This window comes from Pistacia vera, unplaced genomic scaffold (genome assembly GCF_008641045.1).
Source record: "Pistacia vera cultivar Batoury unplaced genomic scaffold, PisVer_v2 Contig432, whole genome shotgun sequence".
Lineage (NCBI taxonomy): Eukaryota > Viridiplantae > Streptophyta > Magnoliopsida > Sapindales > Anacardiaceae > Pistacia > Pistacia vera.
Genome location: NW_022196260.1, coordinates 1,252,850 through 1,323,543, shown reverse-complemented (window position 1 = coordinate 1,323,543; position 70,694 = coordinate 1,252,850). Strand labels below are relative to the sequence as shown.

At 32.6% G+C, this 70,694-nt stretch overlaps 8 protein-coding genes across 9 annotated transcripts in view; 6 read left to right on the top strand and 2 right to left on the bottom strand.

Annotated features, from left to right (window-relative positions):
* The window catches only part of LOC116143757 (UDP-glucuronate 4-epimerase 1), a 1,503-nt gene extending 1,384 nt beyond the window's left edge, over nt 1–119 (top strand). The window contains exon 1 of the mRNA XM_031429206.1: nt 1–119. This exon is cut by the window's left edge and continues 1,384 nt beyond it. Coding sequence (XP_031285066.1) covers nt 1–81 — 81 coding nt within the window. The 3' untranslated portion in view covers nt 82–119.
* A 12,716-nt stretch (nt 120–12,835) lies between these two features.
* LOC116143756 (HD domain-containing protein 2 homolog) lies at nt 12,836–16,668 on the top strand. Its single transcript, XM_031429205.1, has 8 exons — nt 12,836–13,108; nt 13,748–13,872; nt 13,985–14,022; nt 14,600–14,710; nt 14,832–14,911; nt 15,499–15,535; nt 15,865–15,906; nt 16,338–16,668. Exons 1-8 carry the CDS (start codon nt 12,836–12,838, stop codon nt 16,406–16,408), a joined length of 777 nt encoding a protein of 258 aa, XP_031285065.1. The 3' UTR covers nt 16,409–16,668.
* Nucleotides 16,669–17,592: 924 nt separating this feature from the next.
* Nucleotides 17,593–24,695, top strand: LOC116143714 (5'-nucleotidase domain-containing protein DDB_G0275467). Its single transcript, XM_031429152.1, is given in 18 exon segments — nt 17,593–17,794; nt 17,947–17,977; nt 18,463–18,669; nt 18,768–18,904; nt 19,007–19,156; nt 19,842–19,943; nt 20,508–20,672; nt 21,008–21,118; nt 21,861–21,958; nt 22,368–22,491; nt 22,708–22,717; nt 22,720–22,793; nt 23,360–23,404; nt 23,614–23,660; nt 23,662–23,759; nt 23,762–23,902; nt 23,905–23,930; nt 24,654–24,695. Coding segments are annotated over 18 exon segments (1,653 nt in total). The 5' UTR covers nt 17,593–17,749.
* Nucleotides 24,696–29,442: 4,747 nt separating this feature from the next.
* LOC116143713 (cinnamoyl-CoA reductase-like SNL6) lies at nt 29,443–30,958 on the top strand. The gene is made up of 5 exons (XM_031429150.1): nt 29,443–29,530; nt 29,724–29,833; nt 29,935–30,123; nt 30,301–30,647; nt 30,766–30,958. Exons 1-5 carry the CDS (start codon nt 29,443–29,445, stop codon nt 30,851–30,853), a joined length of 822 nt encoding a protein of 273 aa, XP_031285010.1. The 3' UTR covers nt 30,854–30,958.
* A 10,264-nt stretch (nt 30,959–41,222) lies between these two features.
* LOC116143772 (cinnamoyl-CoA reductase-like SNL6) lies at nt 41,223–42,931 on the top strand. The gene is made up of 5 exons (XM_031429222.1): nt 41,223–41,465; nt 41,589–41,746; nt 41,848–42,036; nt 42,222–42,568; nt 42,687–42,931. Exons 1-5 carry the CDS (start codon nt 41,342–41,344, stop codon nt 42,772–42,774), a joined length of 906 nt encoding a protein of 301 aa, XP_031285082.1. The 5' UTR covers nt 41,223–41,341; the 3' UTR covers nt 42,775–42,931.
* An 11,836-nt stretch (nt 42,932–54,767) lies between these two features.
* On the top strand, nt 54,768–57,483 carry LOC116143780 (tetratricopeptide repeat protein 1). The gene is made up of 5 exons (XM_031429237.1): nt 54,768–55,048; nt 55,126–55,314; nt 56,430–56,556; nt 56,711–56,824; nt 57,320–57,483. Exons 1-5 carry the CDS (start codon nt 54,833–54,835, stop codon nt 57,433–57,435), a joined length of 762 nt encoding a protein of 253 aa, XP_031285097.1. The 5' UTR covers nt 54,768–54,832; the 3' UTR covers nt 57,436–57,483.
* A 1,107-nt stretch (nt 57,484–58,590) lies between these two features.
* LOC116143712 (putative clathrin assembly protein At5g35200) lies at nt 58,591–62,933 on the bottom strand. The gene is made up of 15 exons (XM_031429149.1): nt 62,838–62,933; nt 62,581–62,650; nt 62,307–62,404; nt 61,550–61,688; nt 61,352–61,452; nt 60,948–61,031; nt 60,808–60,858; nt 60,653–60,718; nt 60,497–60,562; nt 60,338–60,418; nt 60,155–60,232; nt 59,619–59,876; nt 59,451–59,526; nt 59,227–59,342; nt 58,591–58,929 (listed from the first exon to the last, which is right to left on the bottom strand). The coding sequence occupies exons 1-15, from the start codon at nt 62,931–62,933 to the stop codon at nt 58,591–58,593; spliced, it is 1,719 nt and encodes a 572-aa protein (XP_031285009.1).
* A 2,575-nt stretch (nt 62,934–65,508) lies between these two features.
* On the bottom strand, nt 65,509–70,465 carry LOC116143775 (AFG1-like ATPase). Of its 2 annotated transcripts, XM_031429229.1 has the most exons (15): nt 70,334–70,465; nt 69,924–70,218; nt 69,365–69,444; nt 68,970–69,070; nt 68,715–68,837; nt 68,454–68,523; nt 67,955–68,041; nt 67,790–67,855; nt 67,573–67,665; nt 67,383–67,439; nt 67,135–67,263; nt 66,954–67,044; nt 66,524–66,612; nt 66,074–66,267; nt 65,509–65,884 (listed from the first exon to the last, which is right to left on the bottom strand). In XM_031429229.1, the coding sequence occupies exons 2-15, from the start codon at nt 70,150–70,152 to the stop codon at nt 65,776–65,778; spliced, it is 1,518 nt and encodes a 505-aa protein (XP_031285089.1). In that variant the 5' UTR covers nt 70,153–70,218; nt 70,334–70,465; the 3' UTR covers nt 65,509–65,775. The 2 variants fall into 2 exon arrangements, with proteins under 2 accessions (XP_031285089.1, XP_031285090.1); XM_031429230.1 differs by lacking the exon at nt 65,509–65,884 and having other exon boundaries at nt 66,130–66,267; nt 66,495–66,612.
* Nucleotides 70,466–70,694: the final 229 nt, after the last annotated feature.

The window sequence follows — 70,694 nt, the reverse complement described above, 5'->3', positions numbered from 1 at the left end:
GATTTACAAACCGGGTTGAAAAAATTTGTTAGATGGTATCTTCAATATTACGGCTACCATCACGGCAAACGTGTAAATTAAATTTTTATTTTTGGAAATTTTTAGAAGGTTTGGTTTTATTTCCTGGAAAAAAAGAAAAAAAGAAAGGATGGGAAAGAAAGCCTAGAACAAAAAGGAAAAAAAAAAAAAAAAGAACAAATTATTCTTTTCTTGGGGGAGAGGTGAAATGTAATACTCCCTTCTTACTTTCTTAGTAGTTTTTTTTTTTAAATTTCTATTTTTGTTTTTATTTCTCTTTGTTTTGTGTAAGTAAAGAAAAAGCTTCAAGCCGTCAACTTTGATTTGGCCCAACAAAAACGTTTTAGCTTTCAAGTCTCTCAATTTTCCTACTTTTAATCATTGCTTCATTATTTCCTTCATGGATTATCTTTTATCAAGTTTCTCATGTGTTGGTCCAATAACAATGCACCATCTTATTATACAGTATACATGTTTGTTTGGTTATTATTTTTGATAGGATTTTGGGAATAATATTAATTAGTTGAATAAGGGAGTATTACAAGGTAAAATTTGTAAATTTATAAAAAAACTCTTAAGTTTATCAATTTAATTAAACACTCTAATATATAAAATGACAAAAATACCCTCACCACCTGCAGTGCCAGTTTTCGACCACCATTGTCAGAATCTGGTTGAAAAATTAATTTACGACACATAACGGTCAGATTTGTGTCGTAATGCGTCAATATGACTTTTTCCGGAAAAGGTCAGATCTACGGTCGAATGTGGTCTTTGACGGCGGCAAAGGTGCATCTTTGGCCGTTGTTGACCATCAACGACGATCATTTCTTTGGCCATCAACGGTTAATAACCGACCACTTTCGGTTGGTTATTTACTGTTGTGACAGATTCCGGCTATCACCGACGGTGGTTGCTGGAATCTGGCAAGTATGGGTGAGTGGGGGTGTTTTTGTGAATTTTTAAACTTTTTTCTGGGGTTATTTAGTGAAATTAATAAACTTAAAGGGTCTAAAAATAATTTAAAAAATACACTAATATTTATGGAATAATATGCCAAACAATATTTGGGAAATAGGATTAGGAATATGGATAGAAAATATTGAACCAAACGCACCCGTCTTTAATTTTTAATCCTATGAATCAATTCTAATATATGAGTAGTAGATTGATATAGTAATAATAGAGAATTCACCACTAACTAGAATTAGGGTGTTCGGACCAGTTTGTGCAAGTTCAACTAATCCTCTAAGATTATGAAGTTAACGATCTGGTATATTCCTAATAATAAATGATTCAACATAAAACCTTTTGAATAATAGATCTAATAATATTTATCCTATCACTCACTGTCTAAGGGTGGTTCTCTGTATTAGAGTATTTTTTTGTTATTTTTGATTCTTTATAGGAATTTGAGAATTGAAGGGGGGTTTTGAAAATCTCAAATTATTTTTAATAATTTAAAAAAAAAATATTAATACAAAATGAATGAAATTAAAACCTACAATTTTTGCTTAAATTGGATAACAAATTATTTATTGTTGTGATCAAAGAGCACTTATTGATTGATAAAAGAGGACGACCAATACCTCTTAACCTAGAAAGAAAGTGGTACGAGACAGCTAAGCGTGAAAACGACAGCGTACAGAACCGTGACATACGGTTCGAATAGGGACCCACCGTTTGTGATGAAGCACAGATAAAGTCAAGCGGAAGCCGTTAGATTCACTGAAAACTTTTGGTCAAAAGATCTTGTGATCCAGGCTGTAAAGTTGGCACAGTCCATGGGATTTATCTCTCGCTTTGCTTGCCGACAATAAGGTTCTCTAGATGGGCCATATTGGGCCTCATTTATTTTCTTTGGATTTTCTAATAGTGGGCCCTCTGCTGTACTGTTTTTTGTACTACATTGTCAAAGACTTGTGGTGTAGACAGTCGACTTGTCGTTTTCTGCTAATTATTGCTTTGCTAACTTATTCCTTCTAATGGAGTTACTACTTACTAAGTTTGTGTTTTTCAATAAAATTAGTATTTTTTTATTAATTTAAATAATATATTATGTCTGTAACCTTATTTATTTTGCTCTTTGCTTTCTTAGTCCAAACTCAATCACACACTAAAAATGGGGTGGGGGTCAAGGCTGAGGACCTTCATCTCTTAACCCTAATGATGTCGCCCCTTCAACCCTGGCCCCAACTCTAAACGTTTGGAAGCGAAGGCAGGTACGGGGAATACAATACCATCTTCAGTCAATTACTTATAAATCTTCGAATTTTAACTTTCACTTATCCTTGATCAAAAGCAAGGACAAATTAAAGAATAATTTTTTATTAGTGTCACCAACCTTTACTCATCAATAGATAATAAGTATAGCTGTAGTTTAAAGGTTTTTTGTCTTCGTTAACTTTAGTCGTAATCAAAATTTATAAATAAAGTACAATTATCGTTTGAAGTAGGAGTGTGTATAATAATTTTTTATTTTTTGTTTCATTAACTCTCATAGTTCAAACTCATAACTTAATGTTACGTGGGATTAGTTTTGACCAACGGATTATGATAAGTTTATAGAATTGGCTTTATTTAATGTTTATTTATAATAAAATTATTATAAAAACAATACACGTTACATCTACCGACAGTGAGTGGGTCCACGTGTAGCGGATAAACTTGTGGACTTTATTTGGTAAGAGGAATTATAAAATAAATAAAATAATTATAAAAATTATTTTATCCACCGACACTTTTGGCTCAAACTTTCATAATTTTGATATGTTCATTCTTCTTTCAATTGTTCACGATTAATGTTCCTCCTCCTACATAATTATTTTTTCTCTTTTAATTTTTATTATTTATTTATAAAATAATAAATAATAAAGAAAGTGACAAAGTACACACATGTAACACGGAGATTCTTTTTGTGTAGAAACAAAAGAGTTTTAAACTTTATTATTATTTTTCATTTGAATAAGACAAGCAATCATATAGATTTTCCCAAATTTATATATAAATACTTAACCATTTTAAAAATAATTAAATACCACTATTTAACGCTTATTTTCTATATTTTACAAACATTTTTGGTAATATTTAGAGTATTTATAATTAAATACTCTAAGTATTTTACAAACATGTTAAATCATAATTGTAAATTAATTTGAATGTCATCCCAGATTTTAAGTTAGGTTTTAATGTCATTTCAACAATTATCTAATTGTTTGATGGATTGAAATAGAGGGTTAGATACTAAAGTTTAGTTTTAGGTCAGTAATTTAAGTTAAAAGATATTATCCTCTATTTAAAATGGGGGTTTTGTTAGATGGAAAATGATAGAGTTATCGAAAAGTTTATACCGAATTTGTGCATCGAATGACGTGACAAAATCCTAACCGTTGATTAATATTAACTGATAATAAATCAACGGTCAGGATTTTACCATGTCATTCAGTGCACAAATTCGGTACACACCCGTCAGTAACTGTAACATTACTGTTTGTTAGATAAACACGTTATCTCTTTGTATAGTGGTGGACAAAATTTATTCTAAAATAATTTAAATCAATAAATATGAGGAAATTTAAAATGGTTTTGTAAAATCATATAAATCTTCCCTTAATCGTTTGGTTGAGAAAGATAGTTTATATATAAATTCATATTTCATGTTGACTTTTAAAATAAATAATCATAATAAATATATATAAAAATTATATGATGTATCCATTGTGTTCAAGGCCTTTAGTTTTTTATAATGTATTTGACAAAATAATAAATAAAATTTGGGCATGATAATGGCATCCCATTAGCTTATATCATGTTTTGACAAATGACAATACGTTATATAATTGAGTTCATGAATCAACTTATTCTAAATATACTTTCTATCAATTTATAAATTTATTTTGACTTTTACTTGGTCTATATTGTTATTTGTTTAATTTGTATGATTAATTCGGTTCATGCTTAAGAATATTCTTGACAAGTAATTTAATTCCAAAATGACTAAGAATTTTTCAACTACATATATAAATAATTAAAGTTTCTTAATTAAAAAAAAAAACAAAAAAATTGAACCAAATTTATCGTTACTATGTCGTCGTCATCGCACAAACTTTGATTAATTTATAAGTCTTGACTTACCTCAATTAAATAAAAATGTCCTTAGCAAAATATAGTTAACATAAAACCCAAAAAGAAAAAGACAATTATATAAATTATTTCTTAATTTGGTTGAAAATGCAAACTTAAAAGCAAACTCATCAAAAGCAAATAATCAATAATCAATTCATGTTTCTATGCCCTAAGTTGCACAAATATAAAATTATAGGATCTTGAAACTTGATGAATTTTCACATATATATAAAAGAAATACATATCTGATTTTATAGCTTGAAAATTAAAATTTGATCTTGATTGAATCAAAATAGGCAGCGTTTCTTTCCCTTTGTTCCCTTTTGTAATTGCAAACTCTCTTGATGGACAGAGAAAATTTTTAGCATACATTGGTAATAGAGAGAGGACCCACCTTTTATATTGCAGTTATTTAATTAACTGCAAACATCAGTTATTTTATTAACTGATGTAACCTTTCCATCAAAGGTTAAAGACCAATATGCCCTTCAATTAAATTAATTATTACTAAACCTTATATTATATTTAATTCACATGAACCACTTTATAAGAATTATAAATAATTATAACATTCTCCCATTTGGTCCATGTGTCATAAAAATAAAACTTTACAGCTTAGTAATTAAACATAATGTGTACACAATAATAATTAATTAAATGTCATATCTTAAATGGTCAAGATATAAACATTATAAAGTAGGAACCTATAAGGATCATGGCGGTCATATGTTATTAAATCAACATATTCCCTTCCATGTATCACTTTACAAATTCTATACTCAGAACAATCTATAATAATTCTTAATGGTCCAACAATAATGCCCTTATCAAGGACAAATTCTGTCATCTTTATTACAAAACAACATAATATAAAGAAACATGCAACAGAATAACTTATATCAATCAGAAACAATACATCAAGAGCTCAGAGTGACTAAACATAAAGAGTTTTATGAACATAAAAACAACATAATGTCAAGGAACATATACAATACATTATAAATCAATCATGACGGGCAATAATACCCATCCTTTCAACATGCTCACTAAAGGTCTTAGGTGATAGCTCTTTAGTTAGTGGATCTGCTATCATAAAATTGGTGCTAATATGCTCAATAGTCACTCTTTGTTTCTGAACTTCTTCTTTAACGGCAAAGTATTTTAATTCCATATGTTTAGCACCATTTGAATATTTGTCCTTTTTAGAAAAGAAGATTGTTGCGGCATTATCACGATAAATTTTCAACGGCTTGGCAATACTATCGACAATCCCAAGTCCTGAAATAAAATTCTGCAGTCATAATCCCTGAACTGTGGCCTCAAAGCATGCCACAAACTTAGCCTCCATAGTGGAAGCAACAATGACAGACTGCTTCGCACTTTTCCATGAAACTACTCCTCTAGCTAACATAAATACGTAGCCAAAAATGGATTTCCTAGTGTCTAAACAACTAGCGAAATCTGAATCTGAATATCCAACTACCTTAAGATAATCGTATCTCTTATAGGTAAGCATATGATCCTTCGTCCCTTGTAAATATCTTAACACTTTCTTTGTAGCTTGCCAATGATCAATTCCAAGATTACTTTGATATCTACCCAGCAAACCGACTGCAAAACTAATGTCTGGTCTGGTACATGTCTGAGCATACATTAAACTTCCGACAACTGATGCATAAGGAATATGCTCCATTTGCTTACGTTCCAATTCAATCTGTGGGCATTGCTTAAGGCTCAACTTATCACCTTTCTGAATTGGAACTGGACTAGCAAAACACTTATACATTTTGTATCTCTCCAGAACTTTGTTGATATAAGCTTTTTGAGACAATCCCAACAATCCTTGTGATCTATCACGGATAATTTCAATTCCAATCACATAGGATGCCTCACCCATATCCTTTATCTCAAAGTTATTAAAGAGAAACTTCTTGGTTTCATACATCATGCCAAGATCATTAGTAGTAAGCCAAATGTCATCAACATACAGGACTAGAGTTACAAATGTGCTCCCACTGACCTTTAGATATATACACCGATCAACAGTGTTTTCCTTAAATCCGAAAGTAGTAATGGTATCATTGAACTTGAGGTACCACTGTCTGGAAGCTTGTTTTACTCCGTATATAGATTTCTTTAATTTACATACCATGTGTTCCTTCCCTTCAATTGGAAAACCATCAGGTTGTTCCATGTACACTTTTTCTTCTAAATCCCCATTCAGAAAGGCAGTTTTTACATCCATTTGATGAAGCTCTAGATCATAATGAGCTATCATTGCCATAATAATTCTAATTTCTAAACGAGTCCTTTGAGGAAACTGGTGAAAAAGTCTCGTTGTAATCAACACCGTCTTTCTGAGTAAAACCTTTGGCAACAACTCTGGCCTTGTACAGTTCAATATTGCCATTAGAGTCATGCTTGGTCTTAAAGACCCATTTACACCCGACTGTTCTAAAATCTTCAGGCAATACTACTAGATCCCAGACTTCATTGTATTTCATTGATTTTAACTCTTCTTTCATGGCGTCTAACCATTTTACAGAATTATCACTTTTAAGGGCTTGTGAAAACGAAACTGGATCTACTTCCATTCCTAAGTCAATTTCAGACTCTTGTGGATAAACCATATAATCATTAGAAATGGCAGATCTCCTTTGTCTTTGAGATCTTCTTAATGCCATTTCTTGTGGTTCATTTACTACTTCATGTGGCTCACCAACCACAGGTTCATTGATTAATAAATTATCAGGTAGTGTTTGCTCAATTATTTGTTGTTTCTAATTGTTTTCAGAACGTCTGACAATTATAGGAATCACAACCTCAGTAGAAGTCATAGGCGCAGGGACCTGTACCCTGACTTCTTGAATATCTACTTTACGTGGTTCAACACTCCCACTGGTTTCACCATTCTCAATAAACCTTGTATTTCCATTCTCAACTATTCTCGTACTATGGCTAGGATAGTAAAAACGATACCTTTTAGATTTTTCTGGATAACCAATGAAAAAAACCATTGGTCGTTCTTGAGTCTAGTTTCTTTTCATGTGGATTATAAATCTTGACTTCTGCTGGGCAACCCCAAACATGCAGGTGCCTCAAACTAGGGTTCCTTTCTGTCCACAGTTCAAAAAGAGTCTTTGGAATTGCCTTACTAGGAACCTTATTTAATAAATATACAACAGTCTTTAATGCATATATCCACAATGATGAGGGTAATGAAGAATGGCTTAACATACTCCTAACCATATCCATTAACGTTCGGTTACGCCTTTCTGCAACACCATTTTGTTGCGATGTTCCCAGCATTGTGTATTAGGCACATATGCCTCGACTTTCCAGGAATTTAGCAAATGGACCTGGACATTGTCCAGATTCATTGTATTTACCATAATATTCACCTCCTCTATATGATCGTACTACTTTCACCTTTCTATCTAATTGCCTCTCAACTTCATTAATGAATACCTCTAGGATATTAATAGATTGAGATTTTTCACGCAATAAATAGATATATCCATAACGTGAAAGATCATCTATAAAAGTGATGAAATATATTTCTCCACTAAAAGAAGGTACATCAAAAGGACCACATATATCGATGTGTATTAATTCAATGAGTTTTGTGCTTCTTGTGGCTGCTTTCTTAATTGTGGATGTAGTTTGTTTTCCTTTGATTCAATCCACACAGATGCCAAGATCAATAAAGTCCGAATCAGGTAAAACTTCATCATTTACTAATTTTTGCATCATTTCTCTTCATATATGACCTAAACGCTTATGCCATAAATAAGCAGATTTCTCATCCACAGATGCACGTTTTGTTCCTATTCTATGATGCAGGGTTAATAATGTCTCAGCAAACAAATTATCAAGATGTAATTCGTACAATCCATCACAAAGCATACCAAAACCAATTAAACAATTATATTTAAATAAACTGAAACATCCATTCCCAAACTTAAAAGAATATCCTTCTAAATCAAGTTTATATAAAGATATTAAATTACGAGATAACTCCGGTACATAAAGAGTATTAAACAAATCTAAATGATGTCCCGTATTTAAAATTAAATGATAGGTTCCAATGGCTTCAACTCGTGCTTTGACTTGATTCCCCATGTACACAAATCTTTCATTGTCGTTTATGATTTGGGTCATAAGGAATCCTTGCAAAGTATTAGAGATATGAGTGGTACATCCAGAATCAATCCATCAAGTATTATAAGGAACTTTCGATAAATATGATTCGAAACATACAAAAGCGCTAGGCTTACCTTTCTTTTCGAACCATGCCTTACGTTTCAGGCAGTCCCTCATATAGTGTCCAACTTTCTTACAGAAATGACAGTTTTCTTTAGTCTTATCCTTCTTATGGACTTGGGCAGAAGACTTGTTAATCTTCAGTGACCTTTTGCCCTTTCCATACTTCTTGTTGGATTTGTTCTTAACTCCAGACAAGCCCACAAGATCAACAAAATGAACTCCTTGTTTCTTCAATCTTTCCTCCTCTTGAACTAACTTAGTTTGAAGCTCAGTCATATTACATTTATCTTTAATTGTGTTATAATTAATTTGAAATGGACTAAACTGAGGAGGTAAAGAGTTAATGACAAACTGAACAAGGAAACTTTCGTCCACAGACATTCCCATGTTTCTAATTCTTGCTGCTATATTTGACATCCCAGTCACATGTTCACACATGCTACGAGAACCATCATATTTCATGGTGGTCAGCCTACTCATTAATGCCCCCGTGCGGGACTTGTCAGTGGCCTCAGACTGAAAAGTCTCTTTGGCTAATCTCATAAATTCCCTAGCATATTCTGTGGTAGGAAGTGAGGTCTTGATTTCGCTCACCACTGTCATCCGTAAATATTTCAAGCTCAATCTATTCGATCTCTCCCATTCCTTATGCAAAGACCTTTCTTCATCAGTGATGTTCTCAGTGAGATCAGCTAGTTTCTCTGTCATGAGTGTAAGGTCGAGATTTTGAACACCCAAGTAATACTCGACTTGTTCACTCCATTCATTATAATTGAACCCATTAAACTTAATAACAGATGAGGTGTGAAGAGCAAATGCTGCAAAACAAAAATTATGCTTACACATTAATGCTTTGAGTTTTACACCTTATATATAATTTCAGATTCAGATATTAAAATTTATTATTATTAAAACATAAATATATATTGAAAATCTCCTTTGGGAGAAATAACAATATACGATAATTAAACTTAATAAATGCAATCTTTTATGTACTTAGTTAGACATGTTTGTTATCTTTGGATATACTAAACACACCTAATCAAGTACATTAATTAACCACGATTATGTTCATAATTATAGGACTAACTAATTTAGCTTTAGGCGATCCTTAACTATCCTATAACATATAAAGTTCAAATTACTCATGTCCAATACATTATGTCATCTCATTAAAGCATCTAATGATCATGAGTAATTGAATCTTATTTAGTTTGATATCTATGGGATAATTATTTTAATTTGGCCACTTTGGTGACTAACAAATTATACATAATATAGTTGTCAAACTAAAATAATAACTATAAGTTTGTCATACTTATCTTTCTCTAAAGAAAATTATACTTTAGAAACTTATACACATTTCATGTGTCTAAACGCACATTAAGTACAAAATTGGGTTGATTTGACCCTCATTGTTAATTTTGATTGTCACAATTAACTTTGACGGTTGACCGTTAACTTTAATGGTTGACCGTTAACTTTAATGGTTGACCGTTAACTTTAACGGTTGACTGGTTTAGTCAATGGTCTGAACTGGTTTAACCCGTTGATCGGTCCGGTTTACCTTTTCGGATCCTAACCGGGTCAATTTGACCCACTTTTTCGTTTCGGTTAGCCCATTTTAACCTATTTGGGTTGACGCGTTTGACCAAAACGGGTTGGGATTCCTTATGGGTTATGGGTGGGCTTCTTTATGGGTTATTCTTAATGGATTTGAAAATTGGGCTCACTTAATAAGGCTTTAATCATTGGGTTAAGTCAATATTTTATGGGTCAATTATTGACTCGAATTTCTGGAAAATTAGATAAACTTCATACTCCGAATTTTTGGAATTTTTTTATTGAAAAAAGCTTCTGGATTCTGAAAATTTGCATTTCAGAATAAGAAAAAAAAAATCTACCACAGCCTTCCAATTTGTTAATTTCTAAACCCAAACTACTTTCTTAAATCTATTTTACCCAAACCATTCATATTTCACAATTTCCAAAACCCAATTAATTTATATATCCCATAAGAACCCTAAAAATAACTTAATGGAAAATTTATCAGTCTCTAAACCTGAAATAGCTCTGATACCACTTGTAAACTTAAAAGCAAACTCATCAAAAGAAAAAGAATCAATAATCAATTCATGTTTCTATGCCCTAAGTTGCACAAATATAAAATTATAGGATCTTGAAACTTGATGAATTTTCACATATATATAAAAGAAATACATACCTGATTCCATAGTTTGAAAATTAAAACTTGAATCTTGATTGAATCAAAATAGGCAGCGTTTCTCTCCCTTTCTTCCCTTCTGTAATCGCAAACTCTCTTGATGGACAGAGAAAAATTTTAGCGTACATTAGGAATAGAGAGAGGACCCACTTTTTATGTTGCAGTTATTTAATTAACTGCAAACATCAATTATTTTATTAACTGATGTAACATTTCCATCAAAGGTTAAAGACCAATATGCCCTTCAATTAATTTAATTATTACTAAACCTTATATTATATTTAATTCACATAGACCACTTTATAAGAATTATAAATAATTCTAACAGAAAAACTAATAAATAGAAAGTAGAAAATTCATTTTCACCTTTCAATAGGTTGTTGATACTTTACTTATATTTTTGAACCGATTATTTCTTTGGATAAACTTGTTTGTTATGATCTTTTGCATAGTCTCTACTCTCTATATTCTGAGAGTCCCTGGGTATAGCTAAATCTGACCAAGGGGAGAGGTTGTATAGTCTCTTATTTTCAAACATAGAAATTCTGAGTCCAAATTAATTCAAACTATATTATATTACAAACTTGGGAATCTATATATTAATTTTAACCAAAATATTATATTGTGCCTAGGACGAAAGATTGTTGAATTGATCATTCCTAATAAAGATGTACCCTAAATGAACAATTAATTTTTACCTACTATGACATTATAGAATAATATTAACACCAAGGACAAGAAACTTACCACATTAAATTGAACAGTTAATGTATTTATACTTAATTACCAAACTTTTTGAAATCATGAATAAAAAAATATTATGACAAGGAAAAAAAATCCTTAAAACGGGTATATAATAATCAATTAATTATAAAGTATTACGTCAACATGTATGACATATATTCGTCTTATATTTGATTGGTTATACATACATCCGTTACATAGGAAACTATTTTATTTGGAATAAATCATCTTAGAAGAATGATAATTGTGTTGCAAGGTATGTCCCTCTATTTCCTTAGAGCCTAGGTTGAAATTGAGCGGGCTAGGCCTATAAACTACTCTTCAGCCCAGTGTTATACGTATGGGCCCGGCTCGGTGCGGCCCAGGCTTGGTCCACTTGATGGAATCATTCCTATTTTCATATAATCCCTTTATCAATGCATCGGAGCCGTCCAGTCCACGTGGAGCCCAACTTTATTTGTCCATTCCGACCTGGACGATCCTGATCTATCTGGATAAGATCCGTTATTTGTCCACGGCATATACTGAATCTTCTTCTACTTTTTCTTCTCTTTAATGATTTATTTAACTTTAACAGGGGATGATTACATTTGGATCCCTTACATTTGGTATATAAAACAAGATCCTATAATTTGAAAAATCAACGGGTAAATCCAGGATAATTTTTTTTTTAGATTCATAATATAAACGAACAATTTATAAGTTAACAACTAACTTAGGAGGTGTTTGTCTAAGCTTATAAGCTGGTCAACTAGCTTATAAACTCTAAAATTAAGCTGACCTGTTTGTTTATAACTTTTTTGAGCTTATAAGTTAAAAAAATAAGTTAGGGGGAAGGTACTTTTTTTTTTTTTTTGGCTTATAAGCACTCTGTTTATAAGCTAGTTTGACCAAGTATATTACCACATTATCCTTATTTAATTTTAAAATTCCTTAGTATACCCTTGTTTAATGTAGTACCTTTTTTAGTCATTTTATAATAAAATATACTTATAAGCCACATTATACCAAACACGTCAACTACTTATCAGTCACTTATAAGTATTTTAACCAAACATATAATTGCTTAAAATTTCAAATACTTATAAGCTAATTTTCATAAGTTCAGACAAACACCCTTTTATTTTACTGCGTTTTGTTTCACAGACAACTAAACATTTTTTATTTTCATTGAATTAATTATAAAAACAATTATCCTAAGCCTTCATCAAAAACACTTTCCAAAAAAATAAAATCTACAATAAATTTCCTATAAAAATCAAGTTTTTATAAATTGACGACATCAAAGATAGATACGTTGATAACGATATTTACAAATTACTATTAGAATTTATATTGATTTTCCAAACAATATATACTTAAGGTTGTTAGCTCAAAGGTCAAGGACTTTTCTGATATTACACTTTTAATATTCATATCCGAATAAAGAAAAATAAAATAAAAAATAAATCAGAGAAAATGGGAAGCGGATGCCGAGGAGCGTTGCTCTGCAAATCCTCCTCACTCTCCTTTCTAATTCCTTCTTCTTTCACTTCGTCTCATCTCAGATTCAACAAATCAATCACCAACTCCAACTCTTATCGGATGGCCACCGAGGCTTCGTCGCCATCTTCCGCCACTGGCGGTGACACTATCAATTCCTCGGCAAATAAAGGCGCTGCTTGTTCTGCTGCTGCTGCTTCTTCTGCGTCCTCTGCTATCGACTTTCTCTCCCTATGTCACAGCCTTAAGGTGTTTTTTAAATTATAAATAAATTATTTCTAGTTTTATTTAGTATTATTATTTTTATAATTGTTTATGTTCTGTTTTGTTTGGTTGGTGAGAAAGTGAGTGAAAAGAAAAGGAAAGAAAAGGAAAATGAATTTTTATTCATTTATTCTATTTTTGGATGTTGAAAAAGCTAGAACAGGAGTGTTTGTACCTTTTGGTTGAGGTGCATTTAGATAAGAAAGCACTCTTTAGAGAATGCTGTTTTTAGGTGCTTTTCTCTAATTGTACCTTCACGTGCTTCTGTACGAAGCTGCTTTTCTACAAAAAGAATTTCTAAACGGATTCTTAGATAATCGTGTGATGATTAGCTAAGAGAAGGATTTCTTTTTATTTATTTATTTATTTTTACTCAAATTTAAAATATATGAGGAAATTGTGGATTTCTGGATTTTTTAGTTTTAGCTGTTTATACGAGAACCAAGCTCATTGTTTCTAGTATTTCATTTTTTAAATTGGATGAAGCTAATATGCTACTCTAGAATTTGTTCCATCGATAACATAATGTAGATTAGTGTTTTTTTTCTTGTGTGTGTGTGTTAGTATTAAGATCGTTTAATTGTTTGTGGTTGATGTGTTATTGATTTGTTTAATGTTGATTAGACAACGAAAAGAGCTGGATGGATTCGGAGAGATGTTAAGGATCCGGAATCTATAGCTGATCATATGTACAGAATGGGATTGATGGGTCTGATTATGGCTGATATTCCTGGCATTGATCGAGACAAGTTAGGGATCATTTGCTTTTACTTTTATTCATTCTATCAGTTTATTTAGACAAACTTGATTGAAAGATTAATGAGTAGTATAATTTGAGATTTTTGATCTCTCAACTTTCAGGTGCATTAAGATGGCAATTGTTCATGACATTGCAGAAGGTGAAACACTGTTCTCTCGTTCTCTCCTTTCTTTTTTTAATTTAATTTTCTTGTGAATTAGGAATTCAAATACTTGACAAAACCTCTGGTTCTGTTAGGACATTATAAGATGGTGTGAACAGTGAAATTGATGGGTTATATTTTATTTCAAGTTATATTTGATAGTTACAAACTCACAATGCATGCTGTTTTAGAGGTATTATTTTTTTCTCCATTCTCATGAATATTTCTACTTTGTAAAATTTACTGATGATGACATTGTAATAATTTAAGCTAATCATTACTCTTAGATAGGAAATTTTAGGTTTATTGAAATATCCTTTCATAAAGATAACTCAAAAGCCTGGAATTAATGATTTGGTTCCATTTGACAGTGCAAGTGGATTGGATTTAGTCATACTGAAATTTGCTCAATTTTATTTGTTTACTGGAAAAACACAAATTTTGGTGTTGTGAAATTTTAAAATAATAATCTGCTAGAATCTGTACCCTCTATCTTTATTGGATATTATTTTGCCATAAAATTTTTCTTGAGTTGAGTTTGTGTTGGTTTCTGACTTTTTAATTGTTTAAATAGCAATTGTTGGTGACATTACCCCTTCAGACGGGATTTCAAAGGCAGAGAAGAGTCAACGAGAGAGAAAAGCGTTAGACCACATGTGCAAACTACTTGGTGGAGAGGCAAGAGGTACTTCTCTGTGTGTGTGTGTATTTGTGTCTGATGTTAAGAGACTGATCTTTTCCCTGTGCCTGGAAATGGTTTATAATTTCGTGTTCCTGGCTGCTTAATTTTAATTTGCAAATTGCAGCCAAGGAAATCAGTGAGTTATGGATGGAGTATGAGGAAAATTCTTCAGCAGAGGCCAAAATTGTCAAGGACTTTGACAAGGTATATGTTATGAATTTATATCCCTCTTGTTTATTAATTTAAGTATGGTGCTTTATTGAATTTTAAGTTCTGTTATTTGCATTATACTCAAATGTGCACAACGAGGATTAGTTTCTTCTTAGATAAAAAGAAAGGACTTAGTACGTCATTCATTATTTCCATAGTACAATGGTCATCACAATTATTCATCCAATTATGGTATTTTCTTTTTATATTTAAATTTTTTTATAATCTGTTGATAACTATTGATTTAAAGATTTTAGCTGTTTCTTAAAATTGTTGGTGTTAATAATGACTTATGTGCTCATTAGAATTGTTTTTGGATTTTGTTGTTTTTTCTATTGTTAGTTTGGAAAGAGGTTGGAAGAATTTAGGTCATAGTTTGTGAAAAATATTCAGCGATAAATACCAAATCATATATAGATTAAGATGCAAATGGCCAACAGGCCATGGTGGCAATTAAGTGATGTTGGCAATACATGCAGAGTTGATTGTTAAATCATGTTTTTATTTTAATTGATAGTTTGTTTCTGATTATCTGATTTGCTAACTGGATAATCTCATTCTGGTAATATCTCTTTGTCTAGGTGGAGATGATACTTCAAGCTTTAGAATATGAAAATGGTAAGGCCTCCTATTGCTGATTTTTTATTTACCACTCTGTACTTGCTTGTGTTTTGCACGGTTTGCATGAAATATGATATTTCTTAGCATGTTCATTTGTTATTTCCTTTCAGCATTGTATGCTACTGGTGAGCAAATAGATTGCCCATTTTGATGTTTTGCTTCTCTTTGATGACAAATAATTATGAGTTGAAATGAATATAGTCTACTTGCTACTTGCGTAAAATCGTTCCATTTTCATTTTACTTTAAACGTTGAATGATATTTCTGGTGTCAAGCGGTTAGAAAATTTTACTCAGGAAACTAAAATTTATTCTTGCTTAATGCAGAGCAAGGGAAGGATTTGGATGAATTTTTCCAGTCAACTGCTGGTATAATTACTGAACCATCTTATTAGTTTCCTACCTGTTGATTTTATATCTCTCATAATGATTAAAATAACAATGCATAAATGGCTTTTTATCTGTACGAAGTTGATTGGAGGTGAGATTCTGTTGTTAAAAACTTAAAATTAGAGAATTTGGGAGTCGACATCATATAGAAGTTTGGCTTTCTGAATAGCTATAGATGAAGAGGCATGCTCACATTCTGTCTTAGACTATGTTCCTGCTAGTTAGAAGAAGGACAAGAGAAACCACGAAAAAGTGCATTTGATTTCTGACTTTTTTGTAGTTATTGGTTAGCAATCCGGGTCTTTTGCTGTTAAGAAAAATTTTGCGAAATTACTTTCCGTTGGTGTTCTCATCATACAGAGCACAATGGTCATGTTCGTTAAAGCATCAATCTTTGCCACTCTCTGCAGGAAAGTTTCAGACCGAGCTTGGGAAAGCTTGGGCCAAGGAAATTGCATCGAGGAGGAAAAAAGAGAATTAATTTGACACCTTAACTGATGTTAGGAAATGTTCTTGTTACTCACCGCCCTGACTCCTGACGCAATGTTATTACCTTCATCCATTTGTTAGTTATATATATCGGCAAAATTAATAACTTGTCTCATACCAGAATTTTGCAGCACTTAGCTTCTGGTAATCTCTGTTTCTTTTTTGCTTCAAACAGTCATTTATCATGCTTTCATTTTTGTAGTTCATCATAAATTCTGAAACAACCAAAGTAGCAGTTTTAGGGTTACTGAAGCAACTGTGAGACAGTGACAAGTTTGCGTGATGGATGTTGGAATCTAAAACTGCCTCACCAGTGCATAAACTTTCCTAATAGATGTTTGTTTCAAGTGATAGTCTAAAATAATATAAGATTTAGATTTTGGTTTTAAGTGAAAACTAAAAATCAATACACTTTATCAAGTTGATAACTAATCCATTGATTTCAGTACAAATATATAGAGTTGGTACTTGAAAACATTATTGTAAACAAATTATTATTTTGTTCCAAGATATTGAGAATTTTTTGGATATTAAATTTTAAAAAAGACAAGAAAATCTATAATATATCTATCTATCTAAAAATATCTGAATGATAAATTTTATATGTTTTTATGCATTATGATGTTATGCTTATTATATTACTGGATAAGAATAAATTTATCTAGAAACAACATAAATTTGAGCTGTTAGTATACCGTCTAGAGGTATTTACATGATTGTCCCTATATTATTTATTTTAACACCAAAAAATTAATAGTAAGAGAATTTGTGTTATTATTATAACTATATGAGGATTTTATTATTTAATTATATTTTAGGAGAATTATTGTTGTAAACCCTATAATATATAGGTTTAGTGATATATTTATGTGAATCCTTTTGCAACTAAAATCGTCATCTTACCGCATCAAATTAAAGATATTATTATACTTCTTATGTTTATATCTAAGATAGAATTTGATATTCTCAAGTTAAATTTGTATTAAAAGGTAAATTATCTATTGAAAATACCAAATTAAATTTGTACTAAAAAGACACGGCGTAACTTCACCTAGTAAACGGTCATGCGAGAGGAAAAATAATCCAAATCTGAACAGTCTGAACTTTAATGCATGTACGATGAGAGGGAAAAGTGGGGTATCTCCGAAATTGCGGCTCATATAAAACAAACAGTCTCCTCTCTCATTCGATTTTGATTGGAGAAAAGAAAAAACCCTAAACCCTTGAACATCAACAGCATTGTAACTTGCATCAACAAACTCTTAACCATTTTGCACCAACAGGAAAAAAGAGAAAAATTAAATTGCACAACTGATTTCAACTCTCTATCTCCATGGGCTTCCTTCGAAGCTCTCTTCGTCTTCGCTCTTCCTTTCTCGTAATATATATTTATATATATTTTTTGTGTATTTTCATAATTATAATTAATTATTATTATTATTATCATGTGTAAAAATCTACATGTAGTATAGTTTAGGTTTTGAATCAGAGAGACCGCTACATTTATTTATTTTTATTTTTTTATTGCAGAGGAGGAGCATTTCTCATGGAGCTTCGAAAGGTTTGTTCTGTTTTGTTTCGCTTCTTTCTTTGAGCTTCGATATAGTGGCGATACAGTTGCTTAATTGATAACATGGAATCTTGATTAAGTATTGTTTCGGACGTGTGTTTGTTGAGAGTGATTTTGAGATGCTGAGCCTTTTTTAGTACTTAAACAGCATTCTACAAGACTAGTTAAAACTGTTTTCTGGAACTGTACTTAATTTATGAAAAATACTGTCAAATTCTTGTTTAAGAAGTGATTCAAATGCCTTTTGTCTTCTTTTTGAAAGTGTTTCTTTTTCTTTTTTGAAGAAAGTGTACCTGTTATGTGTTTTTTGGTCTCAAAAACACTATGGAAACACAATAAAATTGACACAAAGGTGCTTGTAGTGGTGTTGTGGTGTTGAAAAACGCTCCTAAACATATGACTGATCATTTTTATGTATTTTTAAATGTATGTATCAATCCATTAGTAAAATTGCTGGCATTTACTTCAATTTTTAGGTTTATGTGGAAGCTTTCCGTGCTACAATACAGTTGCGTCTCCTGAGCAAACTATTGTGAAGATTGAGAGGGAACTTACACAAGTTACTGATAATTTGGCTATTGATAATGAAATAGTTGATATTCAGCGTGAATTTGAAGCTGCAAAGCTGAATTTTCTTAAGATTCCTAAAGCGTTGAAGGAAATGCCGAAGATGAATCCTAAAGGTTTGATGGTGCTCTGTTACTTTTAAGCTAAACCTAATGGTATCAATTTTTTCTTTCTTGGATCTTTCTGTTGGGTGTTGTTATTATGTATGCTGTAGGTATATATGTGAACAAGAATCTGAGGTTGGATAATATACAAGTTTATGGATTCGACTATGACTATACTTTGGCACATTACTCATCTAACTTGCAGACTCTAATATATGATCTTGCGAAGGAGCATATGGTCAATGAGGTTAGTTTAGGCCTGTTGACGTAATGTTGTCACACAGTTGATTTTGATTTTGTAGTGCATGAAAAAGTGTAGTTTAATGTCGTTGTGGCTTCATTTTTGCAGTTTCGGTATCCTGAGGGTTGCATGAATTTTAAATATGATCCAACTTTCCCAATCAGAGGCCTCTATTATGAAAAGCAAAAAGGGTGTATCTTAAAATTGGATTTTTTTGGTTCAATTGAGCCAGATGGATGCTACTTTGGTCGTCACAAGGTATTTCACGGTTAACTGTTTTGACATGAATTTCTGCCTGTATTTAATGTGCCATATTTTTGTATATTGTTGCGTATTTAGGGATTCTTGCATTGGTTATCAGATTATATGTCCTCACCTCTAGCTTAGTTTAAGAGAACACATTCCATAATACCCGAGGATTTCAGACTTAGTTCAAGTAAGAAGTTCATAATTCATTCGTTACCAAGAATTTTCACAACAAATTCCTATGATCAGTTGTGTTTTGAACGTAGAGAAATTGCAATTAGGATTGTGTAAAGAGTGGATTGAGAGTTGGTGCTCTATCTGTATTCATTATAAGAGGCACAGCTTATATGTCAAGAAATTAAGAGCTTATTATTCTTGTGAACAGTTGCAAACGGAAAGATACCAACTTGTTACTGCCTGCTTTGCATAGGCAGGATAATTAAATTATCACCATATCTTTAGACAACCAAGGATTCTTGGCAAAGAACTTAGCCTATTATCTGTAGATATAGATCCAACCTGACAAAAACATCAAGAACTCAAGATGTGTAACATTTCAACCAAATTCTTTCCTTCTTCGATATGATAAGAAATATGATGAAACTGGACAAAAACATGGATAGAAGAAGTATTTGAATTTCAATATTGAGATTGTATTTTTCTTTTACTGTTTCTTATTTTTTAATATTCTTTACAGTTAAGTAAGAAGGAGATAGCAGAGATATATGGCACAAGACATATTGGCCGTGATCAAGCGCGTGGGCTTGTTGGATTGATGGATTTCTTCTGCTTTAGTGAGGTTAGTGCTACTGTAATGCTATTTTCCATAGTTATGCAAAGATGGCTTTAATAAGTGGACAAGTTTTCACTGTGTACTGTATTACATGGGATTGGTGGTGTTTAAAGGCAAATGAGAGCTGTAGTTAATATCTTTGAATGTGGGGTAAATACATTGAGGCAATTGATGGATATGTTTGGATGCAATATTGACATGTATCCTGGTTCTCTTTTTTCTATAGCTCAAAGGAATAATTCGTTTAATAAAACTATGACAACACTTGCTATAAAGATGTTCAAGCACACTTATACAACAAGAGAGAGGAAAACCAATATGGATATTGAGCTAAAATAGCCAAATACTTACTGAGAGTTAAAATTAATCTTCACATATTTCATTATTCTATGATAATTGTAACTTCTTCTAGCACCTTTAACTTTTCCTTCATATGTTTCATTATTTTATAATTAATGCTTTCCATTGGCTCCGTCTGACTGCATAGATTTTTATGAATCTCGCATAATATTTTCCTTTCCTCTATTACTTTGAAACTCCTAAATGTATTGCATCAACATTATTGTGTAGGCATGCCTTATTGCAGATATTGTGCAACATTTTGTTGATGCGAAACTGGAATTTGATGCTTCCTACATCTATCAAGATGTAAATCGCGCAATTCAGCATGTCCATCGGAGTGGCTTGGTTCATAGAGCAATGCTTTCTGATCCTTACAGATATCTAGTTAAAAATGTAAGTCATAATTATTTTCATGTTGTGTTTGTTAGGTAATAGTCTAACTTACAATTAGAGATGTCAAATAAGTCAATTTGCCACCTATTTTAAGGTCAATAGATTCATTCAATTATATTGTGCACATTTTGTGTTGTAATAGAAAATTATGTATTGTTTTATACAGATTATATTTAGTCGTATAGTTTTAATCATGTTAACCTAATTTACCCCTTTGACATCTCTACTTATAATGGGATTGCCTTCTCTATGACTTGAAAGAAACACTATTCTAGAATCTATTTATGCTGTTACTGTGGGAATTTGTGTTCATGGTTATATGGTCCATGTTTCAGGGCCAAGTGCTTCGTTTTCTCAGGATGCTGAAGGAGAGAGGAAAGAGACTTTTCTTGCTGACCAACTCTCCTTACTATTTTGTGGATGGAGGGATGCGTTTTATGTTGGAGGTACTTACATTTAATTCCATTAAAAACCTTGAATGACATTGAAGAAATCGAGGTGTTTTATCCCAGTTTCAACTCATAGTATTCCCACTGAACTACTGGGAAATGATTTTTTTGCATGTTAATTTGGTAAATTTTAACATGGTATTCGATTGATTTCTTTTTCAGGTTAATCTAGTAAATTGCAACATGGTATTAGAGTTAGGTTGACCCGGTGGTCTTGTGTTCAATTCCTCCAATTGCAGAAATTGAGTTACAATATGATGTATTTGTGTTTATAATTGTGTTGATTCACGTGTCTTACACGCAAGAGGTTGTTAGAACTTCAATAGTATGGTTGCTTGACATGTGAATAAGAAATAGGCACCATTTTAATGTTAGTGTGGTTATCAGTTTTATATTTCAAACTTCCAAAATTGTGGTCGTGACTGGGAATTATATGTTAAGTTATTTTAATTCTCACGTCTTCTTCCTGTTGTTTGATATTTCAAAATGTTCTTTACAGGACTTTGTGAGACTTTGATTATGTATTATTTTTAAAGGTCTGATACTTAGAATCTTATAAATAATATAATTTGCAATCTGACCAACTGGCATGTATTTGGATGAAGATTAAATAAATTAGATATGAAGGCCAAAATTTGAGAATGCTCTCACTCTTGCAAATATTTTTGTTATATTGTTTGTTGTCTTTATATCTGTATTGGTTGATAGTAAATCTCACTGATCTTGTCATTTTCATTAGGATTCTCTGGGTTGTAGAGATTCATGGAGGGAGCTTTTTGACGTTGTTATTGCCAAAGCCAATAAGCCAGATTTTTACACATCTGATCATCCATTCCGGTTTGTAACTTCAACTTGTTAATTCTTTATTTTTTTCTTGCAGTTTTTTTGCTTTACCACCGGCATTGGGTTGTGTTTAGTATTTTACCATTTGATTTTCTTCGAAATATATAGAAGGACATATGGCAGGGTGTAAAATTCACGTGAAAAAATCTTGCTATGCTTCACAGTTAAACCAGAGAGAAAAATTGTGCTCATAGGAAGAGCAAAAGAGAATGCTATTTGAGAGACATAGTGGAATATAATACCTAATAAGTCGGGGTTCATTTAGTTCTTTAACCTATAAAAGACTTCTGAGTTCTCCTTCTCACTTTTTTTTTTAACGTTTTCTATGTTTGTTGCTTTGAGTTATCTCACTGCCTCCTATGCTAATATGCTGTTTGATCTATGGTCCGGAACTTCCATGTAGCTGCTATGATACAGAGAAGGACAATCTAGCTTTTTCAAAGGTGGACGTGTTTCTTCCCGATAAAATTTATTACCATGGATGTCTTAAACAATTTCTTGAAATTACTAAGTGGAATGGCCCAGAGGTATGCCATATATATATATATATATATATATATATATATTTTAGCAAACAATTTAACTGAGACATTTGTTTTTACTTGCTTGTTAAAAAAGTTGAAATTTGAATGGCTTTAATCACTTTGAAAACTCTTTTTCTTGACAGTTGGTAGATTTCGCCGTTTCAATTTTTTAAGTGAATAGTTGCTTCTTTCTTTTGTTAATCTTCTTTTTCTTGTTAGGTGATATACTTTGTGACCACCTATTTAGTGACCTAAGAGGGCCATCAAAGGCTGGTTGGGCACTCGGCAATCTCCGTGAGCTAGAAGTATTTCTCTTTTCACATTCTTCCGCTTTGTTTCTTAAATGTTTGTAACTATCTATTTGAATTTAAAGTTTCTCAGTTGTGCCTTGAATTTTCTTTTTGATCGTTGGCAATTACCTATATGTCTTTGTCTTAGTATTGATTTGTTCTGGTGTAAGGCTTATCTGGAAATTTGACTGCATTTTTGCAGCTTTCATTAAAAGCAATTGCTATCACATCTGATGGATAGAAAATTGTCTAAGCCATGACTGATTCTTAAGTCCCTAGCACTTGTGGTGGATTCATGTCAGAAGAGAGGAAGATTTAACAAAAAAAGTTAAAATTAGCCAATTCTAAAATCTTTCTGTAGGCAAAGTTTTTTTTTTTTTTTTTTTTTTTAAGAATTATATCAAAAGCTACTTGACTTGGTGAGTTGTGACTATGAATAATGGTCTTTGTTATAGAAAAGCCTGCACAGTGGTTTTCTAATCGTAAATTCCCTGTGAGATGTCCTTGCTTTTCATTATATATTAGTATTACAGTCCAAACTTGTTATATCTTAAGATCTTTGTGGTTGTTTTATGATGCAGAGTGAAATACATATACAAAATGAGGACAATTATCGACTTGAACAGGTACGGTTCAGTCCTTCTATTCGCTTTTTGAGAATTAGTGTCAGTGTCTCATATGTATTAACAGTATGATAAGATGGTTTGTTGAACAAATCAACAGTCAAATGTCAATTTCTTTTTCAGTTCAAATAAAATTTCTTTAGAATCAAATTCTTTTTTGATTGAAGATGAGCTTGGACTCTTCTTTTAGTTCTTTGTTCTTGTTGGTGCAGGCAAAATTTCATATAATACAAGAGTTGCTTGGTAAATTGCACGCAACAGGGCAATAGTCAGAAAACTGAAGCATGCCAATCACTTTTGGATGAGCTTAATGATGAGAGGCAGAGGGCACGCCATGTGATGAAGGGAATGTTCAATAAATCTTTGGAGCCACTTTCCTCACTGACACTGGCCAAGAATCTGCTTTTGCTTATCATATACATCAATATGCAGATGTGTACACCAGTAAGCTTGAGAACTTTTTGTTATATCCACCAGAGGCATGGCTTCATGTTCCATATGATATAAGATCATGCCACATCATCTTAAGGTAAGCAGCCTTTTTTATGGTGGGGGAAAAAGATCTTTTAATGGTAAAATTTTGTGAATATTCATATTCCATCTTCCTCGTTGGTGGTCTTGATTCTATATTGCTTTCAGTATTTTTGTTGATATGCATATTTTTCCGTACAAAATGGGCAGAAAGAAGGCACTGTCTTCATCCTTTGTTGGATGTTTCCCCTAGAGTGGGCCACTATATACGGCCTTTCTTTTTATATTTTACAGCTCATATACTATCCCTCTGGAACTTCATTCATCCTACAATTATTGATATATTATTTGCTTGGTTTCCTGTCTGAACAAATGAATGAAGCTGATTTGTTTTCTGTCTAGATCAGCCTGGGTGTTCCTTGCTTGTCTCAAGAAAACATCGCTTTTGTTTCTAGGCATCATATGAAAGCTGAATTCTAGTGTAGTGAGTGTTGTTTTTTCTATGAATCGGGATATAAACCAGTCAATCATGGTTATATCATGCTTGTCCCTGAATGTTGAAACTAAAGAGAAAGGAAAAGCAAAAGTCAACCAAATTGAAGAACGAAAGGAGAATGATCCCTTTTTCATCGGGTCACATTTTTTATTTTCATCTTCTGTTTTGTTTCTGTTTTCGTTTCCCAAACATTGGTTAGATGGTCAACTGTATGTTTAATTATTGTTACATCCTTGACATTTGATCTTCACAACTTTCGTAATGACACTTTTCTTGTTCTTTCAGGTCCCATCTAGCTGTTCAGAAATCCATGATAGCGCATCCTAATTCTTATATGGTGAGGTAATTTTGCCTTTGTTCGGTGTTGCATTCATTCTTAAACGTGACCATTGATGCGCTCATTCATTTATGATTTAACAATAAGGAGAGGTGGAAATGGGATGAATGGCCGGAAAGAAAAAGTTTTTGGGAACAGACTACAGGTTTGGCAAATAATTTGTGACATGTACGTGACATTAAATGTGTATTATCATTCTTTCAACTGCCATTTAAGGCCTCTATTGCTGTCGAGTTTAAACCAAATTTGAGAAGAAAAAAATGAGAAAAGTTGAAATATACAGTTAGTAGAATCTCAATTGTATCTATACGAAATCTACTCTTGGTTCTGCTATTTTCTTCATTTGCACTCTGAACTAACGAAAGTATATGATCAATGAACTGCAGTGAGCATCCAAGTTGGCTTGAATTTTTTCTATACTGTTATTGATTGTCATTTGTTCGTGACTCAATTTTTGTGTGTTAACGCATTTGTACTTTGAGCTGACTGTGGATACCGAATGGAAAATTCAAGTTCATTGAAATTTGAAGTGCTTTTCTTCAAATTTGTATCTTTGATTTTGTAGCAAATGCATATGAACCATAGGTTAACTTGACTTATTGCAGTCACATTCTCTGATTCAATGGCAGAAGTAGCGCCTGCTGAAACACATGCTAGCCGCAGCACTGCCTACTTAAATCCTGCATTGTGCCCCTTTTCATCATACTATGGATTTATGACTGTTTTGATATGTTTAGTCTGAACCTTCCTTCATGGTGCCATGTCGTAATATGCTTCAGTTTTCCTCCTTTATCTCCATATTTTATGCAAACGACAAAATATTTTTAAATAGTGTTACATGTCAAATTGATAGGACAAAGACTTTTCTATTCCACGTTATTCATTTAAATTTATTAAGCATTTATTGAGTTTATTAGTGTATGGCACACCAATTTGTACGAAAGAGTTTCTTCAATATTTTCAGCTCAAAAATCAAGCCGGCTTTTTCAACTGCAATTTTTTAAACCCTTAGGAAGGTGGTTGGTCGATTTCTGGCTTGTTCTGTTGCCGCTCTTTAGAAAATTATTTAATGTTATTTTAAGCTTATTGTGTTGGTGAGAATCTCAAACTTTGAATTTGGTTTGGAAACTATAAAATAGCTGGAGAAATGTCAAAGCTCATCCATTGATCAAGTTTTACCTTGATCAAAATTTCAACAAGAGAATTAGTCATTATATGTGTTCCAAATGAAACTTCAATTATTGATGCTGTTTAGTTTAGGTAATTGGGCAGATTTTTTTTCAGTCTTCATTAATTTAATTCTTTATAATCTTATGTCATTTCCTCTCAAAGTCTCTTTAAACTTATATTTTTAATTGACATTCAAATCTTTACCTACCCTTTCATTTTATTCTTTATTTTATTTGAAAGATGTGTATTACTTGGTCGTTCGTTTCTCGTTTTAGTCCTTTTTTTTTTTTTTAAGTTTAAAATAAGAGAGGAAAAAATAAGAAATTACATGTATAACTGAAAAATTGAAAGCACAACAAATATGAAAAAGATGTTTTCATCCTACAATATTTATATTTGTCATAAGAAGATAATATAAATAAAATAACTACACTAAGTGGTCCAACGGTCAATGGATCTTGGGTGTATTATTCAGAGATTTTAAGTTATCTACCTGGGTTGCTAATAAGGGTGGTTATAGCAGAGATTACCCAGTTCTAACTGTAGGACAAAATTAGTGAGATGGCCTGAACACCCTGATTAAAAAAAAAAAAAAAAAAAAGATAATATAAATGTGTTTTCGCAATTTATTTTAGATAGGTTTTCAAAAGACAGTAATGAATATACTTTCAAGTTATTTTCATTTTCAAAGTCATCTTGAAAAAAAAAATGAATGTCAATAATGGAAGTTCTTTTAATGTTAAAAAATCTTAAATTATATTTTAAAAACATTCAAATTATTAAATCTTGAAAATGTGTTTGACATTTCAATTTTTTACAATAAAAAAAATAGAAATAATATGTTAACTGAAAAACTGAAAGCATACCAAATGTTTTCACCCTCTACTCTATTATAATATTTAATATTTGAAGTCCAATCATGAGAGGAGGAAATAGAAAGTGTCAAAAGCCTTAGAGGCTGTACAACATCGTCAACCGTTAGATTGTTGGATAACCATTCTTAAGCTTATTTCTTACGTTTTTCCCAAGCCGTGCATTATTTATTCTTCTCTTTTTGGTTCTCTAATTAAGGCCAATCAAACTTTGAAGTAAAATCAAAATTTTGTCACATGCTCAATTATTGGTGGGTATTCCACGTTAATAAGATAAGAGTAAGATTTTTATTACAGTCCCTTTCGTCGCTGCTACCTACGTTTTATGGCTTCATAGGTCAATATACTTAATATATTAGTTTATGGATGGCTGATATGTTATTCAGATTATAATGTTTCAGATTTGAATTTGAAAAGAAAAAATCACTCTTGATATCATATCAAGTCATCAGGTTGCATTTTTTATTTTTAAACATGTTTTAAGACATGGGTTTGACATTTATTATTGCATTAACTTAGATACATGACTTGGAGATAATTATTGACTATAAATTATTTGAATCCAGAGAGAAAATTTAAAAGGTAATTATGGTTTTGTCATTAATAACATCAATAGATAATAATTAGAGAAATCTACACCCTCGTGCAAATATTGCTACCAAACCATATCTCAAATGCCCATCAACATCCACTTTTCTTCAGTTCATTTTATTAAGAGTTCAATGAATTAATCCCCTTTAAGTATGACATAATCTAAAAATCTTTTTAAAAATTGGAAATAACAACAATTTTATGTATTTAAGTTTTAGATATTAAAACGGTAATATTTACTAATTTATATAGTGTAAATTTTAACGGCTACATAAGAATTATATATGGTAAAGAGATTTATGTTATTTTAAAAACTTCAGCGTGATTTTGTATTATATCATATACCTTGCGGAGTAACTATTTTATAAAATTAGTGGAGACATAATTATTGTGAAATAATACCTTTTTTAGGCAAAAGTTGTAATTAGTTTATGAATTTATCGTTTTTTTAATTTAATTTTATGTAATTTCTTCAAACATAAAACCATTTTCTGAATGATTAATATCTTTTTCTCCTATAAATATATTTTTTATTATTAAGCTCAAAATATGTAATCAACAATCAAGCAGCCCATCATTCCAATTTCCACCTCCAATCATAGTGGGCCATAAGTACAAACATATTTCTATCTTTTTCGTTTAGCGCAATGGCTTTGTCTATTGTCGAAGATTAAAAAAAACCATTATCTGTATGTGGACCATTTCATTTCAGCTCTTTCTGTAGCCAACAATTATAGACATAATAATTCTTTCATCCAGGGTTTTCATAAGTGACAAAAACACCCAATAATAATAAAATATCTTCTGCTACGAACGATGACTTAATTATTAATTTTATTTAACTTATTTAAATAAAATTTAAGGGTAAAATAGTATTTTCACAAATTGAGTGTATTTTTATCACTTTCAGAAACCTCTGGATGCATTTTGCCAACTTCAATTTTTTGTTTTTGTTCATCAATCTGAATCAATTAATCAAGCAAGTTTTGTTTGTCCCCACAATTCTCCCAACAGTTTCTGCACTTTCCTCTAGCTAATTGGCATCAATGTTTTTAGATAGATAGAAGCAGCTTTTGCCTTACGCTTGGGGTTTTATTGATAAGAATTCCAAGTTTTGGATAGAGTAAATTAGAGTCTGTTATATATATAATATAAAGAACATGAGGCAAATTCTTTAAAATATAACGTTTAATGTATTCCACACGGCTGTTGGAGCTTTAATATCATTAAGGTTTTCTTTATAGTTATATCATTATACAAGAAATCTCAAATCAAATTTTAATTTTAAATACAAAGTGTTGGAAACTCAAATATTTTAGTTACAAATTGATGATGTGATACTCGTTGTATAATAGACTCAAATTTTAAACATAGAGAGAAAAAAAAATTTCGTTCTGAAGTTTTGGTCAATTATGAATCTAGAATTTACTCCCGTTGAATTTAACAAACGTTTGCATAATCATTAATTAAAAGATTTTTCCGATTAAAAATCAGAATACCCTCGTTTAATATTGTCCCATTATGTCTATTTCTTAGCAACTATTACAACTATATGACTTATGGTAGACCGTAGACCTAACCCCAGTTGTAAACCACATAAATATCAATAATTATAGTAACAATGGCATATACGATCGCCATGTTTGATAAATTCATAGCAAAAGGAGGAATATATGAAAAATAAATTTCATTGACCATTCTATATTATATTATCTTCATATTATAATGTGTGAAAGGTTATTAAGGTTTTGATAAATGGGGTTGCTTGAACGACCAGAACAAAACAAAGAGTGTTTTCGTTTAAAAATTGATTTCTATATTACACACTCTTGACACATGCATGCTGAATTTTGGGACTCTCTCAGTTTTTCTAATCTTATTAATTAATTAATAAATTTTGTTCAACAAAAGCCAAAAGACCTTTCAATTTTAGTAGATGAGAACGTGTAGCTAAAATAGTTCACCAAATCTTCTTCTTCCTTTTAATCCCCCATCCCCACAACACCTCTCACTTCATATATATATACAAACATAAAGAAGAGATAAATAAAATCATCCCCTCAAAAGAAAAAAGAAAAACAAATTAAACACTTTCAGTTCAGCCATGGAAGATCACAATCAAAGTCCCGTTTGTGTTCTTGATGCCTCCAACTACATCGGTTTTTGGATTCTTAAAGGTCTTCTCAATAAAGGTACACAGTTCATGCAGCTATCCAACAAATGGTAAGTTTAAAATACAGAACTACCTCCGTTCTTTGTCTGAAAAATATCAGCAATTGATCTTGAGAATCAGTTCTTTCTAAATTTGGTTAATAATGGAGTTTTTTTTTGTTGCAGGAGAGAAGAGATACAGAATGAGATAAAGAGATGGAGAAAGTGAATGAGAAAATTATTTTGGTTTGGACGTTGATGTTTTGGATTACCACAGCATTCTTGTTGCTTTGAAGGATTGTTGTGCTTTATTCTGCAGTTTGGATGGCCCAGATGAATATGATGTGAGTTAAATATCATAAAAATTTTCATTACTTTTTTTTTTTCCCAGAAATTTTTACAAAAAAAGTGAGGTTTATTCATGGAGGTTTAATTTGAGTTGCAGGATTCACTGGTGGATTTGGAAGTGAGAGGGGTGATAAATGTGGTTGAAGCTTGTGCCCAAAGTGAGAGTATAGAGAAGGTTGTGTTCACTTCTTCTTTAACTGCTGCTATTTGGAGAGAAGATATTGGTTCAGAGATTGTTGTGGATGAAAGGTCTTGGAGTGATCCAGAATTCTGCAGAAAAATGAAGGTTCGATTAATTAATTAATCTAATCTTTGTTAATTATTATGATTAAGGGTTTTGAATTTTGATTAATTTTTAGTACACTTTTGGCCTTGTTTTCCACAAAGTACTTAACTTATAATTAGATGATTTGGTTCAAGTTATAATTATCAATGTTTCTGATTTTCTTCTCCAATTTTACAGTTATGGTATGCTCTAGCAAAGACACTCTCTGAACAGGCTGCCTGGGCTTTAGCCATGGACAGGATGCTATGCATGGTTTCCATAAATGCAGGATTAGTTTTGGGGCCAAGTGTCACTAAACAAAACCCCGGCTCAACCATGTTCTACCTCAAAGGTGCTGCTGAAATGTACGAGAATGGAGTCCTAGCTTTTGTCGATGTAAACTTCTTAGCGGATGTACATATTCGCGCCTTCGAGGATCGATCAACATGCGGGAGATATTTCTGCTTCAATCAGATTGTGAACACTTCGGAACAAGCTTTTAAACTTGCACAAAGCTTGAGCCCTTTGATTCCTTTACCCCCAAGGTAAAATTTAAATTTAAATGAAATGTCCCATAAATAAGTTGGGGAAATTTCTAAATAAAATAAAAAAGTTTGAAATTTTTTTGTGCTAAATTTTAGGGTTTTTGTATAAATTTTGCAGGTATGAATGTAAAGGAAGTGAAGTGTATGCAGAGAGATTGAAAACCAAGAAACTGGACAAACTGGTTGAGGATGCTGCTTGCTTTTAAAAGATTTTATTAATTTATGTTTTAATAAATACTAATTAGTGTATATTTTGTTGTTTAATTTGAGAAGTAATTCCAATAAATTTCCTCATATTTCTTTGTTGACAATTTGTATTATAGGAGGCCGAGAATATAATGTAAATGTCAAGGCTTTTGCTTTTGCTTTTGCTTTTAATTGTTTTATAACTTCCAATAAAGATTTGCTCATTTTTTTAAGTTTTTTGGTTCAAACATGGAGTCATCTACCACAATAATATTGTGGCTTACCTGATCTTTTAGGTTTGTAGGGTGTTTAATAGACTCTGGGGTTTAGTTGTGGTGCGTACAAACTGACCCGGATACTCTGGTTGCCAAAAAAAAAAAAAAAAAACATATACATACAATTAACCAATTATCAAACACCATATTAACCGTATGTGATATATACTCGACCAATAATTATATCTATAATTGGATAGTGTACCATATGTATGAAATAATCTCTATTGGCGTTGCAATAAACGTTAGTCTTTGTCTTTCTATTGCAAAGTGGGATTGAGAAAAGAAAAAAAGTGGTAAGTCAGAAAATTTTAATACCACTATGTCCAATAGATTTAAGACAAGATAAGATTATGATTAGTTCTTGTCTATGAAATTATAGGATTAGTTCTTGTGTTGAAAGGATGTGTGGCACTGGCACCCCTTTGTCCAATTGCTTGGCATCCTTCCTTTGTCATTTTCATTTTCGACCCCTAAAAGCCTTTTTCTTTTGCTTGGACTTTTCGTCACATGGATTATTTGAAGGAGCCCTTGTGAGACTAATGCTTTCCATATGGCACAACAAAAAATATAGATGGATCCAAGATTTAATGTTAGAAACAATAAGTTATTATTACGATGATAGTTGTGTCCAGGAAAAATAAAATAAACGTTGAATCGTTATCAAATTCTGTAAAAATAATATATGGTTTATAAAGGAATGACTTGATACTATTTATTTTTTATTCCAATTTTGCTTCCATTTGGTTAACAAAAATTACTAAATTTAAAGGATCATTCAATTTACGAACAATCTTTGTAAAACTGGTTCAAAACCGGTTAACCGGTTTTTCGTTTCGGTTTATAACAGGTTGTCTCATAATCGGTTCAGTTCCGGTTTAGAAAAGTTCCTAAACTTGAAATCTGATTCGGGAATTTTCCTAAGTGGAAAATCTAGTTCGGTTCAAGAAAAGGGGAAACCGAACCAGTTAACCGGTTTTAAACACCCCTAATCTTTGTTCTTTAAAAATTACAAGAAAATAATGAGAGAAAAAGGAAAAAAAAAAAAGGCAAACAATCTTGGGCTTGCCTCCATAGACTTACAGCTTGATGGGCCTCCCATATTGTGATTTAAATTTGGACTCTGATTCATTTGGGCTTTTCTGTTGGGCCTATTCAAACATTTGATAAAGAGCACAATTTCTGAGCCGAAAAATTAGTTGAGATGGCCTGAACACCCTTGATTAAAAAAAAAAAAAAAAAAAAAAAGATAAATAAATGTGTTTTCGCAATTTATTTTAGATAGGTTTTCAAAAGACAGTAATGAATATACTTTCAAGTTATTTTCATTTTCAAAGTCATCTTGAAAAAAAAAATGAATGTCAATAATGGAAGTTCTTTTAATGTTAAAAAATCTTAAATTATATTTTAAAAACATTCAAATTATTAAATCTTGAAAATGTGTTTGACATTTCAATTTTTTACAATAAAAAAAATAGAAATAATATGTTAACTGAAAAACTGAAAGCATACCAAATGTTTTCACCCTCTACTCTATTATAATATTTAATATTTGAAGTCCAATCATGAGAGGAGGAAATAGAAAGTGTCAAAAGCCTTAGAGGCTGTACAACATCGTCAACCGTTAGATTGTTGGATAACCATTCTTAAGCTTATTTCTTACGTTTTTCCCAAGCCGTGCATTATTTTTCTTCTCTTTTTGGTTCTCTAATTAAGGCCAATCAAACTTTGAAGTAAAATCAAAATTTTGTCACATGCTCAATTATTGGTGGGTATTCCACGTTAATAAGATAAGAGTAAGATTTTTATTACGAGTCCCTTTCGTCGCTGCTACCTACGTTTTATGGCTTCATAGGTCAATATACTTAATATATTAGTTTATGGATGGCTGATATGTTATTCAGATTATAATGTTTCAGATTTGAATTTGAAAAGAAAAAATCACTCTTGATATCATATCAAGTCATCAGGTTGACATTTTTTATTTTTAAACATGTTTTAAGACATGGGTTTGACATTTATTATTGCATTAACTTAGATACATGACTTGGAGATAATTATTGACTATAAATTATTTGAATCCAGAGAGAAAATTTAAAAGGTAATTATGGTTTTGTCATTAATAACATCAATAGATAATAATTAGAGAAATCTACACCCTCGTGCAAATATTGCTACCAAACCATATCTCAAATGCCCATCAACATCCACTTTTCTTAGTTCATTTTATTAAGAGTTCAATGAATTAATCCCCTTTAAGTATGACATAATCTAAAAATCTTTTTAAAAATTGGAAATAACAACAATTTTATGTATTTAAGTTTTAGATATTAAAACGGTAATATTTACTAATTTATATAGTGTAAATTTTAACGGCTACATAAGAATTATATATGGTAAAGAGATTTATGTTATTTTAAAAACTTCAGCGTGATTTTGTATTATATCATATACCTTGCGGAGTAACTATTTTATAAAATTAGTGGAGACATAATTATTGTGAAATAATACCTTTTTTAGGCAAAAGTTGTAATTAGTTTATGAATTTATCGTTTTTTTAATTTAATTTTATGTAATTTCTTCAAACATAAAACCATTTTCTGAATGATTAATATCTTTTTCTCCTATAAATATATTTTTTATTATTAAGCTCAAAATATGTAATCAACAATCAAGCAGCCCATCATTCCAATTTCCACCTCCAATCATAGTGGGCCATAAGTACAACATATTTCTATCTTTTTCGTTTAGCGCAATGGCTTTGTCTATTGTCGAAGATTAAAAAAAACCATTATCTGTATGTGGACCATTTCATTTCAGCTCTTTCTGTAGCCAACAATTATAGACATAATAATTCTTTCATCCAGGGTTTTCATAAGTGACAAAACACCCAATAATAATAAAATATCTTCTGCTACGAACGATGACTTAATTATTAATTTTATTAACTTATTTAAATAAAATTTAAGGGTAAAATAGTATTTTCACAAATTGAGTGTATTTTTATCACTTTCAGAAACCTCTGGATGCATTTTGCCAACTTCAATTTTTTGTTTTTTTCATCAATCTGAATCAATTAATCAAGCAAGTTTTGTTTGTCCCCACAATTCTCCCAACAGTTTCTGCACTTTCCTCTAGCTAATTGGCATCAATGTTTTTAGATAGATAGAAGCAGCTTTTGCCTTACGCTTGGGGTTTTATTGATAAGAATTCCAAGTTTTGGATAGAGTAAATTAGAGTCTGTTATATATATATATAAAGAACATGAGGCAAATTCTTTAAAATATAACGTTTAATGTATTCCACACGGCTGTTGGAGCTTTAATATCATTAAGGTTTTCTTTATAGTTATATTCATTATACAAGAAATCTCAAATCAAATTTTAATTTTAAATACAAAGTGTTGGAAACTCAAATATTTTAGTTACAAATTGATGATGTGATACTCGTTGTATAATAGACTCAAATTTTAAACATAGAGAGAAAAAAAAATTTCGTTCTGAAGTTTTGGTCAATTATGAATCTAGAATTTACTCCCGTTGAATTTAACAAACGTTTGCATAATCATTAATTAAAAGATTTTTCCGATTAAAAATCAGAATACCCTCGTTTAATATTGTCCCATTATGTCTATTTCTTAGCAACTATTACAACTATATGACTTATGGTAGACCGTAGACCTAACCCCAGTTGTAAACCACATAAATATCAATAATTATAGTAACAATGGCATATACGATCGCCATGTTTGATAAATTCATAGCAAAAGGAGGAATATATGAAAAATAAATTTCATTGACGCATTCTATATCTTATTATCTTCATATTATAATGTGTGAAAGGTTATTAAGGTTTTGATAAATGGGGTTGCTTGAACGACCAGAACAAAACAAAGAGTGTTTTCGTTTAAAAATTGATTTCTATATTACACACTCTTGACACATGCATGCTGAATTTTGGGACTCTCTCAGTTTTTCTAATCTTATTAATTAATTAATAAATTTTGTTCAACAAAAGCCAAAAGACCTTTCAATTTTAGTAGATGAGAACGTGTAGCTAAAATAGTTCACCAAATCTTCTTCTTCCTTTTAATCCCCCATCCCCACAACACCTCTCACTTCATATATATATACAAACATAAAGAAGAGATAAATAAAATCATCCCCTCAAAAGAAAAAAGAAAAACAAATTAAACACTTTCAGTTCAGCCATGGAAGATCACAATCAAAGTTCCCGTTTGTGTTCTTGATGCCTCCAACTACATCGGTTTTGGATTCTTAAAGGTCTTCTCAATAAAGGTACACAGTTCATGCAGCTATCCAACAAATGGTAAGTTTAAAATACAGAACTACCTCCGTTCTTTGTCTGAAAAATATCAGCAATTGATCTTGAGAATCAGTTCTTTCTAAATTTGGTTAATAATGGAGTTTTTTTTTGTTGCAGGAGAGAAGAGATACAGAATGAGATAAAGAGATGGAGAAAGTGAATGAGAAATTATTTTGTTTGAGTTGATTGTTGGATTACCACAGCATTCTTGTTGCTTTGAAGGATTGTTGGCCGTTGGTGGTCTCTGATTCTATATTGCTTTCAGTATTTTTGTTGATATGCATATTTTTCCGTGTACAAAATGGGGCAGAAAGAAGGCACTGTCTTCATCCTTTGTTGGATGTTTCCCCTAGAGTGGGCCAACTATATACGGCCTTTTCTTTTTATATTTTACAGCTCATCAATACTATCCCTCTGGAACTTCATTCATCCTACAATTATTGATATATTATTTGCTTGGTTTCCTGTTCTGAACAAATGAATGAAGCTGATTTGTTTTCTGTCTAGATCAGCCTGGGTGTTCCCTTTGCTTGTCTCAAGTAAAACATCGCTTTTGTTTCTAGGCATCATATGAAAGCTGAATTCTAGTGTAGTGAGTGTTGTTTTTTCTATGAATTCGGGATATAAAACCAGTTCAATCATGGTTATATCATGCTTTGTGTCCCTCGAATGTTGAAACTAAAGAGAAAGGAAAAGCAAAAAGTCAACCAAATTGAAGAACAGAAAGGAGAAATGATCCCTTTTTCATTGGGTCACATTTTTTATTTTCATCTTCTGTTTTGTTTCTTGTTTTCGTTTCCCAAACATTGGTTAGATGGTCAACTGTATGTTTAATTATTGTTACATCCTTGACATTTGATCTTCACAACTTTCGTAATGACACTTTTCTTGTTCTTTCAGGTCCCATCTAGCTTGTTCAGAAATCCATAGATAGCGCATCCTAATTCTTATATGGATGAGGTAATTTTGCCTTTGTTCGGTGTTGCATTCATTCTTAAACGTGACCATTGATGCTGCTCATTCATTTATGATTTAACAATAAGGAGAGGTGGAAATGGGATGAACGGCCGGGAAAGAAAAAGTTTTTGGGAACAGACTACAGGTTTGGCAAATAATTTGCTGACATTGTACGTGACATTAAATGTGTATTATCATTCTTTCAACTGCCATTTAAGGCCTCTACTTGCTGTCGAGTTTAAACCAAATTTGAGAAAGAAAAAAATGAGAAAAGTTGAAATATACAATTAGTTATTGAATCTCAATTGTATCTGTTATACGAAATCTACTCTTGGTTCTGCTATTTTCCTTCATTTGCACTCTGAACTAACGAAAGTCATATGATCAATGAACTGCAGTGAGCATCCAAGTTGGCTTGAATTTTTCTATACTGTTATTGATTGTCATTTGTTCGCTGACTCAATTTTTGTGTGTTAACTGCATTTGTACTTTGAGCTGACTGTGGATACCGAATGGAAAATTCAAGTTCATTGAAATTCCGAAGTGCTTTTCTTCAAATTTGATATCTTTGATTTTGTAGCAAATGCATATGAACCATAGGTTAACTTGACTTATTGCAGTCACATTCTCCTGATTTCAATGGCAGAAGTAGCGCCTGCTGAAACACATGCTAGCCGCAGCACTGCCTACTTAAATCCTGCACATGTTGCCCCTTTTCATCATACTATGGATTTATGACTGTTTTGATATGTTTATTCTGAACCTTCCTTCATGCTGCCATTGTCGTAATATGCTGCAGTTTTCCTCTTTTATCTCCATATTCTATGCAAACGACAAAATATTTTTAAATAGTGTTACATGTACAAATTGATAGGACAAAGACTTTTCTATTCACACGTTATTCATTTAAATTTATAAAGCATTTATTGAGTTTATTAGTGTATGGCACACCAATTTGTACGAAAGAGTTTCTTCAATATTTTCAGCTCAAAAATCAAGCCGGCTTTTTCAACTGCAATTTTTTAAACCCTTAGGAAGGTGGTTGGTCGATTTCTTGGCTTGTTCTGTTGCCGCTCTTTAGAAAATTATTTAATGTTATTTTAAGCTTATTTTGTGTTGGTGAGAATCTCAAACTTTGAATTTAGTTTAGAAACTATAAAATAGCTGGAGAATATTCAAAATGTCAAAGCTCATCTCATTTGATCAAGTTTTACCTTGATCAAAATTTCAACAAGAGAATTAGTCATTATATGTGTTCCAAATGAAACTTCAATTATTGATGCTGTTTAGTTTAGGTTAATTGGGCAGATTTTTTTTAGTCTTCATTAATTTATGTTCTTTATAATCTTATGTCATTTCCTCTGAAAGTCTCTTTATAACTTATATTTTTAATTGACATTCAAATCTTTACCTACCCTTTTCATTTTTATTCTTTATTTTATCTTGAAAGATGTGTATTACTTGGTCGTTCGTTCCTCGTTTTAGTCCTTTTTTTTTTTTTTTTAAATTTAAAATAAGAGAGGAAAAAATAAGAAATTTAATGTATAACTGAAAAATTGAAAGCACACCAAATATGAAAAAGATGTTTTCATCCTACAATATTTTATATTTGTTCTAAGAAGATAATATAAATAAAATAACTACCACTAAGTGGTCCAACGGTCAATCTGGATTCTTGGGTGTATTATTCAAGAGATTTTAAGTTTAATCTACCTGGGTTGCTAATAAGGGTGGTTATAGCAGAGATTTACCCAGTTCTCAACTGTAGGACCTAAAAATTAGTTGAGATGGCCTGAACACCCTTGATTAAAAAAAAAAAAAAAAAAAAGATAATATAAATGTGTTTTCGCAATTTTACTTTTTAGATATGGTTTTCAAAAGACAGTAATGAATATACTTTTCAAGTTATTTTCATTTTTCAAAGTCATCTTGAAAAAAAAATGAAATGTCAATAATGGAAGTTCTTTTAACGTTAAAAAATCTTTAAATTATATTTTTAAAAACATTCAAATCTTACCAACTTTTTTCATTTATTAAATCTTGAAAATGTGTTTGACATTTCAATTTTTTTACAATAAAAAAAATAGAAATAATATGTATAACTGAAAAACTGAAAGCATACCAAATGTTTTCACCCTCTACTCTATTATAATATTTAATATTTGAAATCCAATCATGAGAGGAGGAAATGGAAAGTGTCAAAAGCCTTAGAGGCTGTACAACATCGTCAACCGTTAGATTGTTGGATAACCATTTCTTAAGCTTATTTCTATACGTTTTTCCCAAGCCGTGCATTATTTATTCTTCTTCTTTTTGGTTTTCCTAATCAAGGCCAATCAAAAACTTTGAAGTAAAATCAAATTTTTGTCACATGCTCAATTATTGGTGGGTTTCCATTTAATTACTTCCACGTAATAAGAGTAAGATTTTTTATTACGTAGTCCCTTTCGTCGCCCCCCAGGAGTTGCTGCTACCTACGTTTTATGGCTTCATAGGTCAATATACTTAATATATTAGTTTATGGAATGGCTGATATGTTATTCAGATTATAATGTTTCAGATTTTGAATTTGGAAAAGAAAAATTTCACTCTTGATATCATATCAAATGTCATCAGATTGACATTTTTTATTTTTAAACATGTTTTAAGACATGGGTTTGACATTTAGTATTGCATTAACTTAGATACATGACTTGGAGATTAATTATTGACTATAAATTTATTTGAATCCAGAGAGAAAATTTAAAAGGTAATTATGGTTTTGTCATCTTAATAACATCAATAGATTAATAATTAGAGAAATCTACCACCCTCGTGCAAATATTGCTACCAAACCATATCTTCAAATGCCCATCAACATCCACTTTTCTTCGTTCATTTTATTAAGAGTTCAATGAATTAATCCCCTTTAAGTATGACATAATAATAAAATTCTTTTTAAAATTTGGAAATAACAACAATTCTTATGTTATTTAAGTTTTAGATATTAAAACGGTAATATTTACTAATTTATATTAGTGTAAATTTTAACGGCTCACTAAGAATTTATTAATGGTAAAGAGATTTATGTTATTTTAAAAACTTCAGCGTGATTTTGTTATTATATCATATACCTTAGCGGAGTAACTATTTTATAAAATTAGTGGAGACATAATTATTGTGAAATAATACCTTTTCTTCTAGGCAAAAGTTGTAATTAGTTTATGAATTTATCGTTTTTTTTAAATTTAATTTTATGTAATTTCTTCAAACATAAAACCATTTTCTGAATGATTAATATTCTTATTTCTCCTATAAATAATATTTTTATTATTTAAGCTCAAAATATGTAATCAAACAATCAAGCAGCCCATCATTCCAATTTCCACCTCCAATCATAGTGGGCCACTAAGTACAAAATTATTTCTATCTTTTTCTGTTTAGCGCAATGGCTTTGTCCTATTGTCGAAGATTAAAAAAAACCATTATCTGTATGTGGACCATTTCATTTCAGCTCTTTCTGCTAGCCAACAATTATAGACATAATTCTTTTCATCCAGAGGTTTTCATAAGTGACAAATACACCCAATAATAATAAAAATATCTTCTGCTACGAACGATGACTTAATTTATTAATTTTATTTAACTTATTTAAATAAAATTTAAGGGTAAAATAGTATTTTCACAAAATTGAGTGTATTTTTATCACTTTCAGAAACCTCTGGATGCATTTTACCAACTTAAAATTTTTTTTTTTTTTTTTTTTGTTTTCATCAATCTGAATCAATTAATCAAGCAAGTTTTCGTATTGTCCCCACAATTGTCCCAACAGTTTCTGCACTTTCCTCTAGCCAATTGGCATCAATGTTTTTAGAATAGATAGAAGCAGCTTTTGCCTTACGCTTGGGGTTTTATTGATAAGAATTCAAAGTTTTGGATAGAGTAAATTAGAGGCTGTTATATATATATATATAATAAAGAACATGAGGCAAATTCTTTAAACATATAACGTTTAATGTATTCCAACACGGCTGTTAGAGCTTTAATTATCATTAAGGTTTTCTTTATTGAGTTAATCATCTTCACATTATACAAGAAATCTCAAATCAAATTTTAAATTTTAAATACAAAGTGTTGGAAACTCAAATATTTTTAGTTACAATATTGATGATGTGATACTCGTTGTATAATAGACTCAAATTTTTCTAAACATAGAGAAAAAAAAAAATTCCGTTCTGAAGTTTTGGTCAATTATGAATACTAGAATTTACTCCCGTTGAATTTAACAAACGTTTGCATAATCAGTTAATTAAAAAGATTTTTCCGATTAAAAATCAGAATACCCCTCGTTTTAATATTGTCCCATATATGTCTATTTCTTAGCAACTATTACAACTATATGACTTAACCGGTAGACCGTAGACCTAAACCCCAGTTGTAAACCACATAAATATCAATAATTATAGTCAACAATGGCATATACGATCGCCATGTTTGATAAATTCATAGCAAAAGGAGGAATATATGAAAAATAACATTTCATTGACGCATTCTATATCTATATTATCTTCATATTATAATGATGTGAAAGGATTATTAAGGTTTTGATAAATGGGGTTGCTTGAACGACCAGAACAAAACAAAGAGTGTTTTCGTTTAAAAATTGATTTCTATATTAACACACTCTTGACACATGCATGCTGAATTTTGGGACTTCTTCTCAGTTCTTTCTAATCTTATTAATTAATTAATAAATTTTTTTGTTCAACAAAAGCCAAAATGACCTTTCAATTTTAAGTAGATGAGAACGTGTAGCTAAAATAGTTCACCAAATCTTCTTCTTCCTTTTAATCCCCCATCCCCACCAACACCTCTCTCACTCTCTCCATATATATATACAAACATAAAGAAGAGATAAATAAAATCATTCCCTCAAAAAGAAAAACAAATTAAACACTTTCAGTTTCAGCCATGGAAGATCACAATCAAAAGCCTCCCGTTTGTGTTCTTGATGCCTCCAACTACATCGGTTTTTGGATTCTTAAAGGTCTTCTCAATAAAGGGTACACAGTTCATGCAGCTATCCAACCAAATGGTAAGTTCAAAATACAGAACTTACCTCCGTTCTTTGTCGTGAAAATTACCAGCAATTGATCTTGCAGAATCAGTTCTTTCTAAATTTGGTTTTAACTAATGGAGTTTTTTTTTTTGGTTGCAGGAGAGACGGAGATACAGAAAGAGATTAAAGAGATGGAGAAAGTGAATGAGAAATTATTTGTGTTTGAAGTTGATGTTTTGGATTACCACAGCATTCTTGTTGCTTTGAAGGATTGTTGTGCTTTATTCTGCAGTTTGGATAGCCCAGATGGATATGATGTGAGTTAAATATAATAAAAATTTTCATTACTTTTTTTTTTTCCCAGAAATTTTTACAAGAAAAGTGAGGTTTATTCATGGAGGTTTAATTTGAGTTGCAGGATTTACTGGTGGATTTGGAAGTGAGAGGGGTGATAAATGTGGTTGAAGCTTGTGCCCAAAGTGATAGCATAGAGAAGGTTGTGTTCACTTCTTCTTTAACTGCTGCTCTTTGGAGAGAAGATATTGGTTCAGAGATTGTTGTGGATGAAAGGTCTTGGAGTGATCCAGAATTCTGCAGAAAAATGAAGGTTCGATTAATTAATTAATCTAATCTTTGTTAATTATTATGATTAAGGGTTTTGAATTTTGATTAATTTTTAGTACACTTTTGGCCTTGTTTTCCACAAAGTACTTAACTTATATATTAATAATTAGATGATTTCGTTGAAGTTATAATTATCAGTGTTTCTGATTTTCTTCTCCAATTTTACAGTTATGGTATGCTCTAGCCAAGACACTCTCTGAACAGGCTGCCTGGGCCTTAGCCATGGACAGGATGCTATGCATGGTTTCCATAAATGCAGGATTAGTTTTGGGGCCAAGTGTCACTCAACAAAACCCCGGCTCAACCATGTTCTACCTCAAAGGTGCTGCTGAAATGTACGAGAATGGAGTCCTAGCTTTTGTCGATGTAAACTTCTTAGCGGATGTACATATTCGCGCCTTCGAGGATCGATCAACGTGTGGGCGATATTTCTGCTTCAATCAGATTGTGAACACTTCGGAACAAGCTTTTAAGCTTGCACAAAGCTTAAGCCCTTTGATTCCTTTACCCCCAAGGTAAAATTTAAATTTAAATGAAATGTCCCATAAATAAGTTGGGAAAATTTCTAAATAAAATAAAAAATTTTGAAATTTTTTTGTGCTAAAGTTTAGGGTTTTTGTATAAATTTTGCAGGTATGAATGTAAAGGGAGTGAAGTGTATGCAGAGAGATTGAAAACCAAGAAACTAAACAAACTGGTTGAGGATGCTGCTTGCTTTTAAAAGATTTTATTAATTTATGTTTTAATAAATACTAATTAGTGTATATTTTGTTGTTTAATTTGAGAAGTAATTCCAATAAATTTCCTCATATTTCTTTGTTGACAATTTGTATTATAAGAGGCCGAGAATATAATGTAAATGTCAAGGCTTTTGCTTTTGATTGTTTTATAACTTCCAATAAAGATTTGCTCATTTTTTTAAATTTTTTGGTTCAAACCTTGGAATCATCTACCACAATAACATTGTGGCTTACCTGATCTTTTAGGTTTGTAAGGTATTTAATAGACTCTGAAGTTTAGTTGTGCTGCGTACAAACTAACCCGGATTAAAAAAAAAAACATATACATACAATTAACCAATTATCAAACACCATATCAACGTATGTGATATGTACTCTACCAATAAATATATCTATAATTGGATAGTGCACCATATGTATGAAATAATCTCTATTGGCATTGCAATAAACGTTAGTCTTTGACTTTCTTTTGCAAAGTGGGATTGAGAAAAGAAAAAAAGTGGTAAGTCAGAAAATTTTAATACCACTATGTCCAATAGATTTAAGACAAGATAAGATTATGATTAGTTCTTGTGTTGAAAGGATGTGTGGCACTGGCACCCCTTTGTCCAATTGTTTGGCATCCTTCCTTTGTCATTTTCATTTTCGACCCCTACTAGCCTTTTTATTTTGCTTGGACTTTTCGTCACATGGATTATTTTAAGGAGCCCTTGTGAGACTAATGCTTTCCATATGGCACAACAAACAATATAGATGGATCCAAGATTTAATGTTAGAAACAATAAGTTATTATTACCAGGAAAAATAAAATAAATGTTGAACCGTTAAAAATAATATAGGGTTTATAAAGGAATGACTTGATGCTTTTTTTTAATTCCAATTTTGCTTGCACTTGGTTAAAAAAAATTACTAAATTCAAAGGATCATTCAATTTACAAATCATCTTTGTAAAACCAGTTCAAAACAGCTTAACCGGCTTTTTGATTCGGTTTATAACAGGTTTGTCTCAGAATCGGTTTGGTTCCAATTTAGGAAAATTCCTAAACCGGAAATTCAATTCAGGAATTTTTCTTAGTCGGAAATCCGATTTGGTTTAAGAAAAGGGGAAACTGAACCAGTTAACTGGTTTTGAACACCCCTAATCTTTGTTCTTTAAAAATTACAAGAAAATAATGAGAGAAAAAAAAAAAAAAAAAGGCAAACAATCTTGGGCTTGCCTCCATGGACTTGACGCTTGATGGGCCTCCCATATTGTGATTTAAATTTGGACTCTGATTCATTTGGGCTTTTCTGTTGGGCCTATTCAAACATTTGATAAAGAGCACAATTTCTGTACCCAGATGGACCCATGAGAATCCTACCAAGTGAACCCTGGGACCTTGTAATTAAGCAACCTCCAACCCCATCCTGTCGAGCGCGTCCTTGTACGGCACACCAACTGAACTCCTGTCCTGGTGTCTATCAATATCCTGGCGACGTTAGTGTTAGCCACCAATAAAGTTATTACCAGAGGTTGACCAATCGCCTTAGTATCTTCCTTTGAAAACACGATTTGGTATCCCTAGTGTGGCCTCTTAGTCCCCTCTTGCACTTGCATAGTCACACCACGCTCTACGCTGCAATGCTTGGCTGTGAGCGTGGCTAGCTTTTGCGGCACCATTTTCACTCCACCAGTGCTGCCGCTTTGGTTTTTTAAGATTTAGAACTTGAATTGATAATAGAAAGGAGTGGAAAGTGGAAGAAGAAAAGGTAAATTAAAAGTATTAAAAGGGTGGGAAGCAGAAGAAGAAAAGGAAAAAAGATATAAAGTTGAGGGGAGGAGAAGAAGAAAAGAAAAGGAGAGCAGAGGACAGGGGGTGAGTATCGGTAGAAGTGGAGCAAATGGGCTGGGCTAGGCGGATCAACCCTAGCCCGGCCTGCCTAAAGTCGTCAGGTTCAACCCGGCCTAAGTATACCTCGCTGGGTGGGTTGGACCTTCATAGACCAACCTGACGACCCGATGGGTTATTTATTTATTTATTTTTCAAAACCCGTCCAACTCGCCGGGTTGACCTGCGGGTTGGACAAAAAAAAATTTAAAAAAATTAAATTATATATATATATTTTTTTTTTTTTTACAAAAACCCATTTTATCCTTGAAATATAGTCATTTTATATCAATTTGAGAGGTCTTTTTGGTCATTTTCTTTTTTCATTTTTTTTTCTATAAATAGGGCCTAAACTCTCATATTTCCTCACATCCCAAATTCTCTTATTTTCTCATTTTCTCTATTGAAATCTCTCAATCTCTTTGTTGTCAATTTGCTCTCATTTTAATTTTTATTAGTTTTTGCAATTTTCAATTAATATTTCCAATCCTTCTTCTTTAATTATTTATTTCTTTTATATCCAATTTTTTTTTTTTTTTTTCAACTAGAATGAATAGATATTTTCATTCTATCAATTTCAATGATGAAGAAAATTATCCTAGTCCTCCTGAATTTACTAATATAAATGCAGTAGATTCAAACAGTCTCGTTTTTCTATTTCAGAATCCGATACGCCTCATAATATTCCTCCATTCCTCCCCATGCTGCTACAGCTCCTGATGGTTCTAGAAGTCATCCTCGTCCAACTCCATCTCAAGCAGAAGCGGGATCATCAATTGTAGTCGGAATCGACGACAGACACACATAAGATGTTTGAGTGCATTTCGAAAAGTTTTACGAGGTAGAAAATAAAGTTCAAGTGAAGAAAGCAAGATGCAAGTATTGTGGAAATATTTATAAAGCTAATGCAGGTAATGTTACTTTAAAAAGGTATGCTAGTAAATTTATGAATCAAGAGAAACCAATCAAACTCAAATAACTAATATGGGTACTACTTGGTGTTATAATTCTGATGTATATAAGAAACAATTAACTTTATAAATTGTTGCAACTGATCTACCTATTAATATGGCTGAAGATAAATATTTTGAAAGATTTATTAAAAAATCATTTTTTCTAGGATTTAAAAGTTATTCTAAAACTACAACTAGAAATGATTTAATAAAATTGTTTGAGAAAATAAAATTAGAATTAAGGAATAAAATACATAGTTTTCATGTTAACGTGACTCTAACCACAAATATTGGAGTGGTAGAACTAAACAAGATTATATTTATGTGACTAGTCATTATTTTGATAACGAATATAAATTAAATAAATATTTATTGGAATTTAGATTCATGAACGTGGATCACAGTGGTAAACATATTTATAATAAAATTATTGAAGTTTTAGAAGATTGTAATATTGTTCACAAAGTGATAAGTTTAACTTTAGATAATGCAAGTGCTAACAGTAAAGCTATAAGTTTTTTTAAAAGTAATTTTATTTTTTATGACAATTTGAAGTTTTTTTCACTAATCGTTGTGCATGTCACATTATTAATTTAATTGTGAAAAGTGGTATGAAAAAAATTAGAAATAATATTGATAGACTTAGGGATTCTTTAGCTTAGATTAATAGTAATAGAAGAAATGCTGAATTTTAAGATGTTTGTATAAAATCAAATGTCTCCTAGAACTTTTGCATTAGACATGCATGTTAGATGGAATAATACTTATTTAATGCTTGATTTATGTTTACCTTATGCAAATTTAATTAGTTATTTTGTAGTAGATAATAGAGGTTCTCATTATTTGGTAGACAGTGATTGGCATATAGCTCAAAAATTTTATTATTTTCTTAAAAAAATTTTATCAATCCACTTAAAAATTTTCTGGTGTGTATTATCCTACTAGTCCATTGTAATTTCAAATTTATTTAAAAAAAACAGAAACAATGAAATTTTAGCGGGATTAATAGAGACAATGAAATTAAAATTTAAAAAATATTAGAAACTCATTCCTTTTCTTTTTTGTTTAGCTGCCATATTTGATCCTAGAATTAAAATAACGCGTTTAGAAAATGGTTTAGACACGTTAAGTAAAAATTACGAGACGAAGCATATGCCAATCAACTAGGAGAGATAAGACAGTGTCTTGTAGAGGTATATTTGTAATAGGAAAACAGGTATGAGAACCAGCGAAGAGGCGAAATATCCAAGGAAGTAGCATCGGAAGACACAAATGAAGACTTCGACTCCTAGAGTGCACTTAATGGGCCGAAGAGAACCAAAACCCGAAGCATAGCCTCCTCTTCAGAAGCATTAACAATGAATATATTGTCCTTCATGCAGCTACAGAGTAACGAGCTTCACCAATATTTGGGAACCCCCGACATGCTACCAGTAGATCCACAACAAAGAACCAATTTTGATGTCTTAGAATATTGGAAAACTAGAAAATATATTTTTTTCGGAATTATCAAGACTTGCCTTTGATGTTTTCTCTATTCTTGTCTCAACCGTCTCATCCGAACAAATATTTAGTGCAAGTGGAAGAATTTTAAATGACAGGAGAACTAAACTTTCATCAAAATTGATTGAAGTCCTCACATGTCTTCGACATTAAGAACGGTCGTACCATCATGATCAATACAAGGTTGTTGATGATACTTTAATAAATCATTTCAATTTTGTAATTTAAATGATACAGATGAGGGAGGTCCTAGTCAACCCTCAAATTAGTTGTTTTGAAAATTGTAACTTTGTAATTTATAAATTAACGATCAATTATTGCACTCTTTTTTCCTTATCAAGTTTTTGTCCCAATTGAGTTTTTCTTAGTAAGGTTTTTAATGAGGAAATAATTATTGTAATTTCTTATTTCTTATTTTATTTTTTTATAAATGAATAAATCTAATTTTTTTTATATTACAATTTAATTATATTAAAATTGAATTAATATTTGAAATGTTAGCAAAAAAAATTAATTTAATAAAATTATTGATATTTGAAAAGTTAGCTAAAATAAATTACACAAAAGAAAAAAAATAAAAAAATTATGGGTCAACCCAGCCTCGCTTGCACAAAAACCCATCGGGTTAGAGTTGGTGGGTCGGGCTGGGCCAACCCTTCTGGCCAAAGAGGTGGGCCTAACTCGACCCGTCCTTATTGGAGGGTCGAGTTAGGATCGACCCGCAATTTGGCTTAACCTGCCACGGGCCAGATTGGACGGGTTAATTTTCCACCTTTTAAGTATTGGTGGGGATTGCTAGATTGATGGAAGAGAAAGTTGGAAAAGTCAAATCTTGAGGTACAAAGGTAATTTCACTTTATTTCATTACTGAAGTTATAACGGAAATTGATAGAAGGATGGTATTTAAATAATTTTCAAAAATTTATAATAATCCCAAACTCAGTTTCTGAAACTTCAAGGGTAGTAAGTGCAATTAACCCTATATAAAATGAGTAATACTGCATCTATAACATTTTTATACAATATTTCTTATACAACTGAAGTGATAAAAGATGATAAGGTAAAAGTTTATTTTTAATTTAAAATCAGCCAATGATCTTATACCACATCATATTATATGAAAAATATTATATAAAAATGTTATGGCTCCGTTTGGTAGAGAATTTTTTGTCTATTCCCTATTCTATCCAAAATACACATTTATTCTATTATTCTCAAAATATTATTATATATTATTCAATTTCTTTTAAACCTCTTAAATTTGTTAATTTAACTAAACACCCCATAAAAAGTTAGAAATTGACAAAAACACCCCAACAACCCACATTTACCAGATTCTAGCCACCACCGCCAGAAGCTGGCAAGAATCTGGTATAATAGTACACTACCGGTTGGATCTGGCCAGTAGTGCACCGATTTAGCCTTTTTCGGCCAGATCCATGGTGGATCTGGCCGAAAAAGGCCAGATCTATGGCCGAGCCAGTCATCATCGAACGGCCAAGATATGGTCGTCGTTGACCATCAAAGACAGTCATATCTTTGGCCGTTGTTGATGACCAAATGCGGTCAGATCCTTCATGGATCTAGTCGGAAAAGGCCATATCGACGTACGACTGAGCAGATCCAGCCAGTTGTGCATCGATACAGCGACTCTGGCCACCCTCCGACGGTGGTAGCCAGCTATCCGTATTTAATGGGTGGATTGGGGGTGTTTTTGTTAATTTTTAATATTTTATTATAAGAGTGTTTAGTAAATAAACAAACATAGGAAGATATTTTTGTTTATTTCCAAATCCTACATCGTAATACTCACCCAATTTTGTTTTTTTCAAAATATTATTCTAAAAAGTATCAGAATAATGAACCAAATGGACCCACATGTCTACTATCATGCATATAAAATTTCCAAACCTTTCTTAACATTATCTATAACCAAAATAATTTGGATAATAGCTGTAACCCCCCTAGGGACTAGACCTGGCAAAACGGGTATGGACCCGCGGGTCGGTCCGTACCCGGGTAAAAAATATAGGGTACGGGTTTAATAAATTAAACCCATTTTTTGTGACCCGTACCCGTACCCGGTCCAATTAATCACGGGTCATACGGGTGAACCCGCGGGCACCCGTATTTGGCAAGGCTTCATTTCAAAAATTCAATGTCTGAAGACTCTGAACTGATACTGAATGAAGCCCTAAAATTTTTTATCACAGACTTGAAGACTTCACAGTTCGCTCACGCAGTCACGCCTCCCTCTCACGCCTGACGCGGTGACGCCTCCCTCTCACAGTCTCACGCCTCCCTCTCACGCCTGACGTGGCTGACGCCTCCCTCTCACAGAGTCACAGTTCACACTCACGCAGTCACGCGACTCACGCCTCCCTCTCACGCATCTCATTAGTCATCACTCATCACTCATCAGACTCATCAGACTCATCACGGTCACGCCTCCCTCTCACAGTCTGACTCTCATCTGAACATCTCATCTCTGATCTGCCGCATCGTCACTTCGTCAAAAACAGGTTTCTTCAAAAACAAATCCTTTTCGATTAATTTTTTTATTTTTTTATTTTTTACGACTCCCACAGCTCTTCACCTCCATGGCTCCATCTCAGTCCCACTCAAACCGTCGTTATTGAAAAGGATTATTTACAAAGCCTCCTGAAAACACAATTTAGGATTATTTACAAAGCCTCCTGAAAACTGATCAGATACATAGAATTTCAGAGCCTAAGATTACGCATATTTGTAAAGGCTTCAGAACTTAAATGCATTTCTCTGATTTTAGACATATCTAGGAACAAGCCTTCAATTGCATCAGTGTTCATTTAATGTAAACCACATTTCCCCTAGTCTCTTTGATGTCTTCATTTATTTTGTATGGGTTCTGTTTTGCTGCTGTTTGATGTGTTCATTTGCCTTTCTAGATTGTGCTATAGCCTATAAGCTCTTAATTATTTAACAAATGGTCAATAAGGACATAGTTACTTGGAATACCATGATTGCTGGTTATGTTCAAATTGGAGATATGATAAGCACTAAGATCTTGAAGGGATGGGAACAGGAATATAGTTTCTTGGAATTCATTAATTGCTGGTTTTCTGCAAAATGGGTTGTTTTGGATGCAATAAAGAGTTCGTTTTGATGGGCCGAGAACTGAGAAAACTCCCACTCAACTTTGCTTGCGGACTAAGTGCATGTGCCCACTTGCAGCCTGCAAGTTGGGGAGCAAATTCACCATCTTGTTATTAAGAGTGGTACATGAACGATTGTTTGTTGGCAATTCTTAACACCATGTATGCTAAATGTGGAAGAATCCCCAAGGCTGAACTCGTATCAAAGATATGATCAAGTTGATGTAGTTTCTTGGAATTCTTTGATTGCTGGATATGCTTTAATGGAGTGTGTATATGTGAAACACATAATTTAGTTACAGTTTCTGATATGTTTCTTTAACATGCTGTAGAGGCTGGAAAGTGAGCTGCCGAATGCAATTATGCGGAAAATTGACTTGTATAAATGTGCTTATCCCTAACGGAAATTTTATTACCTCTAATTTCACACCTTTTTCAGGGTTTCTAAGCTGAAGGAGTTACAAATTTCACACTCATTACAGATTTCGAAATTTCTTATTTAAGAGGTATTTTGCAGTTTGCTTTGTTTAATTTTTTTAGTTTTATTTATCTTTGAAATCAGAGCATTAGTGTTTGTAAGGGTATCAATGACGTATGTATGTATAATGTAATAGATGGGTATTTGCAGTTTGCTTACTTTTCCTTGTAATCTAAATCTGAGAGGATGTATCATGTTGGATAATGATAGATGGGTATAAAATATAAATGAGGATTGGGAGTATCTGTATGAACTTTGTTGCTATATACCTATGAACTTTGTTGTCATAGAGTGTTTTTGTTTTGTTGGTAATGTATCCTGTTCCCGTTGTACACACAAACTCCACTTCTATTGGAAATATTTCAACATTCAATTTCATTTTCTTTGGTGCAACCAAAATTAATGTCAATACATTTAATATTCTTTTTTTTTTTAAATAAGATTAAAAAATTTAAAAGAGGATGAAAGGAGATGGTAGATAAGCAATTTGGCAAATTGCACATGAGGTGCCATGTGATTAATTTAGAATTCCATCATAGTAGTAGAAAGTAGCAACAAAAAAATATAATAAAAATGAACCACTTTTAAAAGGGTATTAAGAAAGGCTGTCTATAATTAACATTAATCAATCTAAATAAAATCACTTATGCATAATTGCTACATAGAATCATTCTTGTCATCCACATCCCAACCACAAGCCCACATCATACAGGATAATAAACCAATTAATATATAGTTAATCTATACAGGATAATAAGATCTAGCAATGTGTAATAATGGTGAAAAAGTCCTGAATTATGAAACATGTTATTAATTAAACAACAGTAACTTTCAACTACCATTCCCTCTCCTGCAAAATCGGAAATCAAGTCATAATTAAACAAAAATGAAAAGATAAATTGGTTTATAAGTATAGTGATTAAATGAATATGATATCAGCACTAAATTTTGATGTTTGTTTCTTTATTTTATTGTATTATCCTTGAGGTGTGTGTGAGAGACCTAATATACATATATATATATATTTTTTTTTGTAGTCTCAAGCATTGACATGGCGGATTCGAAAACTATAGATACGATATGGTCAACGTGAGAGCAAGTGACGATGCTTCTAGGGTAATGCCACCTCCTTTAGTTCTAGTATTCCTACAACTAGTTCTAGAAATAAACGTAAAACATCAGAAGTTTGGAATTATTTTGAGATATATGTTGAGATAAACACTGAAAGGACTAGGTGTAAGGCATGCAGTAAATCTATGCATATGGTAGTGCCACACATGGGACTAAAAATATGAAGCGTCATATACAGAATTGTCAAAACGTGCCAACCATGATGTAGGGCAATATTGATTGATCATAATCATAGATTGCAAAGTAGAAAGATTAGTCAAGAGACTTTTCGTGAATATATGGCCTTATCAATTATTCAACATATTATCCATATCATATGTGGAGAATCAAGGAACTAGGAGAGTCTTTTCATTGTGTGTAATGAGCTTGTGCATTATTCTAGGAACACCGCTAAGGCGGATTGCTTAAAAATATTTGAAAGGATGAAGAAAAAAACTAAGCTTGAATTAGGGAGGCTGACAAGTAGAATATGCTTAACTTCTGTGTTTGGACTTCTGGTACAACTGAGGATATATTCTTGACAGCTCATTATATAGATGAGGATTGGGAGTTACAGAATAAAATATTGAACTTTTGTCTATTCTCCTCCACACTCAGGGGTTGTTTTGGCAGAAAATATCATGAATTTCTTGCAAGAGTGGGGTATTGAAAATAAAATTTTCAAATACTTTGGATAATGCAAGTAGTAATGATAGGATGGAGGATATCTTGAGGAACCAACTTTGTGTGCAGAATGCTTTGTTATGTAAAGGTGAATTTTTCCATGTGCGATGTTCTGCACATATCTTGAATCTTATGTTCAAGAGGGTTAAGAGCTGTAGTGTTGCTTTGAATAAGATTCGAGATAGTGTGAAATATATTAAAGCAACTGAGGCTAGGAGAATCAAGTTTGGAGAACTGCTGTACAAATGGGAGTGAAAAGCTCAATGGGGTTGAGATTGGATGTTTCACTAGATGGAATTCGACATTTTTAATGCTTGATACAGCGTTAAATTTCGTCCGTGTTTGTGGCTTTGTCAACAATGATCCTAGTTATAAATTTTGTCCATAAATGAAGAATGGGATAGGGGGGAGAGGATATGCAAGTTCTTGGAACCATTTATGATATTACGACTTTATTTCAGGTTCTAAATATCCTACAGCAAACTTGTACTTGAAATGTGTGTGGGAAATTCAATGCGTTTAATTGAAGAGAGTACGAGGGAGGATGAAGTTGTTAAGAGCATGGCAAAACAAATGATCCCAAAATTTACAAAATATGGGATTCTTATAGTTTTGTGTTGACGATTGCAACTATTCTTGACCCACGCTCAAGTTTCAGTTTGTGGAGTACGCTTTCAACAAAGTTTATGATTCAAATACTGCGTATGAAGTTGGAGATGTTAAGAATAACTTGCAAAAGCTTTTTCAAGCTTACGAGGCTAAATGTTGAAAGAAGTTCTGCCTCACCTTCAGTTGTTTCTCTGCGAGTAGTTCTACTTCTAGTAGGCGGGTAGATCCTTCTTCTGTAAGTCACTAACTTTTTAGTTTTATATCTTATGAAAATAAAGTATTGTTTATTGTTTAATTTTAACTTTTGACCATTAACTGTTTAAATGATGTAGGATTTTGACAGCTAGAGAGTGTTTTCATTTCCACTAAGAAATCCGAGTTAGATCTTTATTTGGAAGAGATGAGGTTTGATCGCGTCAAATATCAGAATTTGGATATCCTCGATCATTGGAAGAATAATCGTGATCGTTATCCGGTACTTACCATGAGGCTCGTGATATCATGGCAATACCAATAACATCCGTTGCCTCAGAGTCCGTTTTTTGTATTGGTAGTAAAGTGCTCAACAAATATCGAAGCTCACTTCGACCAAAAAATGCAGAATCTTTGATATGCACTCGAACTTGGCTATATGGATATGAGTTTGAAGGTAACATGTTAACAATATATTTCGTATATTTATTATTACATTTATTAATATTGTAGTTGATCATGTTTTTGTAGATAATGAGGTGAAAGATGATTCGGATGATGATCTGATGTGCCATTGACTGATCTCGAGACCGTGGAATCAAGAGACTCTATCACGCCACTGTGGAATGAACATTGCTGTCTTAGAAATTTTGTTGAATATTGGATTATGTATTGTTTATTTTAATTGGTATTTATAGTTATTGACTTATTGGTTTGTTTATGTGTAATTGTGTATTAGTGATTTTGTATTGTTTGTTTTGGTTGGTATTTGTAGTTTGTGTTATATGTTATTGTTTGTTATGTGTTATTTTTTTTTGGTTCATATTTGTTTATATTCTTAATTGAATTGAATTAGAGTAGTTGATTTAGGGGGTGTAAATGTAAAAAATTAAAACTGCAGGATTTTGGGGGTGTAATGTCATAATTGAAAACTGTTAGGGGTGAAACTGTCAAAACCGAAAGCTGGAGAGAGAAAAAACGGTCCACCCGTACGTATAGGGTAGGGCACGGGTCCAAAATACTGGACCCGTATATATCCCCCCGTTTTGGACCCGTACCCGTTTTACCCGTACCTGTTTACCCGGCCCGTACCCACCCGGCCCACCACCCGTTTTGCCAGGTCTACTAGGGACCCTTTTAACCCTTTTAGTATCAGGAATTACCTTTACCCCCTACAGTTACCCAACAGTTTTTTTTTCAGATATTAATCTATTATACAAATAATTTACATTTCCCCAAAATAAATATATAAATTACTTTGTAAACAAGAAATCGGTTTCATAATATTGCAGGAATGACCGCTATTATAAGTTTTTAATTTAAAAAATTAGATATAGGTTCCCCGAGAAGGCGAGAACATGCTATAAAAATTAAAAAGACGTTTCTGGAAGTTCAAAAAAGAGTTTAGTTTAATTTCCATTTTTGAAGCCTTTCTCCTTCTTTTTCTTTTTCTTCTAAGCATAGATAGACAGAGCCTGCCCTAAATCCAGCTTCAGTTTCTGTTGAAAATGGTGTTGATTGAACAAGATTCAGAACCTCAACAAAACCACTCTAAAGACACTATCGTAAACCCTCCAAACACATCATCCTCCGATTCAACTACCAATGATCACGGCGACGCCGCCGCCTCTGATGGATTCGAGACGGCGAGCGAACGTGACGTTAGTGACAACGAGACCGACGATGCTCAAGGTCTTGTAAACGACAGCGCATTGAAACAGCAGGTCAGTTTAGGTTTTTCATTTTGTTTGATTGAAATTTCTTGATTTTTAATGAATGAATGGATGGATGAATGATTTAGAAAGCGGTAACTGAGGCAAATGAGGCGAAAGTAGAAGGGAATAAACTTTTCGTAGAAGCGAAGTATGAAGAGGCGTTATTGCAATACGAAGTCGCTTTAAATGTGGCTGAATCGGCATCGGTGCCGGAAGAGTTGAATGAATTGCGTTCAATATGTCACTCAAATCGTGCCGTTTGTTTTTTGAAACTTGTAAGTGATTCTTAGAAACTTTTAATGGTGCAAGTTAAATTTTTGGAACAATGTGCACTGTTTGATAGAATATCACACTTGTTAATATGTTTAATTTTCTGAATGTTAATGCAAAGTGTTATCATTTGTGAAGATTTAGAATAGGTGAGTTATTGGGTGGTAATTAAAGTCTAGTGTAGAAGTTAGAATCTTGGTTGGTGAGCATGTTGAGATGACGCTAGAGATTAAACCGTAGGTGGGTCGTGTTTTTTATTTATTTATTTATTTTTTTGGCTTATTGAATGAGGTTAAAAGGAGGTTTCAGCTCTTAAATGTGTTTCAGGCAGGTTCTTTGTGAGTGGATTTGGTGGTTTTCTTTGTTTTACTGAATTTCTTTACTCCTTTGTTGATATGTAGTGGTATAGAAGATTAAATCTGTGGATTAGCATACAAAAGTAAAGCTTGAGACTAGAGGACTATTTTGTACAGATTTTGCAATGTGGAGCAGTTTGACTTCCAAATATTGTTGGGGAAGGAAATTAACATGGTATAAGCTGGCTGGTTGTGAGAACTGCTAAAGTAGAGATAGATTTTAGTATTTGAATCTTGTGCCTACAACATTCAAGCTACTGTGCTGTTCAAGTTTTCATGATTATTAGAGTTGTCAGAGTAAACAAAGGATAGTTAATGGTTAGAATACAGTTTCTGGTGTTGAGGTAGCTTCTTGATTCTTGGTAGTTTTGCACTTAAAAGAAATTAGATAGAAAAATTACTGAAAGTATGATGTATTTGTTATGCATGCATTCCCCTGTATCTCTGCTTGTCTGTGTGGTCTATTCTGCATGCCTGTTTTGCATGATTCAATCTGACAGGTTTCATGTTTCGCTGGTTTCGTAAATTGTTTTTTTATAGTAGTGCTTTTCACAAAATATTTGGTGACTATCAAGTGCTTGGACAGGAGTTCAAGTTCTAATGGGAAGATTTAGATATGTTGAGTTAGGGGAGTTTAATGGATATAATTCCCTTAAAGTTTGAATTCAGCTACTTTTTGCTTTTTCTTTCTCTTATTTTCTCTGTTTTATATAAAAGGTCCCTGTAGACTCCCTAACTGTGCATTGACACTAATATATTGTCAGGGAAAATATGAGAACACTATCAAGGAATGCACAAAAGCATTGGAACTAAATCCTACATATATGAAAGCTCTGGTGAGAAGAGCAGAGGCTCATGAAAAGCTCGAACACTTTGAAGAGGCTATTGCTGGTAAGCTAGGATTTGATGATTATTATAGGTTGATAATTTGTGATCGGTTTCCTTTTCTTTCTATCCTGGATCTTTTAGGGTTGGAGTTTCTGTAACTGTTTTCGTAATTGATGTTTATTTCCTTTTCGATATTTCTTCATTTTTACAATCTCAGATTTGAAAAAGATCTTGGAACTGGATCCAGCGAACAACCAAGCAGGGAAAACCATTATGCGCTTGGAGCCACTGGCTGCTGAAAAACGAGAAAAGATGAAGGAGGAGATGATTGGTAAGCTGAATGAGTGATTTTCTTGTTTGATACAGTATGGTCTTTTGTCATGTTGATGGAAATCTTGTTGGATAGCTGCATTTAAACTTCAATCTTGTCATGTTGTGTGAGTGAAAAGCCAACAATGTTGGTGAACAAATTTTTGTTTCCTGTTATCAGTGACTAATACATATGCATGAATGAATGACTTTTGGTTTTAAAAAGAAAAATTAAAAAAGCTATGGTGATTGTCTGGTCTTTAGATGAATCTAAGAGATCATTTATATTGCATAGGCTTCAGACTTGTAGTGCTACCATAAGTACCCATGGAGGTCAACCAACAGGTTACTTTGTCTTTGGGGAGGATTAATCACTGTTAATCTGTTATTATGACAAGCCAGACTTTTTATTGACGAAGTTTTAGAATAGGAGTGTGGACAGTTTTTACTCATGCTTCTGTCAACCTACTTCGTTAGTCCTCTTGCTCTTAATATGAAATTGTTTCTTTGCGAGCAGGAAAACTGAAAGAAATGGGCAACTCCATTCTGGGCCGGTTTGGAATGAGTGTCGACAACTTCAAAGCTGTTCAAGATCCAAACACTGGTTCCTATTCTGTACAATTCCAACGGTAGCTAGTTTGTTTCTGATATATCCCTATTTTCTTTATTGGAAGATAAGAATGCTACCAGTCTACAGAATGGTACAAGATACAATCCGGGGCCATTGTTTTATATTACAGGATTTGATGATCACAAGATGTTAAACAGTTATTGTTCATGTGATCTTAGAGATTTGAAGTGGCTTTTTTTTTTTTTTTCGAAGTTCTCTTGTAAATTGACAATCTATATATTTCTTGCTTGTGTTCCACTCTAGTATATAAACAGCTTTATTTGACAAGTTTATTGCCTATATAAATATAATAAGACGACTCTCCTGGAGTGTGAGATTTTGATTGTAAAAATGGCTTCATCAGTGTGACAAATGATGGAAAAAGCGGGGGCAATACTGACAAAATACAATGTTTGGGTACTTGATCAGTTGATTGTGATAAATGTGCGGTTGCCCTTTTCCCTTTATTGAGCCTGCTTGCTTGTTTCTGGGCATCTGTGACTTTTTGAGCTTGTGTGCTCCTTTTCAGGCGTCTGTGCCTTTGTTTGAGCCTGCATGCTTCTTTTGCTTCCGAGCCTGTTGCTCTCTTGCTAAGGCGTTTATGACTGTGTTTTGTTTGCTTTTTGGGCTTTTTGGTTCAGCTGATTGTGTTACTTTGTATCCGTTTTCTTTTGATATAAAACTTACTTACCCAAAAAAAAAAAAAAAAAATGTAGTTTCATCCAAATAGAAAGATTGATAAGTATCAAGTGACTCAAAGATTTTGAAACTATTAAATTTGTTTTTAAAATTATAATAGAATCTGAACTATTATATTTGCCTTTAAAATTATAATAGGATCTCTTTATAGTTATAATGATTCAATCTAACTAATTTTGTTGTTATGAAGAGGTTATAATTTAATAAATGTGTAGTTATAAAAATTAATGTTTTGATTTAGTTATCTTTAGTGTCAGTCAAACACTCGTAAAACAGCTTCGTCCCAAAGCAGGCTTAAGAAATGAGTATTGCTAGACCTTTGTGTTTAGCAATACGTTCTAGCCAGGGGTGCAAAAGAAAGAAAAAAGCCTGAGACAAGGTTCAATTCTACATATACAACTTCACTTAAAACTATTACTCCTTCAAAGTCTACTCCCTGGAACTTTAAACACTAATCAAAGTTTCCTGTACTGTGACTTCTAAATCAAACCAGAGAAGGGATTCTGAGGAGTCTGGGACGGCAAACTCTGATCGAGAAACGGATTCCTGCTTGGGTTTGTTTCGCTAGGGCCAGTTAATAGTAGCTGTTGTTGTTGCTGTCTTATGAAACTTTGTTGTTGTTGAAGCATATCTGCCATTTGCACAATTGTTGGGGGTGCAATGCTGCTGGAGGCATAGAATGGATCTTGAATGCAGCTAGCAGACTCGAAAGGATTCGAAGGCACCGCCCCCATGTTGTGTGTCACATTTGGATTCGCTCTGCTTGCCATTGCTTGATCGTATAGACTATCCAGCGTTAATTTATCTAGTCCACCAGCCTGCATTTTAAGTTGTGTGATTAGATATGATCCCCATGTTATTGTGTTTCAGTTTGCATAAACTTATAGAATCTGCTCGCGACCATTTGGATTTTCGTGCTTATTATATGTCTAATAAAGCCTATGAGCACCAACTTCCATCCAATTCGAACAGGATTTCAGAAAGATGCAATGTTTACCTGGAAAAATAAGTGTAACAATGACACATGCAGTATGGCACTCAGAATGACAATTCTGAGTGCCAAAGGATTAACAGAATGATTATGAAACAATGCATCCATGTGACATAGAACTAACCAATTTACTCTCTGCAACTGCAGCTCCATTAGAGCTTGGTGCTGTAACAAGTGCAAGCTCCCAACCTAGAGTTTGGCAGGCCTCATTGAAGTCATTTCCAGAATTCGTCGGGTATCCTGCAAGCATACATAGAAGAAGAACCATCAATGTATTTTTCCAAAAGGATCACCTAATGATTACTTCAGAGAAACGATAAAGAGCTGATCCGAAGTAAAACAATTCACCGGATGGGATAATCGCCAGCGCGAGGGAGTTCTTCTCCTCCAATTGAGATGCTTCTGAGTTTAGCTGATCCAAGCCCTTAAAGAATAATAATATTGGCAAGTCAAGAAAGCAGAACATAGAACAATATCCTATTGATAAATAGTGATTTAACTCAAGACATTACTCACCAAAAGGTCAAAAATCTGATGCGTGGCTGCAACCTCACTCTGGCCGCTCCTCGGTTCAGGGGTGGTCGTGGATTCGTCTTTAACATCAAGATCTAGTAGATCAGCTCCACCTTGGTCACTCCTTGGTTCAGGTGTCACAGATTGGTCTGCTTCTTCTTTAACATTTGTATCTTGCTTATCGCTTAACAAATCACTTTCAGGAGCAGCAGCAACTACTTTCGGAGCTTCTATAGCAGGAACACCCTGATAACCACTAATCTGATTATAATTTTAGACATTAACATATCCAAGAGAACAAGCATAAATTAAACTTTCTCTAGTTTTTAGGAGTCGAAAAATTTCACTATTTTGCAGTAAAAAAACTATCAGATTTTAGTTATTTGTGACTCAATAATTCATTATAACCCGGTTTGAAACTCGAGCAGTCATTCTAAACTTAACAATAATCACCTAAAATTTTACTTCTATGTTCAAGATCAGAAAACTGTATATAATCTAACGGTAATCCTAAAAACAAAAGTGTTGAGACATCATACTGCTGTACTTTGTAACGCTAAAGAATGAGGAGCCTGCTGCACGTAATCTGCCATGGCAGCCAAAAAAGATGGAGGGGGCTGCAGCGTAATTGTCAAACAAGTTAATACAAGCTACTAAGAGATCAATTGACAAGCACAAACAGAGGTATGAGCTAAAAAAATATGTCGAAAGGTTCCATATACCTGTTCAATTTTAACGTAATTCTGCCCCCTCCCAAAACCAAGCCCCCTGCAGATCTCAAACAACTCGTTCAAGCTGTCTGCCTGCAGCAACATTCAAGTTTTTATAAAAATAATCAAACTTTCAAGTAGAATATGCATGTGTAACATGATATATTACACCTGAGCCCCTGACTTGCGATAAATTTCGAGCGCTCTAATGGCATCGTGGCGCTGCATCTCAAAATACTGCAACAAAAGAAAAGTCATTTCCCCTCAATTTCCATTTTGACAGATTGGAAGAACTCAAACTCCCACCAGAACACAGCCAAGGCTCACCTTGTCGACTAAATTGAGAATGCCATCAGTAATTGTAACATAAAGCTTGATACTCTCACTTACAACCTAAAAGAGGCAGAGCATAAGTAAAGTGAAGGGACTGATTGAAACCGAATGGCATCCAGTAACATTATTGAGCTATAGATTATCCTTACAATTGAAAGGGCATAATGAATCAAACCATTGTACATAGCTGCTCCCTCTGGCTGCACAAATAATAGACAGTATAAGAAATTATGTTGAACGTTTAATCGGGAAAGAAAGAGGAAAGTGGCATAATACTATTCATGAATACCTTGCAACCAAGAAGGCGAAAGAGAAGCTGTTGCAGGAAAGGTAACTGTTCCAGTAAGTCGGCGGTCTGCAGTCCCTTAGTTTTCTGTTGAACAAAGCATCATAAAGAAACAAAATGATCTTTCCAGGCTGCTAATATGAAGAACTAAATGCACAACACCATCAAGTATGTAAACTCTCATTCTGCCTCCCTTGTCAGACGTCCTCATTTTTCTAAAATCCGAATTTAGATCTCTCGCTAGCAAACTCCAAAAGTAATTCTTTTTCGAGGGTTCAAGTTCGGATTTTAGGTCTGCACTTGAGAATTTTTGTATAAACTCTTATACACATAATTAAAGAGAAATTACCCATATATTCATTGAAACATAGCAAAGAGGTAAAAGAGTTGAATTACAAACTGCATACCAAGATGCTTTTCTCGACATCATATTTCAATAAGCGAAAACATTCCACTCGCTCTTCAAGATACAAGGCGTATGTACGGACCCAGGCTGAATAATCCCATGCTTCACACCAAGAACATTGTTTATGGTCAGTGCATAATACCAGAAACCTTAAAAATAAATAAATAAGAGAAGCTAATTAAGAGAGAAAATGGAGTACCAACTGGACTTGATTCATCCCTGAAATGAGAGAGATTCAACATAAGACTTCTCCGGCTAAAATTTATCAGTTCTTGACAAAATGTAAGATCAACTTCCCTCAAAGCACGGTGCACAACTATCAAAGTCTTTAATGCAACCTGAGCATAAACAGTATGATGAAACTGATTGAAATTTAACTGAACATTAAGGAATCATATAGTACAAAAGAAAATCCGAATTTCAAACAGGAATATGAACCACCAATCACCATTAGGAATAACGAACTTGCAAAATAGATTTTGTTTTTCCCGACTTTGCTTCACCTTAATTGTTATACTCCAAGAAGTAGAAGTTATGTCTTGGTCCGAGTGGGATATTATTTCTCTTTTGCATATCCATTGAGTTTATAGAAAATTTAAACATCTTGGAGACAAATCAAGAGCTAGGAATTCATCAAACAAACCCCACTTTTATGTACCTCAGGAGTCCATTGATGAAAAAGGGCCTAATTAAGTTAAGCTTAACCTCAATTCTTATAGCGAGAAATTAAAGTGCCTAAAATTTCTAGAGAGTTATACATTTGGGTAATGGTAATACCATTCACTATTTCTTGAAGCTCAATCTTTCCCCACATAAAAGGGAGACTAAAATTCCTGAATCTTAAGTATATAGAAGTATTCATCCCATATTGAATCATATTCAAGAAATGCTAAAAATATCAATTTTGCAAAGCAATGCAGGAAAGGGGTAAATCAGCAAGGTGATCAAGAACATACCATCCAACAACGAGTTTTAGCAAGACGCCTGGAAAGACCTTGAATGCAGTAAGCTACATCAGGTCGAGGTCGTGAAGCTGAAACTGCATCAAAAATAGCTGAAAAATAAAAATAAAAATTGTATTACTCATTTTTCCAAATTAAAGTACAATTTCTAGGACTGCTAAATTTTTAATCGAAATTTCAATAACGCAATATAAATCAAGATTAAAAGCCAAAAATCAAAGAACTTTATGAGATTAGTGGTGCAAAACAGTTGGAAATTAACTCTTACTCTTGATATGTTTCTCTTTGGGCAATGCTTCATCATGGTTCGTGGCCTTAACAATTGCAAGATCCACCTCCTAGAGAACAACATGAACATCACTTTTAAGCACAAACGAACAAATAATGTATCCATTAAATAAAAGCAATTTCATCTCTAGTACGAACGTCTGTATACTTTCTTACAAAAATTCAATCAAATTTTCTCATATTAGAATTTTAAGAAAATATAATAAATAAACTAAGTTCTGGAAGTAAAAATATTACCTTATTATCACTGTTTAAACTCACCAATCCAACTTTTGTGGAATCCTTCAAAGCCCCAATAGCTTTTCTCAGGCTTTGCTGACTGCTAGCAGCCATTCTATTTCATAAAAACAAAAATATCCCTTATAATCCCAAATAAATTATACTGAACAAACCATTTCACATCAATAATTTAGTAATAATCCAACACCAACGTGTTAATTTCCTTTCTCCAATGAAATAAAACTCTACTATGCCACATCATAACTTAAATCTACTTAATCTTCTTCATAATCGAGATCAAAATACTAATTATCGAATAACTGACATGAACTAAATCAAATTCTTAATTTTACTTGAAAAAGAAATATAGATACATTTCTTCCCGTGCATATATTTTTGTTCATTGGCACGCATTTGCCCCTTTTTTTTCTTGTTAAATCAGTAAAATTAACTGGATAATTTAAAACTCAGAAGAATGTCTGTGAACTTAAAGCCCTACCAAAAAAAAAAAAAAAAAAATTGAAGTAATTGAAAAAACCATTAGTCAGGAGAATGAAAGATAATGTACATGAATATTACAAAGAAAGAATTGAACAAGCTTCATGAAACCCTAAAACTATTCACGTAAAGTGCTAATATAATCAATCATAACATGCAATAATAATTCTCAATGACAGTAATAACATGAACATGCATGCGTATATTTAATGTATTCATACATGAATGTATACGTATATGCGTTTATACCGTAATAAATACGTACATGTGATCACCGGCGGGAGCTGGCGGAGAAGGGAGATGACCGGAGAAGGAGAATGTGAAGGTTTTGTTGACGAGCTTCATAAGATTCAATCTATTGGTACGTGTTTTCAGGGGTGTTTTATCTACGTGTTTACAGGTGACATACATGTCATTTTGCACTCAGCTGTCATTTTATCATTTCTCCATATTGTTTTATCCAAATTTTGTTTTGAAAACTTTATTATAGTTTATAGTTCAATATTTAATTGGTTTGAAGAAATATTCCCAAGATCCAAGAGGTATGTAAATTTTTGCTCTACCCTTTTATTTGCAAAAATTACACTTACCACCTCTCCTGCCAGTTTAATAATGGTAAAAAAAAAAAAGATGGCTATGTGTTACGATTTTAAAGACATTCACAGTGAAAGTTGAGTGCAGCATTGTTAACAGTAAATACATGAATTGATCCTCTTACCCTGTTTTGATTGCTTTCTTACCCATGCATATTGCATAGTTGCTTTTGACAATTAGTTAACAGATTTAAGGGAGGGTTAGTGATATTTTCTGAAATTTAAGGGCAAGTCATTACCTTTCCATATTTTGGAGGTCTTGGTAACTTTCAGAAAACCTTAAGGGAGTCAAACAATAACACAGTTTAAATTAATTTCTTCGTAATTTTACATAGAATTGAACCAACTTCTCTGTTTAAATCAGTTCTTTTAATTTTATTTTTTTGATTTAATTAATAAAAAAAATCAGATTGTTGATTTCATAATTTTTTTTTAATTAAAAGTACAGAAATTACACTAACTATCAAAAGAAATAAATCTAACTGTATATTTCGTTCTAAAACTACCCATATTTGCGGTAATTAATTTTCTTAATTGAATGGTTAGTTGGTTAATCTAACATTACCTTAAAAATACTATATAATATACATATATTTTGCTAAGAAAAAATTGAAATTTTAAATATTAATTTTTCATCAATTTTCAACATATTTTTCCACTGTGTTTTCTTTTTGATGTGTTGATTTTTTTGTCAGAATTATAACAAATGTTAAAGTTGACATCTATTTTTAAAATTTAATACTTTAAAATTTTTAATTGTGACAGTAGTTTTTAATGGAGCAAAACAACCCCACCTTAAGTTTTAGACGCTTAAATAAACCGCAAGAGAGTATTAAGTATAACAATAATGGGGGATTTATGTTATTTTTGAAACTGTAAAGAAATTTTTGCAATTCAATTAAACGTCGAGTAGGCTGAGATCACTGAGACGTTAACCTCAAATAATTATCGTTAATCTGCCTCAAACAATCATTATTTAGAGCCAAAAAAAAAAAATATATCCCATTATTTGTTCAACAAAGAAATATTGTATCCAACTTCTGGTAAATTTAATACTTCATTGTCCTGTGTTTGTTTTAATATTTATATCCTATCTTTTTTTTATCTATATCAAAATTATTTGTTTCATTATTCTCAAAATCCATTTATTTATTCACTATTTTAAACCCCTTGTTTGTTTATTCAGCTAAACATCCCCTACAATAAACATTAAAAATTAACAAAACACATTCACACACCCAGATCTTTTGCCACATCTAGTCGTAAAAACAGCCAAGATGATGACCATGTACCAAATCTAGTCTTTTCGGCCAGATCTATCATGGATCTGGCCAGAAAATGTCATATTGACGCACGACCGATTAAATCCAACCAATCTTGCACCATTACGATGACTTTCGACCACCCTCCAACAGTGATAGCCGATTACCGATATTTAATAAGTAGATGAGATTATTTTTGTTAATTTTCAATATTTTATTGTAAAGGATGTTTAGCTAAATTAACAAACCTAAAAGATGTTTTGTTAATTTTTAAATCCTACCTTATTATAACAATCCAACTCAGCTTTTTCAAAAATAATAAAACAAACACAACCGTAAGTACAAAACTCTGGTATGAGGTATCTATTGCACAACATTATTTAATGAAAATTTGGGTTACAGTCGAATAATTTAGAATAATATTTAACTTTACAAATGTTAAATTACATTTTATTCGACTGATAATCAGATTTACCGAAACCTATGTGTATATTTTCTTGGCACCCAGCTGAGCCAAAACCCATGAAATGTTTAGAGTTTAATGTTTAGCGTTCTGCAGTAAAAAATGATTTTGTGGGTTTTAAACATGCCGGATCCTTTTGATCATGCTTGCATTGAGTCAGCATTGCCAACTTGATGTGAGAGATTTTGCTTCTCGGCTAACATGGTCGCGTGATGCTCCAAGTATTCTCTGCTATTCATCTCCGTTAATCTGCGGTGATATTGGTTTCATAGTCAGTGGTTACAGCGGAGAATAGTAACCATATCGAAATTGATCACTCCCACACCAGAAAATATGGAGAACCAGAGTACCATCGACAAACGTTTTACTCTAACAAAGTTTTGAAAAAGTTCTTGCTAAATCACAGGCAAAAAATTTGCACAATGAGAAGAAATGTACCTGCTAATGGTGCGGTCTTTTGCAAATCCCAATTCATTGTCAACGCAAAGATCTGACTCATCGGTTCTCCTAGATCTTGAGGCGGTTCTAGGTGCAATGTGCTGGGCGTCAGCAATTGTCACTATCTTGCTGAAAAGTTGTACAGGACTACCCTCGGCTGTACACATCAATCGGCCCTTGTTCTCATACATTACCTGAAACCACCAGAATAAACTGTAAAAAAGCATTTTCATGACAAGAAAAACACAAATAGACTACTCCTAATTTTGCATAGAACAAACTCATCAGAGAGGCTCAAGTTGGTAGATAATTGTATCATATTCCACAGGCCTGTGGTCGTCCAGCGGAAGAAAATTACAGTACCCAATGAAAAGCGTTCATTTATATTTCGAGTGTAAATATTTGAAGATTTAAAAACAACCAGATCAATAAGAAGAAATGGGAACATACATCAACCAAAGTGACAAACCGGTATGCCGTTGTCCTATTGTGGAGTCCAAATATTGGGACACCTTCCAAAGCTAGGGTATGAAAATTCTCTGCAAGAAGAAAAGAAACAAACCTGTATAAGAATTTGTCACCGAGATGAAAAGATGACAAGGGAAAATAGTTTAAGATATTGCATCAAAGGACACTAGAGACATATAGCATGCAAAAAGAAAGCGAAACCCACAATCAGGACAGCTCCTATCTAGCAACCACAACTTGGCAGATTTTCAGAAGTGTCATGAAAAACTTAAAATTGAAGTATGCAGAAATTATGTTTATAATGTACTATGTCAAACTCAACACATCAACAGAGCCAGCCATATCACATCTTGTAATGTATGGACAAACAAATCCTATTACAGAAACCACGATCCAGCCAGAGATCGCTTACTGAACAATCCAAAGTAGTCTGCAGCTCCGAGAGGTCTATCACACAGTTCATCAAATTTGAAATATGCACATCCATTAGCACCCAACGGAACCTAACAGCATTGGAACCAAGAAAAGGCTTAAATAAGATCTAAAGTAATCTGGAGTTCACATTCTGTGCTGAAGCACTCGCTAGAACACACCTGCAATGTCCTTCCCATTACAACCTCAACCTCTTGTGGACAAGCTTCATGTTCACCGATCAATTCCTTAAATTTTTTCTTAAGAAGGTCTGACGAATCTTTGCCAATGAAGTAGAAACCTTGCTCAGCCTGCAGTTCAAAGACGAACACAAAGCAATTAGAAACTGTAACATAATAATACAAATGATCAGAGAGAAAACCAAAAATGAAGTTCTCCTGAATCATGAAAGAGAGAATTGTAATCATACCGATGTCAGTTTCCTATAATCTACTGACGAGCCAATTTCATGGACAACACATCTTTCCTACAATAACACAACTTTCCAAGTTTGTCAATGTCATAAAGTATAACAGAATTATAAGTATTCTAAGGTTCATGGGGATCAACCATATATACAGAAGATCCAATTTACATGATATAGTGTCCAACAAATGTACCTTCAAGGCAGCAATGAAGGGTAAAAAAAGATCCCTCTGTAATCCATTTTCGTAGAGATTGTCCGGAGCACGGTTTGAAGTGGCAACTAGTATCTACACTTGCCTCCCAACATATGGGTCAAAATATAACTCACGTCAGTTTCCAGCTAAAATCAATAGCCTCATACAGTATAGGGTAAGAACATTAAATAGATTTCACAGATTATATATCACATACAACACCATTACTGAACAAATGTCCAAAAAGACGATTCAATATCAATGCATCCGCAACATCAGTAACCTATGAAAGACCACAAAAAAATAAAAAAATCAACACAAACACTTATGCCATAACTTCTTTTTCTTTTCAGGTAGAATAATGGTGTTATAACTAATATACCATAAACTCATCTAGACATAATAAAATGGCCTCATCTGATATCTCCCCTGCAACAACTTCAAGTGGATCTGACACACCCATGTGCTTCTGCAAAAATTTGGCAATCAACTAGGTCAAGTTCCAAGGGAAATCAAGAAGTATAGGATGCAACTTATTGATGAGGGTATAATAACTGAAATATATTTATTGATTTTTTTGGAGCCACAACTAAGAGAATAAGCTTTATTGAACATCAATGGAAAAATTAGAGAAGACTGAATAGCAAAAGGTACCCCCCACAGTTCTTAAATAAGAAAATCTAGAGCCAGTTCTAGAGATAAGAATAACTGGCTGAAAAGCCAATTATCATCCAAGGAATTATACATTCAAATGCAAAATTCAACTCTATGAAACAGAGTGTAATTCAGGCAAACAAAAATGATTCTTACTTGATAATAACCGCCATTCAACAAATTAATATAAATCTGCATTAAAATAAATTACTACTCCGGTCTCTTACTTGCAAGCAGCTATGGACATTCAACATGAAGTCATGAAAATGAATCCTCTTCTTCCTCCAATTGCAGGGCCTGAGGAAATAAACATTGGCTATCAGCTGGGCCAATGTTAATATTGATGAGACCAAAACTATCACAAACTTCTATAATCCCATATACTATTTCCACATTTCACTTATATCTAAATTGAGTTTTTTCCTCAATTAGTCTGAATGGCAGAGTAATGTATCAAAATCACAGAAAAAATAGAGCATTAAACCTACAGTTGATGATAGAACAAGTCCATCAACATTGTCTTCCCAGTGCCAACTCCTCCGTAAAGATATAATCCTTTGACAGGTGAGTCCGAAGATTGTGGCATTAAGCGACTCCATAGCCACCGACTCCTGAAGACAAACAGATCGGTGACCAAATAGAAAAGTGTACTGTGAACTCAAAATTCATAAATATTTGAACATTCCTAGTCAAATTAAAACAGGAAAAAGCTGAATCTAACAAGTGGGAAACGGAATATTCACCTTCCAGTCTTCTCAGAAGATGCATAGCGATCTAACTTGCAGGCATCAGCTGATTCAACAAGCTCATCGTATAGTCTCTGAAGTTCTCTTAAGGTTCCTATCTGCAAAAATCACTATCAGAACATCTTCCAACAAGTCTAACCTAGCAATTTCCGTAAACAACTAAGTACACTGTCCAACCCCTTTAACACAAATCATGTAACATACAGAGCAATTCTGTTTGTGTGGCTGAATTGCACAAACTCCAAACATCTTTATTGGTCAAGAAATCTAATATTCCAATATCAAATCATGGAAAATTCTAAATAAAGAAAATAAATATTCAGGCAAAAAACCCTCTTATCATTATCCATTAATCGTGAAACACGGCGTAGATGAAGTTGAATATGCTATACCTGGCAAGTATCACCATCTACGAGCTCACCAGCCGCAATTCTTCTTTCATACTCCACAAGAGGCCCTGCTATATTCACCTCTGCATACAAACCAGCAAAACACAGAAAGTAACAAAATTTAATTCGCTTTCAACATCAATAATTAGAAAGGCAGGTTTAAAAGTGCTTTTGCCAGTCCGAATGTTCTTTCTTCATGCTCAATTTTTCTACATTCACAACGTCAGGGTTCTTACGCAATTGCTTTGGGCACTCCAAAAAACGTTTTTCTCTACCTAAATTTGTCAGATTCCATTAAAAATACTTTCCGGGGTAACCAAAAACACTTCTTCCGTAGAATATGCTTCTCTCAAAAACAGTAACCCGGATCCAAAGCAATCAGTCACCATGGAAAAGCACTTCCCAAAAAAGTACTTCCCAGATCCTAATCAAGTAGTCAACATGCAAAAGCACTTCCGACAGAAGCGCTTCTCACAAAAACACTTCTCACAAAAACACTTCCTAGAAAAGCACTTCATAAAATTAAAACAAAACAAACACAATAGGAGAATGAAAAAACGACCTGAAACGGTTTCTTTAGCAGTAGTTTCTGTAGACAAAGCTCTTGAAACCATGAACGAGTTTGGCCGTACAATTCCATTGATTTTTTCCACATTACTAAAAACACTATACCCAAAGCCATGAAAATGATTATGATTATTGTCAATCAAGCACTTGGGTATCCTCAAAAGACGATTTTGACCTCGTAGAACTGATCGAAAGTGGTGAACAGATCCCACTATTCCCCTCATCTTTCCCCCAAAACGCCACAAAACCCGTCGCTTCAATCAAGATTAAAACAACAGCCCCGCAACAAGCTTCGGAGAATTATTTGAAACAGAGATAAAATCATGAATAAAAAAACAGAGTATTAGTAAACAGAGAAATTGGAATAAACAAAAAAGAACAGAAAAAAGAAAAGCCAAAACGCACCGGATTGGCCGATTGAAGAGAGTTGAGAAAAGAAGCAATGGGGGAGAAATTGGATTGAAATGGAGAGAATAGGGAAGAAAGGAGGCGAAGCGTGAGTTTCTCAAGACTCAAATAAATTTGGAGGATACTGACATGCTGTACACGTCAGCTTTTGTCGTTTTGACTTGAAAAATTGTTTTATAACTTTGACACGTGATTATGACTCACGACTCACCTAATCTTAATAAATGGAGTTTATTATATGATTTTACAATTTAATCCCTAAAGTTTGAGCTAAGCTAAGCATCCAGTCTGGTATAACATTTTAGTCCCTTAAGGGTATTTTTTGTCTTATTGACAATATAACACGGACCAAAACGTT

Excerpts from the sequence above, each read along its gene's own strand:
- LOC116143756 (XM_031429205.1), top strand. The coding sequence starts at position 12,836 with ATGGGAAGCGGATGCCGAGGAGCGTTGCTCTGCAAATCCTCCTCACTC. Across the intron at positions 14,711-14,831 it reads ACTTGGTGGAGAGGCAAGAG|CCAAGGAAATCAGTGAGTTA; the intron begins GTACTTCTCTGT and ends TGCAAATTGCAG. Across the intron at positions 15,907-16,337 it reads ATTTTTCCAGTCAACTGCTG|GAAAGTTTCAGACCGAGCTT; the intron begins GTATAATTACTG and ends CACTCTCTGCAG.
- LOC116143780 (XM_031429237.1), top strand. The coding sequence starts at position 54,833 with ATGGTGTTGATTGAACAAGATTCAGAACCTCAACAAAACCACTCTAAA. Across the intron at positions 55,049-55,125 it reads ACAGCGCATTGAAACAGCAG|AAAGCGGTAACTGAGGCAAA; the intron begins GTCAGTTTAGGT and ends TGAATGATTTAG. Across the intron at positions 56,825-57,319 it reads GATGAAGGAGGAGATGATTG|GAAAACTGAAAGAAATGGGC; the intron begins GTAAGCTGAATG and ends CTTTGCGAGCAG.
- LOC116143772 (XM_031429222.1), top strand. The coding sequence starts at position 41,342 with ATGGAAGATCACAATCAAAAGCCTCCCGTTTGTGTTCTTGATGCCTCC. Across the intron at positions 41,747-41,847 it reads ATAGCCCAGATGGATATGAT|GATTTACTGGTGGATTTGGA; the intron begins GTGAGTTAAATA and ends TTTGAGTTGCAG. Across the intron at positions 42,037-42,221 it reads AATTCTGCAGAAAAATGAAG|TTATGGTATGCTCTAGCCAA; the intron begins GTTCGATTAATT and ends CCAATTTTACAG.
- LOC116143712 (XM_031429149.1), bottom strand. The coding sequence starts at position 62,933 with ATGGCTGCTAGCAGTCAGCAAAGCCTGAGAAAAGCTATTGGGGCTTTG. Across the intron at positions 60,563-60,652 it reads TTCTCAATTTAGTCGACAAG|TATTTTGAGATGCAGCGCCA; the intron begins GTGAGCCTTGGC and ends CTTTTGTTGCAG. Across the intron at positions 59,527-59,618 it reads ATCAGATTTTTGACCTTTTG|GGCTTGGATCAGCTAAACTC; the intron begins GTGAGTAATGTC and ends TTATTCTTTAAG.
- LOC116143713 (XM_031429150.1), top strand. The coding sequence starts at position 29,443 with ATGGAAGATCACAATCAAAGTCCCGTTTGTGTTCTTGATGCCTCCAAC. Across the intron at positions 29,531-29,723 it reads TAAAGGTCTTCTCAATAAAG|AAAATTATTTTGGTTTGGAC; the intron begins GTACACAGTTCA and ends AAAGTGAATGAG. Across the intron at positions 30,124-30,300 it reads AATTCTGCAGAAAAATGAAG|TTATGGTATGCTCTAGCAAA; the intron begins GTTCGATTAATT and ends CCAATTTTACAG.
- LOC116143775 (XM_031429229.1), bottom strand. The coding sequence starts at position 70,152 with ATGAGGGGAATAGTGGGATCTGTTCACCACTTTCGATCAGTTCTACGA. Across the intron at positions 68,524-68,714 it reads GACTTGTTCTATCATCAACT|GCCCTGCAATTGGAGGAAGA; the intron begins GTAGGTTTAATG and ends TTATTTCCTCAG. Across the intron at positions 66,268-66,523 it reads GGTTTGTCACTTTGGTTGAT|GTAATGTATGAGAACAAGGG; the intron begins GTATGTTCCCAT and ends TGGTGGTTTCAG.